The sequence below is a fragment of the Camelus dromedarius genome, chromosome X (genome assembly GCF_036321535.1).
Source record: "Camelus dromedarius isolate mCamDro1 chromosome X, mCamDro1.pat, whole genome shotgun sequence".
Lineage (NCBI taxonomy): Eukaryota > Metazoa > Chordata > Mammalia > Artiodactyla > Camelidae > Camelus > Camelus dromedarius.
Window position 1 is genome coordinate 36,301,076 of NC_087472.1, and position 60,948 is coordinate 36,362,023.

The window sequence follows — 60,948 nt, forward strand, 5'->3', positions numbered from 1 at the left end:
GAGCTTGCAAGGAAATTAAGTGATGGGCTCCCAGTCCTGGGGACAGTCCTGGTTTCTGTTGCTGTTGAAATCCTTGCCACTCAGCCTCAAGAAAATCCCTTCCCTGGGACAGTGTGATCCTGGCCCATTGGGACAGCCTGATTGATGAGCTCAGAGGTGCCACCTAGGGTCATTCTCCTCCATCTGATTGGAATGCAGCCGCCACCTACAGGCAGGCCAGCCACATCCTGGAGCTCTTCTCTTCTTTACATGTTCCTGGAGCTGACTCAGTGCAGGGAGGGTGGGTTGGGGGCTCATCTCTCTCCTCTTTCTAGGCTTCCACTTGCTTGATCTCTGTTGAAGGAGAGACTCCAAGAGCACCCACCAGTTGAGACAGGGCAAATGTATGAGGCAGCAAAACTCACTCCACTGCTTTTCTGTTCTTGCCTCCTTGTTTCTTAGGTCCTCGGGCTCTCCTGAGGTTCACCTCCATTTCTCATTCCCCAAACCTCTTCCACTCCCCTAATCTCCCACCCAGATTTTCCAGATAAGTCACTCAGAGCCTTGTGTTCCAAAATGAAAACTGGCCAGTGAAGAGAAGGAATCCTTGCTGTTGGCTGGCAGAAGATTGATCAGTCCAGTCCAACTGGGACAACAGAAACCACGGAGTATTTAAGGGAGAAGGAATTCAGTGCAGAGAATTGGTTACCAGCTGATGAGAGGGCTTCTGTGCCAAGCAGAGGCCAGTGAGGCAAATCAGACATTTTAGCCACAGCGAGGAGCCCCTACACTAGAACCTAGGGGCTGGGTCACTCGGTGGAAACTGGAGCTGTGGTAAACCTGGTCGTGGCCGGAGGCACGAAAGAGACACAGTCACTGCTGGGGGCATTACACGAGGCAGAAAGGGAGGGAGGGAAATACCCCAGATTCTCTCTTCCTTCTGCTTTCCAATGTCCTACCAGTAACTCCCAGTGGCCAAACCCACCAGAGCCTGGGAAACAACCTTCAAGGGTCCCCTCATCCCTCTCCTCCCCTGCCCCCGTCCCTCTCTTGCTACAATATAGAGCAGAGGACGAAAGAGGAAGAGATCGATTAAGGGCAAATAGGCCTGGGACCTGCATGGGCCTAATGGCTGAATATATACTCCTCCTCCTGCCTGCTGTCCTCAACTTATTTGGATGTATCAGGGTCTATCTGGAAAAAGTGCTTTTACCCCAAACCAACAAGAAAAAAAGAGTTTTACATATGAGGCTGGGGATGGAGCCCAAGCCTGCTTCCTTGACTAGCTACCTGCAGGTCTTATCTAGATTCTACCTAGTTCTCTTTTTCCCTCCTTCCCCCACAGTGCCCCCACCCCCTACTCAGAGTCCAACAAAGATAGGCCACTTTGCTTTCTGGCAACGTGTGACGCATTCACTGGATCCCAGGACTATGTAAACCCAACCTTCTTCCCTGCAGGGTTTTGGCTTGTCAACAAAGCTCTGAATTGCAATGTTGTCAGGCTGGTGAACCTGCTGGCATCATAGTCCAGACAACATACCTACTGATGCCTCAGCTGCTCAACAAGTTCAAATGTGTAGGTGAAGGGAGATGCCTGGGAGGGGAAAAAGAAAAGAACCGAACGACATACTTTGCCATGCTTTATCTCACTTAATCTTCACAGCCCCTCAAGGTGGTTGCCCTTCTGCCTGTTTTTTAAAAATAATTTTTTTAAAAAAATTGGAATAATTTTAGATTTACGAAACAGTTGCAAAGACAACTCAGTTTCCCCTAATGTTAACATCTTACATAACCATCTTAGGTCTGCTTTTACCCATGAGGAAATGGGGGCCCAGAGAGGTGAAGTGATTTGTCCAAGGTCACAGAGCTAGAACACTGCAGAAGAAACAGACATAAATCCAGGTTGCACTTACTGCATTACACCATTGGGTTGAATTATTTGTTTCCATCTCATTAGGTGGGAAGCCACTCTCTGAACTGGAGCCTTTCACTTCACCTTGGAGTTGGCTTGCAAACATTATCAGAAGGCACTTACTTCCACAGAGCCACAGAATGTTTACACTAAAACGTACATCTGAGGCCATTTAATTCACGGAAGACAAATAACTTCATTTCATTTGCCAACTTTAATTGAGCGGTAGAGGCTATTTAGGCCCCAGCATTGAGAATGACTATGTTTGCTCCTCAGGAATGGGCACTGTGATCGATTCCTGGTGACCCTCATGGACGCTGATGAAGAGAGTGGTGGAATCCATGTGACACATTAGTTTCCCCTCAGCAAATCTCATTTTACAAAGTATCTGAGGTCCAGGGAGGAGATAGGGTCTTTGCTTCATTAGTGGTACTGCTAAGAACAGAATCCAGGCTCCTGACTCATGGTCTCGGCTTCTGTCTGCTCTACTATGGACTCACAGTAACAATCACAGCAACTACCACTTAATGAGCGTCTTCTTGCTGCCAAGCACCGTGCCATGTGAGTTCCAACTTCCGTACCTTACCTTTAATCCTCACAACAACCCCGCAAGGTAGGTATTTTTATCCCCAACTTACCTAAACTTGGGGAAGTTCAAAAATGTGCCTAAGGCCCACAGCAAGCCAGTGGTAAAGCTGAAATTTAAACAGAGGATGGTCTGGCTCCAAAACCTAAATCCTGGACTCTCACTTCCTCCAGACACCATGTTGAATTTGTCTTCACAACCTACAGCAGGTGGAGGTGACCCTGGTCCCACTGATTTTGGTGAGGACTAAACTGGTGCAAAATAAAATGATCATTTTTGTTCTGAATAATTTTCAAAAAAAGATTTGCTTGCAGGCCCTTACCTAGATGGAACTGATTTGTTTGGGCTGTTTCATGTTAGATGTGTTAAAAATTGACCTGTTAGAAGAGCTGACGTGAAAGATGACCTGGTTCACTTACAAATAAATAATTAATACAACCTCATTGTGCAGCTAGACTGCATTACTGATTCTCTCACTTGGGAAGCTCAGAAACAACAGGTCAGGCAATAAAATCTATGCTAGCAAAAGACTATACTGTGGGATGACCATGGATGAGTCAGGGAGAATCAGAAGATAATTAACTAAGAGCGAGCTCTATGGAGTGCAAAGATAATTAAAAATTGTTCCTTCTCTAAGCTAAGAGTGTCTGACATTGTCAGCAATGGCAATGAAAAGGAGAAGGGGAAGGGGTGACTAAAGTGGAATTATTAGATATAACATTTAAAAGAAATTGACAAGGACCAAATTTCACCGGGAAGACATTCAATTCAACCAACTACATTTCAGCAATTCACCATTGATTCGGGATGTATTATGCCTGTGGCTGTGGCCTACGTGCTCAGGGGAGCTATGAAGACACAACACTCTTCCCCCTGACAGTTTGCTGAATAGATACCCAAGTTTTGGCAGGATACTAAAGAATCTCTTATCTACAGATACGGGTGCAATTTAGAAAATTGCTTCTGTTAAACAATATTATGTGCGACTGTACACATATCTTATGTGCCAGATGTTCCTGTTAATGTCAGGCTAAACATTCAAACAGCATGGATGCCTGAATAGCAAATGCATTAATTATCTAGGTATATGCAGTTCAGTGGCCAAAACTCTCCTAAATATGAGGAATCCCTTCCTGAGAGGCCCCGACATAGCCTTACTTTTTGTTTATGGCCACGGGGTCCTTTCTAAGTGTTTAATGTCTATGCTACACTGGTTATTATACATTTTTAAAATTGAAGTATAGTTGGTTTACAACTTTGTGTTAATTTCTGGTGTATAGCCTAGTGATTCAGTTATTTATATATATTTTTTTTTCTTTCCTTGTCATATTCTTTTTCATTATAGACAATTACAAGATATTGAATATAGTCCCCTGTGCTATGCAGTACAACCTTGTTGTTTATCTATTTTATATATAGTAGCTTGTATCTGCAAATTCTGAACTCCTAATTTATTCCTCCACCCTCCCCTTTCCCCCTGGTAACCATAAATTTGTTTTCTATGTCTGTGAGTCTGTTTCTGTTTTGTAAATAAGTTCATTTGTGTCATTTTTAAAGATTCCACATATAAGTGATATCATATGATATTTTTCTTTCTCCTTCTGGCTTACTTCACTTAATATGACAATATCTGGGTCCATCCATGTTGCTGCAAAAGGCATTATTTTATTCTTTTTTATGGCTGAGTAGTATTCCATTGTATATATATATACCACAACTATTTTATTCAATCATCTATTGATGGACATTTAGGTTGCTTCCACATCTTGGCTATTGTAAATAGTGTTGCTATGAGCATTGGGGTGCAGGTGTCTTATTGAATTAGGGTTCCTTCTGGATATATGCCCAGGATTAGGATTGCTGGGTCATATGGTAAGTCTATTCCTAGTCTTTTGAGGTATCTCCATACTGTTTTCCACAATGGTTGCACCAAACTGCATTCCCACCAACAGTGTAGAAGGGTTCCCTTTTCTCCACACCCTCTCCAGCATTTATCATTTGTGGACTTTTCAATGATGTCCATTCTGACTGGTGTGAGGTGATACCTCATTGTAGTTTTGATTTGCATTTTTCTGATAATTAGCGATATTGAGCATTTTTTCATGTGCCTATTGGCCATTTGTATTTGAATATCTCTCTGCTCTGAGGTGTCACTCAAGAATACTCTACCTTGTCTGACTCCTCCTCCAGAGATTGTAATCTCTCACCAATTCTCACTATTTCAGCTCCATCTCCACCTGCCATGTGTTGTTACTTAAATATGCTATTCTCTTCACTTGGAATATATTTTCTTTCCTTGTCTGCCTAACAATTGCTACTTGTCCTTTAAGTTCTATCTTAGATGTCTTCTCTGTGGAGCTTTCCCAACGCCCCCGGGTATCCCACTAGCCCTCCTAGATCTGCCTCTAGTACAATGTGTTCTGTCGCACAGCAGGAGTGTGTTGGCTTGTGGCCACTTGAGTGTGAGCTCCTTGAGAACAAGGACTGGTGTTTTCATGTCTGACTCTCCAGGATACAAAGGAGGGATTCAGGGCTTGGGTGGTGAATGAATGAATGAATGTCCTAGCCCTTTATTATCTTCAGAGACTATTACCAGGCCTTTAAAATTTGGTCTCCCTTTTCTGCCAAGAGGTGGTAAATACAGGCCAGATGGACTTGATACTTAATGAATTTCTACTAAGTACCAGGCATTGTGCTGACCATTTTACACCCACCATCTCACCTCTGAAGGAGATGTTTTGATGTCCATCCTTATTTTACAGATGAGGAAGTGGAAATTCAGAGTGGTGACTTGTCCAGAGGCACATTGCTGGGAGGTTGCAAAGCCAAGATATGAACCTAAGCTTTTGGTCTCCAATGCCTTCTCCCTTCCTTTGTGTGTTTGGAGGGTGGGGCCAGTTCTGGGTCAAATGGTGACGTTAAGTCAAGTTTGTCTTTGGTGCCTTTAGACTCCCAGTGTATCTCAGGGACTCAGTGCCACAATATCTCCCAGCCCCTACGGCCCCCACTATGGCTCCTACAGGTAGCCCATCCCATTAGGAGCTCTATCCTTTCCAGCCCCTCTAAGACCTTGACTTCTGGGCTGTGCTAACCTTTTCCAGGCCACATATTTACATTTTCACAGTGTTCTCCCTGAAAACAGTTTAACCCGGGAGCAGGTGGTCCCTGTGGGAGCTGTTGGGGGACTTCTGTGTTGTGGTGAGTGGGGCAGGTTGTCTGGGAGCCCCTTTCAACATCCACCAGTGAAGCTCTTCCTACAACCAAAGGGTGCTTGGCCCCTCCCTCAGATGACTGAGTTCTCTGAAATCAGACCAACTTGTCTGAATCCAGCTCCACCATTATGTGATTGATGCTGCGATTTGACACAAATTCCTTCACCTCAGTGAACCTCTGTTTCCTCCTTGGAAAAGTGGATGTCATACTAGTTCTCATCTCCTAGGGTTGTTGTCAGGATGACATGAGATAACACGGTACAGTGTCCAGTATGAAATAAGCAGTCTGAAAGGTTAATTCTTCCCTGAAATCTGTTTTTGCTGCCTCCCCCACCCATTGCCACCCAGGTTTTTCTTCTTCCGCTGTTTCATCCCTCACCTCACCAACACTTCTCTTTTTGCAAAACCTCTCCTTCCTCTCCCTCAACCTTTGGCACGACTCCACATCAGACTGTCCAGGTCAATCCTATTTCCACATCTTCTCTCCTGCCATCTGATGGCACAATCAGATTTGAATTCAGAAAACAGAGTCCAACCGTCTGAGGAGGGTTGGCACAGTTCATCTTACTTGAGAATGGTGAGGGCTGACTTGATGGCCCCACATTGTAATCTGATGGGGGTTGAGAGGGCTTCCCCTGTCCCCAGATAGCTCCTTTGTGCCTATGAGTTATGCCACCCACCCTACCATCAGCGCATGATTCCTTTGAGTCCAACTGCCAGGGGTGGTCTGGCAGGGGTACCGGGGCCAGGCAGGGTGATTATCTATACCTGAGTGCAGATTCCTTTATCAGAGACTTTCCCATTAGGGGGTGGAGGGGGAAGGCTTTTAGGGAGCTGACTCCCCAGGGAAGACAAAGACCAGGCCAGCAGGGGTGGGGTGTGGGGGTGTGAGAAATCGGCAGACTGAAGGTTATGTCCCCGGCTCACTTTGGCCTAGGGTGGGCCCCGGGTGTGGCAACAGATGTGTGCTTTGGAATCACCAAGGTTGGGGAGCTAGGCTCAGAGGGAGTGGCTGTAGGCTGAGCTCATCCTGAAATGATGTGGGCTTGGATTCCTAGAGGGCAGAGAGGTGGACCAGGGAGGAGGCCATGCTTTTGTGGGGATCTAAAGACAGAAAGAGGGCTTTGGTTTCTTTCCTCTTTAGGTGTCGGTGATGGTTGCAGGTAGGTGGGTGGTAGCAGAAAATGGCCCCTGAAGCAGGGCGGGGTCTCCTTTTTCTGATTTGGAACAGGAGACCGAGCTCCAGGACTGCCTCCTTTCCTTGAGGAAGCAAACAGCTTCTGAGGGTGTGGTAGGGTTCACTGAGTGTTCTCCCTCAAGGGAGGCTAGTCCCTAAGTGAAGCTGCCTGGCTGGTGGAAGGGAACTGGGTGTTCCCCAATCCAGAGAAGCAGGTGATCAGGTGCCCCTCCCTGTAGGCTTTTCAGTCTGTCTCTTGCCGAGCTCTGCCATCCATTGCAGTCACTGTGGGAGAGGAGGCAAAGCAGCCAGTGTCTCCCTGCCCCTGCTCTTCACTGAACACAGCTTTAAACAGAGGTCAGAGATGTCCACCCCCTGCCCCTCCCGGTGATTCTACCACACCCTGCAGACCCCACATGAGGATGCTGATTCTGAAATTTTGTGGCCATGCCCATAGGGACCATGGGCCAAGTATCTGAAATCACCATAACCATAACAAAAACACTTACTGACCATTTGGTGAATTCTTTGAGCTGCATTACCAGAGGCCACTTTATATACAGGGCCTGAAAGGGCCTTGACCCGAGGAGTAATGAGGAGGTTCCCCCTGCTTCACATGCACTCATGCACGTGCATGCGCGCACGCGTACACACACGCACACGCACACGCACAGCCATCTTCCTCAAAACGTGTCCATGGTACCAAGGCTGAAGAGAACGTTACAGACACATGTTCTGCCCGCAGCCAAAAGTCCTCTGTCTTTCCCAAGTCCTATTGCTGGACCAGACTCCCGGTACCCAGATCCATAGTCCCATATCTATCCTTCCCAAGACCCTAAAGCTCTGCAAACTGAGGGCCTTTTGTAAGTTTATGGTAAACTCATTTGGCAGCAAAACTTGAACTGGCATGAGGCTATTTATAGTCTTCCTTTATCATGCCCTGTGTGAATATTCATGTGTTTTTGCTCCAGAAATATCAATGTACTTCATTACTGGGTGCTGCCTCAGACCCTGCTAGAGGTGGTATCGAATATGATGCTACATGCACCCTCTGGCCTTTTAAAATTCCAAAGCATTCCAAATTCCTTCTATTATAGGATGCATCCCACTGTCTTGTAATGATCTATTTGCTCTCTCTCCCTCATGAACCTGTGAACTTCTCCAGTGCTCATCACACAGTTCAACATGTGTCCGGGGCTCTACTAATGGTTTAGGACTGAAGAATGAATGGCCTTTAGTGTCTGAGGAGATGCATTGTTGGGAAGTTCTTTCTTAGATCTAACTTAAAGTATCTCATGCTGCGGTTCATGTATTCGGTGCCGTCAATAGTGAGGAAGAAAGAACAGCTGGTCAGCCTTCATTCTTTTTTTTTTCCCCCCTCTTGGGGCTAAATCGTCCTTATAATCCTAATACCTTTCACCTTTTCCCCTAGATCCTCTTTTCCAATCCCTTAATCGTCTTCATGGCTATCTTCTGAAGCCTTTACAGGTTCTTTCATTCTGAAATTGTGGCTGAGTGCTTAGATCTGGTTGCAAAGAGCTTGGCCATTATACGTAATAGGTCTCCCCGTTTCTATGGTGAACTTTCCCAATCAGTTTCATTTCGCTGGGCGAAGAAGCTTTGCCTTTTAAAATACACTTACAGGGCAAACTCGAGGGGCCACAAATGACTCTCCCAAGCATGCTGCTTGGTAAAAGGCAGAGGAAACAGCATGATCTGACCATAAGAAACTGTAATTACAGAAAGCCGAAAAGCAACAGGTAATACGTGTAATAGGAACCAGCATGCAAAAAGCACTGTTGATAATTACAGTGACCTCAACCTGCCATTTTTACCTCGGGAGAACTAGCCTTGTTGGTACGCACCTCGTGTGCCTTTTCACTAACAAGGTTGCTAAAGGCCATTTCTGACCACTTATTTCCCATTAAATGCAGGGAGTGAGCCTGATTTGGGCTGGGTTATTGCAAAACCACTGGCTTAAGTTAAACTCCTTGCTCATTAAGCCTGCTAGACTTCCTGTAACTCACGATTTTTCCTTGGCGTAAGTAAAAACATTTGACTCAGAGGCAAAATGTATTGTATTAATAACCGGGAAAAACAAAATACTATAGACTGTAGCATTTTCAGGAGCTGATTCTGTCATCCGCAGAGTGTTGGAACTGCCATTATGATTTCTCATAATAACCCAAAGTGTTTCCTTTTTGGGGTGGAAACTAGACATCCTGTGATAGGAGATTCAGAGATAAATTTTTGCCAGTCAAATTGCTGGGGGAAAAAATCTATTCAGGTGTGCCTGTTGCTTCTCCCAGGCATGAGTCAGAGCCTTTTGTGGGGTTTTGTGCATATGCATTTTTTAAGAGGCGCTGATGGATTTTTACATACAGGTCATTCTTTTTTAAAAGGTCACATTACAATGTTTCTATCCTTTCTCGTGTTGTTATACCGCAGGGAAGGAGATGTAGGATGCCAAACTGCAAAGGGAGGTTGTAAAAAGAGGAATATTGAAATTGGATGACCAAGAGCTCCCAGAGAGGGCCCTTAATGGCAGAGGGGAGCCCCTTCTGGGCGAGTAGGAGGCAGCATAAAAGCCAGATTAACGTGGGGAGGGGGTAAAGCGAGGGGTGGGGGAGGAGCTGTTGTGGGAATGCTTTCTTTACCTCCCCATCTTCCCAGGCCTGGCTGGTGTGCACCTGAGAATGCTAGTGCGCCAAGGAGGGGAGGACAACCTGCCCTCACTGCTAATGGGAGAGGCTGGAATTTTCTTCCAGAGTTTCTACATGTCTTTGGCCAATGCTCATGACGGCCATTTTCTCTTTTAATGATTATAGTTAAGTTACCTTTTTAGGGAACATTGAGATAGGCTCTATGCCAAATGCTTTACGTACGATATGTCTTGTAATTGTCACAATCCTTCAAAGAAGGTACTATTATGCCCTTCAATTTCTACAGGGAGAAACTGGCTCAGAGAGGTTAGGCAACCTGGGTGAGGTCACACAGCTGGGAAAGCAGGAGAGCCAGAAAAACCCAGATCTGCCCGCCACCAGATCTGGTTCTGAACCATTCTGTGTAAGTTCTTGGAATGTCAAACAGCCCCCCCTTGATGAGCCGAACTGTATTTTTTCCTTTCACCAAATAGAACATCGGGTTGCTTGATTTTGTGAGGCTGTAATTACAGCAACTAAAAGGATGTTAGCCTCCTCTGAAAGACCTAGCTGAAGGGCTTTCTGTTGCTTTGTCTAGGGATTCGTTTTCCCTACCCCACCTCCCCTCTCCAGCTGGATAGCAACCTTCAAGAGAAGATTCTAGACTGATTTTTATATTCTTCTGCTTTCTCTAGCCTGCACAGTGCCACACACATAGTAGGTGCTCAATAAATATTGACCCATTAATGGATATCTGGATGTTCCCTTCAATGGTTTCTGGGTCATTAAAACCCTTAGTTAATGCTAAGCAAACAGGTTAGAACCTTCAAGGGTTTGTTGCCTTAATCTAGCTGCTTATACTGAGATGACTTTTTAATATCATCTCTGCACAGGAGCTGAATGCTGTCTTTGGCACCTGGATGATTGATTGTGTTTTTCCCTTTTCCTCCAAAAGCTCTGGCACCAGGCAGACATGGCTTGAGGTGATTAACCATGCAGCCAACTTTGCCAGACACCTTTTCAGACAATTCTTGAATTTTCTAAGAACGTGGGTGCCGTAGTTAAGTATAGTTCCTAATTAATCTGGCTCCCCAATTCTGGTCTGCTCAATGACTACTTCTCAGATTGCCTTTGTGGGATGAGATAGGATAGAAAAAAAAAATGTAAAAAGCATTCTTTTTGCCTGGGAGAAGAGAGCCTTTCAGATTTTCCCAGCCTGGTATCTCTCAGCAGATGCAACTTCAGCCCAGATGCAGACCCATCCTGGTCAGCCTCAAAAAAACACTTTTAACTTGGTCTGGAAGATAAAGTGGAAACATGCAGAATGGGACAAGTAACATTAGCAGAAGCCAGTTTTCAGTGCACACCATGTGATTCCCAGAATAGCAACAATAACTATCATTTTCTGGTGGATTACTGTGTGCTAGGCACTCTGCTAAGCATCTTATAGGCATTCATTTCATCCTAAGAAGGACAGTATGGAGGTAGGTACTATTATTATTACCATTTTCTGAATGAACAAACTGTAGCTCAGAGAGTCTAAGTGAAACTTCTAAAGTCACTCAGCAGTATGAGGTAGACCTTGGGTTCAAGGTCCGTTTGATTTCAGAGCACAGACTCTTGGCTACGGTGCTCTGCAGGGAACTAGGCTGGGTTCTCAAATGTTCGGGGGGCTGTCTGTGCGATGCTGACAAGAAAGCGCTTTAAAAGACTGGTAGAGGAAAGCTCAGAGGGTGGCCAACTCTCCTCTTCCTATTTGCAGAAGAGGATTCTTTTGTCTTTCAATATCCGATGGGAATCTAGGTGTGGGCAAAGGGCTACCGGGATCCGGTGAGACCCAAATTCTAACCTGGCTGTAGTCGGACCTGATCTGCCGATTATCAAAAGCCCGGGCGGGGATGGAGAAGGGGCTGAGGGCTGAGCTGCAGAGTGGAAGGGCCGCCATCTGCCGGTAGCGGCACCCTTGGCATGGAGTAGGAGACTCCGCTGCGGGAGCTGAGCTCAGTGGGGGCACTCAAAGGGAGGGGCAGCAACAGGTTGCGATGCCGTCAAGCAGTTCACTTCGTTGGAAGCTGCAGTCCGACTCAGCCTAGCTGAACCGATGAAGAGGGAGTGAGGCTTACGAGTCCTATCAGACACTGGGAACAAGGATGGGACTCCACTCCTTGGGGGCAGGGGTGAAGGGGATGGGAGTTTGGGGAGAACCAGACAAAGCCCAGTTCTATGGAAACTGAAAGGCTAGACCCGTGACTCGAAACTGAGCGAATACTGCCCCCTAGGGGACTTTGGGGGAAATCTGTGAGCTCATTTAGTGGACAGGAAATGGAGATACTAGATGTCCCCCTCTGCCTGGGACAGTCTTGCAAAATGGAGAATAGTCCAGCATCCTGCATGATTTTTGAGTGTTCTGTTGGACTTCCACGAAGGTGAAAACCCTATTTATAATGATCAGAACATTGACTATAAATATTTTACCTATATGCATAAAAGGTTTTGCTTCCCTACCTCCACACACAGTTTTAATGAAACTGTTGTGTAGAGAGAGGGAAGATTGAACTTTTTTTCTTTTCCCAGAGGTTTATCCAGAGTCGGTCATTGTTTAAAAAAAAAATCAGGCCAACAATTGCGATGTTGCTTTTGGAACTAGAGTCGGTCATCAATGCAACGTCCCTTAGCACTTTGTGTTTGTAGCTGTTGCATTTGTGGGGGTTCTAGCTGAAAGCACAGGCCTCTGCCTACTTCCTTCAGTCTTTCAATGCCATCCTGTGTGAGTATTTACATATTTAAATACATTTTAGTTGAGTATGGATTACTTTCATTTCCTCTTTGCCTGACGGGACATCTCTTGATCTTATGTATGTATGTGGGTTATTACATCTATGTCTTTAATTTCAGGATAATAAAGGGGTGCACCAAAAAACATTTATTATAAAAAGAGGTGTTGATTCTGATAGGGTTGAAAATGACTGTGCTAGCCTGTTGGCTTCCTGTGGGCCAGGACCGTGTCTGTTTTGCTTCCATTTGGCCTAATTAACCCAGTGCCAGGTCAGAGTAGGTGCTGAGTAAATAGTGGGGGGGTGGAGAATGAATAATGAATGTGGACTCAAGCACAGAGCCAAGGAGTCAGGGATCTAGGGCAGCAGAGTTGGGGGAGAAAACTGGTCGGACATGGGGGCTCTTGATCACCTAAAGAGGGCAGGATGCCAGCTCTGAGAAGAGGTCATAGTTCAGAGCCTTCTCCCAAAGCTAGAGTGTCCAGATGTCACGGTCCAGTGCTTCTTACAGGCCTGTTGTCTCATGAGTCATGCTCGGGCCCAGGGACTGAGGTCAGATGATCCCAGTGGTGGAGAGAGATGTGTTCAGACCCTCACTTGCTGGTACCAATCTTAGGAGCCACAAGATCTCACCAGCTTAAAAAAAGGCTGGTCCCAGCATGGCTGTACCTCTTTGCATGGTGTTACCTGGGCTGTGGCAGAGTTGACCCAGGAAACATGAGCCTTGGATGTGGTCCCTACAATATGTCAATGCTCTCTATGTCCACAGTGGGGTCTCAGGCTGCCTGGACCATCAGGTAGATCTAGCCCCCATTTTTCTGTTGTTGGTACTGTTTTTCTCTCTTCTGGCCCCCCTTTCCCAATGATAATGTGCGTACCTCTTCTTCCTGGGTCCTGTCCTCAAAGGTGACTACTCAGTGTCTGACAAGTGAATAGCAGAAGCCTTCAGGGCTCCTGATGAGAGAGTGGGCCCCCACTTTGCCTGGGGATGGGGGGTGAAGGGGAACACACCTCTTAGAGATAAAATACAGAAATGCTGAGGGAGGTATCCAAGCACCTAATGTAATGGGTTGTGGGGAATAGCTCAGTGGTAGAGAGCATGCTAAGCATGTGTGAGGTCCTAGATTCAATCCCCAGTATCGCCATTAAAAAAGAAAAATTTTCCCAAACCTCTGCCTGAAGTCAGAGGTGGAAGCGACCTTGAGGTCATCTGGCTCACTGGATCCCAAACCTGTCTGCAAGTGGAATCACCGGGTGTTTTGTTGAAATATGGATTCAGTGGCCCCTAACATTCAGGCAATCTGATTCAGGAAGTCTGAATGGGGGCTTGGAATCTGCATACTAGTAAGTACTACTGGTGATTTTGATGAGGAGCTTGGCTAGGGAATCCACTCAGGCTGACCCGCTCATTTTACTGGAAGCCACCTGAGTCCCAGAGAACGGAAGTGACTTGCCCCAGGTCACACAGCAAGTCATGGCAGGGTTGGAGCTGGAACTCAGGTCTTTTCCCCCGGTGTTGGTGGTGGGAGGACCTGACACTGTGCCTGGTTGGAGAGATCCTTGGCATGGGAAGAACAGCCTTAAATCTCACTGCAGAGGCTGGCTGCCCACTCTGCCCGTAGGTAGGGGACAGAGGGGATGTTATGAAGTGGTTTTACCTTATTACCAGCAGTAAATTTACTGCAGGGTTTAGGAGAAAAGCAACAAAATACCCACCAAGATTAGTAGGACGATAAGAACCTGCCAATATGTTCAGCTGTGTCCACCCATGGAAAGCCAAGCGAAATAATAGTGGCAATTATCCACCTATTTTGTTCGAACACTTTGACCGAAAATCTCCTGGTACTGAGGGAAAACATGAGTTAAAAAAAAAAAAAGGCCACCTCAAGTGGCCTGAATGACTTCAACCCCCACTTCACTTTTCTTTTTCTCTGGAGACACCTTTCTGCCCACCTGTCTCCTGGAGGTGTGACAGTGTCCACGTGCCCAGGGAAATATGGACGGAGAGGGGAAGGCTTGTACAGGAGACACCACGTGAAATGGACTACGAGGTCAGGCTGTCTTGGGGATAGTGTAAACCCTTGTCCTTTTAAGATAAGCTTTTGAATTCTAGGCCTGTTCTAGCTAGGACCTCAGAAGAAGCCCCAGAAGTCTCCAAATGGCCAGAGTGATGGCTTTGGCCTAATTCGAGGCAGGCCCCTTGGAAGACTCCTGGGAAGGCAGCTGCTCCATCAGCCACTGAATGAAAACAAGCCAGATTTCTTTATTTAGAATAGACACTTCCTATTTTGATTCTGAAATGGCAAATCTGTCTGCCCTCTGCCCCCCAGCCCTCTGCAGCCAAAGCTACCTCAATGGGAGATAGCCCAGCCCAGGTCAGCAGGTGTTTGCCTATTCATAAGCAGCAGGGCTGCCACGGGGGCTGCAGTCCTATCTCTGCGCGAGAGGTCAGGGGGCTTATTGGAAAGGGAAAGGGCCGCGGCCGTGGCCGTAGCCGTGGCCTCAGACCGTGAATTTCGGCGTGGGTCGAGAGGATGGTTCAAGTGTGCTCGTGGGTGGAGCTGCGGCGAGCTCAGTTACGTCTTGCCTGCCATAGGAGTCAGCCCCTCCTTCAATTTCTGTTCAGTTCTGCCACCACTAATTTGCTATGTGACCCCAAGCAAGGCTCTTCCTTTCTGTGGGCCTCACCTCACCATCTTTGGGGAAAAGGACACACCATTTAATTCGGGGTAGCATTTATTGTGACAACTGGCCTGCCACTGGGAAAAAATAAAACCAAATCTCCACCTCCCTCCTTATTCCCAGATAGATCTCAGTTTAGTCAAAGATTTAAATTTTTAAAAAGAGAAACCTTTGAAAGATTGGAAGAAAGCATCAGAGAATTTTTTTTAAATATTGAGATTGGCAGTCTTTGCAAAGCAAGAAAAAACCCTAGGAGCTATAAAGAAAAAAGAATGACAGATTGGACCATGAAAAAACTGAACACCTTGGCTATGGCAAAAGACATCTCATGCAACGTTGAAAGATTAAGGACAAACCAGGATAAAGTCAAAGTCAGACAGAGGCTTATTATTCATAATATTTCAAGAGCTCCATTATGGGAAGTGCACTATTTTCTTTCCAGCACTCACCATGATCTGCAATTACATTATTCAGTGATTTGCTTATTATCTGCTTCTTCCACCTACATGTCCGCTTCATGAAAGCTGAGGCTTTGCTTATTCCCCACTGTATCCCTAGTCTGAGGGCAGTATCTGGCACACAGTAGGTGCTCGATAAATACATATTGAAAGAATGAATGAGGGAGCTTCTATAGATCAGTGAGAACATGATGAACCGTCCACTGGAAAATGGTCAAAGAATAATGAACAGGCAATTCACAGAGAGGACACAAAAGGTTTATGCCCTATAAAAGCGTTCACAATCTTGGTAATAATTCAGTAAGAATAATGCAAATTAAAACAGTGTTGAGATGGTTGATATGTCATTTTTCATGCCTCAGATTGGCAGAAATTTAAAAGGTTGCTAACACCCAGTGTAGATGAGGATATGGTGAAACAGGCACATGTGTTTCAGTGCGCATCTGTATTAGCACAACTTCTGAAGAGCAACTTGAAATATTATTTGACCCAGCAAGTATTCTTTTAGTTTATCCTTTTGAAATCCTCCATGTATAAGGATCTTCATTTCAACATTATTTGTAAATAGCAAAAAAAATGGAAATAACCTGAATGATGTCAGTGGAGGACAGGTGTTATAATTTATAAATAATTTATAGCATGTTTGAATAATGGCAGACTAAGCTTCATGAGGCTAATGACGAAGAATTTGGACTCTGTGGTCAGACTACCTGGGTTTGACTTCCTCCTCTAGTCCTTGTGAGCTGTGTGACCTTGCCCAAGTTGCTAAACCTCTCTGTGCCTCCATTTTCTCATCTGTAAAATAATGCCTCCTTCATAAAGTTGTGAAGAGTAATGAGATAATCCCTATGGCATATGAAATACTTAAACAGTACCTGGTACAGACCATTCAATAATCGCCACCCATTACTATCCCTACTACTACCGTAATGATGGCAGTGACAATGTAGCCACAAATAAGGGCAAGCTAGATCTATATATACTGATACACATAGCTAGATCATTACGTATTGATACTTTTTATTCTGATTGATGTCTCCAATACAGTATTGTGATAGAAGCAAGTTGCAGAAAATTTAGTACAAGAGGATCTGATTTTCGTAAAGGATATTATATATTATTCATAGGAAAAAATCTGGAAGGATAGACAGATTGTCAGCAGTGGTTACCTCTGGGGAAAGGGATAGGGGAGGTGGATTTTCACTTCAGTAATGGTTAGAATTGTTTGAAACAAGCACGTGTTAGTTTTATAATAAACAAAAGATGTAAAGGGAAAAAAAAGCTTCATTTGGAAGTCTGAGGACAGTTAATCCCACCGAGCCTCACATCCCCCAGTTCTTGGCTACAGCCCAAACGTGAGCCTCCCTGCCCATCATCTGTCCTCTCCCATACCGTCCCCATTCTGCTCTGTGCTCCCGTTCCCCACCACCCCTGGCTCACCCACCTCCCTACTACTGCCCCCTCCCGCTCTTCTCTGGACCCTCTGGAAACCCCACCCCATGGGAAATAATTCCCCCTACACTCTAAATAAGCATCGCAGAACACCGTTCTCTACCTCCGCGCCTGGAAGCGCTGAAACCTGTCTCCGCGGAGGAGCCCACGGCTTTGCCTGCAGCGCCCTCTGGTGGACACTTCTCAGACTCCACACCATAGACACCCTAGGGCTGGGAGGTGGGGTCTGTGCTCTAGCTTCCCCTGTTTGCGTCCAGATCGTTACTCCTCCGCCTTCGGCCAAGAACTCCTCCTTCTGATGCCATCTGGCTACAGCACCCTCTTCTCTCCTCTCCTCTCCTCATCGACTCTTCTTTTTAGCCACCCCTCCTGGTCAAACCACCCCCCTCACCCATTCAACGAAGAGTTCGACATCTGGCTCACTGTCTTCTTCTCCACCCCAAGTCCTGACATCATCCTGGGTGAGTTGACATCCATGATCCATGTGCAGGACACACTCCCATTCTAGCCGTACCATCCTTCATCATCGGTCGGAACTGCTTCATCTCAGAACCCACCATTATCCATATCCTGCCCACTGACCTCAAAGCTCATCCTTTTGCCTCAAGAGGATCTCCAAGCTCTTGAGCCCCCTTCATTCTCCCACCCAGTCAGCCCTTCCCACCTTCCTTCCTTCCCCCCATCCTTGAAAATGATGATGATGATAAAAATAATAACGAATATGTATGTGCCAGGCACATACTAAGCATCTTACAACATCATTTCAATAACTCCATGTAATTCTCACAATAACTTTACGAGACAGGTATTGTCTTTTTTTTTTTTTTTAATGAGGTGACTGGGGCTCAGAGAGGTTGAGTGACTTACCCAAAGTCCCACAGCTAGTACAGGACAGAGATGAGATTTGAAGCCAGGTCTGTTTGCTTAACTCCTGGAGTGTAGACTTCAGGATCTTGCCTATATCCTCAGCTCCCTTGCCCCTTGTCTTTCTGACACATCCACTAGGCAAAAACCCAAGCCTGGATAAATTTAACTGACAGCCTCCTCCTCGTTGCTTACACCCAGATGGAGGAACACTGCTGGAGAAAATCCGATCACTTTGTTGATTAGTCCCACTCAAAAGTCATAGTTTCCAACCTCAGCTGGGCCCTCGACTCGGCTAAACAATCCTTCTGAGTAACTGTCCTGACAACAGCACTTTCAAACTTTCTCCACTGCCCTCTGGAGTCAGACTGTCTGAGTTAGAATCCTGCCTCGGCCACTTCCCTGCTCCATACCGTGCCAGCCTTTAAGGAAGGGTGAGGTGGAAGGCAAGGGAATGAGGGGAAGGGGTCGGAACATGTCTTGAGTGTCTTCTGGGTACCAGCCACTGTGCCAGGTGCTTTGCATGCAGTATCTCATCTAGTTCTTCCAGAAGCTCCAGAAGGGAGATGCTATGGTTATTCTTGCTTTACAGAGGAGACTAAGGCACAGAGAAGTTAAGTCACCCACTAAGGTGACACAGCGTGTAAGTGGAGAAGCCATCTCAATCGTTTAGACCCTCCTTATCTTAATCGATGACTGTGACAGCCTGCTAAATGGTCCCCCTATTACCTCTCTCATATCCTTCCCATCTGCCCTCCATTCTGTTGCTGGGGCAATTTTCTTCGAATGTGTATCTGACTGTGCCACTACCCTGCTTAAATTAAATCTTTCCGAAGCTCCCCCACAGTCTTCAGAATGAAACCGAAACCTTTAATTTTCATGATTTGCCCCCCTCCTTCTGTTCTTGCTGCGTCCACTGCCGTCTGCCTAGGATCCAACCATTCTGGACTATTTTTGGCTACCTGATGACACCTTGTTTTCTCCTAACGTCATGCCTTTGTGTATGTTCTGCCTGGTCTACCCGATCTCCTGCTCCCCGCCGCCAGCCCATCTCCAGTGCTTCTCTTCTGTGCGTTCACAGCATTTATGCATTGATCATAGGCGCGCTCTAATTTCTCGCTGACTTGTCTGTTTCTCTTGCTAAACTGGGAGCTACTTGAGGGCGGGGACTGTGATTTTGTCATCTCTATCTCCGCACTCCCCGAGGCATAGCATCAGAACCCGGTTCAATCCATGTTTGTCGAATGGCTGACTGACTGAATGAATGGAGTCAATGAGGGAAGAAAAAGCCCTCACTTGGAAAGTTTAGTGACATGAGCTTTATGGTATCTGGTTCTTGGCTGAAGCTGCTGCAGTTTTTCCCTATGACTACAGTGCTGTAAAAATATGTCTGCACGTGGATAAAGACTGGAAGAGAACTTTCCACACAAAATTAAGAGTTTTGTTAGAGTGGTGAGTTGATGGATGCTTTTTTTTCCTGTTTTCAAAATGTTCTCTAGCGCTGCTTTCCGAGTGTTTTGGCAATGTAGCAGACACTGTAGAAATAGAATCTGGGGCTCTCGTGCAGGAGTCGACAACCAATGTGTATTGATGTCCAGTGTACCCTGTTGGGTTCTGGGTGCTGTGGGGAGGGTGGTGGGTAGAGAGGAGTCATTCTGATTCAGGTTCACATGGCCAGGAGTCTCGCCAATTTGGTTGGATTTGCTGGAATAAAATGAGAACTTTCAAGAATTTTCCAAACTCCTGGGTTGAGGTATTTTTTCTCCCAAAGCTGGGCAGCAAACAAAGATGGCTTTTGTTTGCAGTAAAATACTCATTCCTTCTTCTTCTTCTTCTTCTTCTTTTTTTTTTTTTTTTGTCCTGCAAAGTGACTTCTGCAACTTTGGGGGATAGATTTAACTGAGTGGGGAAATGAATGGCCCATGTTCGCGTGGCTTAGAAATGACCCCAACTATTTCCCTTTTCTGGCTCTCGAATAAAATGTTTAGGAATTTCATTGGCAAAACGATGAAATTGTTCCTTTACTGTGGCAGGATTTCCAAAACTACATATCGTGTGTTAACCCAGAAGAGGCAAATAAAATAAAATAAAATAAAATTAGGAAGCAGCGCTTTCCAAGATTCAGATGATGAGTATGCTGCCTCTGTTGGGGGCTTACTCATTCCGCGGTGTCCAGCACTGTGCTCAGGACTTTGGAGCTATCTCATTTAAAACTCGGAATGGCCTTGAAATTGGGATGGTTAGTATCCCCACGTTAGAGATGGTGGAACTGAGGTTCAAAGAGATTCCACTCTGAAATCATGAGGCTGGGCTTGGAAGCTGTGTTCAACTAGTTCTGCAGGCAAGTGCTAACCACTTGGCTATCCTGCCTCTAGGCTAGTCTTGCTACAGAGGGACAGAAGTACGGGCTTATTTTTATTTAACAAATAGCTTGATGGTGTTTACCGTGCACCCCTGCATGTGGTAAGTGCCTTACAAACATTCACTCACTAGATTCTCATAGACCACTATGTGAGGAGGTACTATTATTGGCACCTTGTGACAGATGACAAAACAGAGGTGCCGAGAAGTTAAGTCACTTGGCTGGGGTCAGGTGGGCTAGTATGTGACAGACCCAGAGTACAGTCCAGGCAGCCCTGTTTTGGTGTCTGACTCATCCTCTTGACCCTGTGCTGGACAGCATACTATTCCCTGGGTCCTGTCTACATAGCTCAGGCTCCGAAACACTGAAGACACTGGCCTCTTTTTGTAGTTTTAAAACTGATTTGTATTTTTGGAGCATTTCCCCCCAGTCAAGCTGTGTGTTCTCTTTCCAGGGGTTTTGAGGGCATAGGGGATAAATACGTACCTCTGTCCCTCTGTAGCAAAGAGTAAGCACCCGACAGAGGCAGTGTACTCATCATCTGAATCTTGGAAATTGCTTCCCAATTTTTTTTTTTTTTTTGCCTCTTCTGGGTTAACACGCGATATGTAGTTTTGGAAATCCTGCCGCAGTAGCCAAGGGGTGAGAGTTTTTCTGTGGCGCCAGCTGAATGCTCTGCTTTGAAGCCCAGTCTCATGATTTTGGAGCTGAACCTCTCTGAAGCTCAGTTTCCCCCTCTCTGCCAAAGGAGAAGGGAGCTTTCTCCTGACACTTTCACTTCCTTCCATTTTTCAGTGTTTGGAGCAAGAGGTGGGTTCCCTCAACAGCTAGGCCCTGGATGGGTGAGGGGCTTTTGACATGTCCCTTCAGGCATCAAACCCACCTCTGATCATTCAGCAGAAACTTCAGGAGAGCACCCCTTCCAAGGCAGTTTGCTCAGTCACCAAGAGCAGAGCAGACAGCGTGCACTTCCCTACCCACCTCGGCCCACCTCGCCCTCCCCACTTCTGATCCCTCCTGCCACCCTGCTTCTGTCCCCAGAGCCCCGCGAGACAATGGTGGCGGCTCAGCTCCGAGGGAGGGGGAGTGAAGGGGCAGCAGGCCCAACCCACCAGCTTGAAAGCTTCATTTGACAGGGGACGAGGCACATCTGGTTTGGGTTTTCCATTCAATTCAACAATGATTTATTGTGGGCCTGCCAGCTGCAGAGGTTCTGGGCGAGGCTAGGCAGGGAGAGATGCAGAGATAAGTCAAATATTGTCTGTGCCCTTAAAGGAGTTTCATAGCTTGTAGCGAAGTATAGACCTGAATGTGCGATTTTTATGGGATGGGTCCCGTGCTGAGCAGTTTACCTGGTGTCTGTTGTCTTTGAAACTTTCCAACAGGTTCTGTGATGCGGCAGGGAAACTTATTACTTCCTTTCGCATGTAAGGAAACTGGGTCTCAGGCAGGAAGTGACCAGCCCAAGGTCACACAGTTTGGAAGTGATGGAGGCAGACCTGGAACCTAGATGTGTCTGGTTCCCAAGCCAATGCACAATTAACCATTACTGCACCCTGCTTCCCAGAGATGAGGAGGATGGTGATTAACCACAACCCTCACTAACTCCCTAGACCAAGCCTCCTGCTGAGTGGGCTGCAGATATTATTTTATTGGCAGCTTCTAACATCCCCTTGAGGCAAGTTGTTGTATCCCGTTTTCCAGAAGAGAAAACTGAGGTTGCTTAAGGAAGCAAGGGAGTTATTCCAGCCCACCATCTGCTAGCCAAAAGAGGTAGACTCAGGGTACCATGAGGGTTCAGGGACAAGGCAATGAATTGTGCCTGGGAAGGTTTCGTGGCAGAGATGGCACTTGGATTTGACCTTGAAGGGTGAGTTGGGGGTTTGATAGGTAGAGTTGGGACAGAGCACCTTCTAGTCAGAAGGGATATTACGAACAGAGAGATGGATTGTGGGGCATTTTGATCGCGAAGGCAGTAGGTTCACCCAGTTTGTGGGCACGGTACCCTGGGTGTAGGGGAGCAATGGGAAGGAAACTGGATCCCCCTGAGGGTGTTCACATTGTGTCAAGTTGAAGTTCTTGTTTTTCAACTAAGAGCAAGTCCTCCATCCAAAAGGCTTTTCAAATGATACGATCATGTAACCCATGAGCCAAGGCACAGGGGACTCCCGCTGTGTACATACTCCTGTGCTGAGAGCTGGGAGAAAACAAGATCCACACACCAGAAAAAGCCACAGCCAGCCCAGACAACTTGTGATCAAGGCCAAATGAGCTTTCCCAACTGTCAGATTTCCAGGAACAGGAGGGTGGGGGGAGGTGGGGGGTGCAAGTGGAGGCTTCTCCAGGAGAGTGGGTCTGGGCTTTGAGGGGGTACTTTAACAGGCATGAATGGAGAGGAAGGCTGGCAAGCTGAAGACCAGGTAGAACCACTAGTGTTGCTGGCACGAAGGGCTCCGCAGAGGCCTCCCTTCCCCAAACGGCTGCTGCCCCAATCCGTGTCTTGACCTCCGGGAGTTTACTGGGGAAGATGAGACTGTCCGGGGTCAGAGACAGCCCGTGGGAGCTGGGAAACAGGGCTGGGTACCCGATAGTCCTGATCCTCCAATTTTCTACACTTAGCCTCAATTCCTGGCAGCTCCCCCAGCTGCTGAATTGTATGTGTATGTGTGAGCGGTATTTTAAATTAAGCAGTGAGTGCTTTCAGCTCATCATAAACATGCTAAAAAGCTTCAGCCGCGGCCTGAGCCCACCCCCGCCCCTTACACTCAGGCGGCAGCTGGGGCCACTCGACCCTACACTCTAATGCGCGTTGCCTATGACTCACCAACGAAATAGACTATATGTTTCAGTCTTCCTGGGTAGCTGCTTCCTAGTTGTGGTGGGAAATCTCAGTCCGAATTTGGAAGGCAGAGGGCCTCAGCCCCGCCCTGCTGACTGACAATTCTACAACATATGGAGTGCCTACTGTGTGCAAGGCATTGTGGGTAAGTCCATTCATCTCTCTGGGCTTTCCATGTCCTCATTCAAGATGCAGATTATCATCCTGCCTGCTTTACCTCCCTCCCAGGGCTGCATGTCTCAGCCACATAGTGCTTTTGATTTCTGGCTCATTCCCAGGGTCTTTTTCCTGCCCCAGGGCCTTTGTGCATGCTGTTTCTTCTTCTACCTCAACTGCTTTTGCTCTTGCTTTTGACACGGGAGGCTTCCCCTTAACCTTTCAGACTCCACTTAAATGTCACCTCCTGAGATATGCCTTCTCTGACCACCTCCAGTTAGTTCCCTCCTGCCCCTCCCTAATATTCCTTTAATCAGCAATACTTCCTTAATTGCACTTACCTCTCCAGGTAATTATGTTTGTTTCTATGTGTCTGTTTCTAGTCTGTCTTTCCCACTGGAATGTAAACTCCAGGAGGACAGGGACCTTATTTTTATTGCTCCAAACTGTGTTTCCCTCATCTAGACGGGTGCTTGGCACATAGTAGGCTGACATAAACAAAACCATCTGGGAAATATTTTCTCCCTGAGGTTTGTGCCAGACATATGGTTGCTGAGGGGAAAATCATGACAGAACTGTGTCATTCCAAATAAGAAAAAAAAAATCAGGCTAAAGGGAGGAGTTTGTTGAAAGCAGTTTTGTTTTAGAAACCAGTCCTTGGAGTCTCATCACCAGACAGAGTCTTACGAAAGTCAAACAAAAGGAATAGAAAACATAAAAAGCTAACTTTTTACTAGATGCTTACTGTGTGCCAGGAACTGTTCTAAGTGTGCTACCCAGATTATCTCATTGAAGCCTCATAATAACCCGATGATGTCAATTCTATTATTAGCCCCATTTTACAGATGAGGGAATCGAGGCTCTGAGGTGGTAAGCAAACTGCCCAAGGTCACACAGCTAGCAAGAGGCAGAGCCAAAAGTTGAACCCAGGGTAGTCTGAGGCCATGAATCGAATCATCTATACCCCCTGCAGCCCTGGTCGTCCGTCCTTCCCACTAGACTGGGAGCTTCTCAAGTGCAAGGACTCTTATCTCCTTTATTTTTGCTTCCCCTGTGCCTAGAATAGAGCTTGTTCCAGAACAGGTACCAATCAATATTTGTTGAGTAAATGAATGAGTAAGGCAGTGAGTGAACCCATGTTCCTTTCTATTCTCAGGCTTCAGGCTTATGGGCTCATGTTTATTTCCCTGGTTTATATTAAAATGTAGCACTGGAGCCAAGGTGTGTTCTGATGCAAGAGGTCCCTCTCCCCACAGGATATAAGGGGGACTGGCTTTGACTGGGAAAACCGAGGCAGCGTCTCTAGAGCAAGGCACTTGATTGTAAGAGTTTCATTTTGTCGTCAATCTAAAAAGTAGCTGGACCTGTTTAGGACTTAAACAAACTTTCAGTGTTCCAATCCCATCTCAAATCCTTTGCAGAACGAGGCAGGGTGTGGGGGAGGAGGAGCAGGGGGAAGTTATAAATAAACAAATACCCACAAACCGGCTGGTTTTTTAAACAGAATTTGCTTCAATCAGCACTGCGCCACATTTTCCCAACTGGCCTCCGTCATGAGAACAAGTGGGAACTTTCATACTGAATGGCTTTATTTTTTTTTTTTTCCGACCAGATGAATGGTAGGAGTTTTGGCTTTGGAAGCAAGTTTCAGATCCTCGGCACACACTTTGCTGCCCTACTGTGCCCCGTCCATCACACACAGTGCCCTGCACAGCATAGCCACTCATCACATCTGCTGCTTCAGCCCTCCAAAATAATTGGGTCATTGTTTTATTACACCAGTGAGAGAGCTGCGAGCCTGTTAGGATTATGTCATTGACATTTGCGTGAAAAGGCAATCATGATATGCTGGTCATTTAACACAGCTGGGAATGCAACTGTGTTGTCCGTTTGAGGTTCTCATCTGACCATCTGACTTCGTGTCACAGCCCAACCAGTGTCAACGGATCGCTCTGATGTCTGTCACCTTTAAAAGGTGTTCTAGCCCTTTCCAAAGACCAGGCAGGATCTAACTCTTTTCATGCACTTGGACTTTTCTGCTTGTAGACACAGTGGGCAGAAGGTGAGAGATGCCTGCTCTTCAGGCGTGAGGGAGTTGTACACTCTAGTGGCAGGAAGCTGTAATACAGTGTCATTTGTTCACTAACTGCTGAGCAGAGCCAAGGACAGTTTTGGCTCGAGAACAGACGAGGGCTAATGTTGTCTGTGGGGGGAGACTATTTAGACAATTTATGAATCAGAGTTCTGTTGCGATTTCTATTGTGTTACTTTCACTAGGACCCGTGCTTTGATTGCAGTTGTCAGATGCTTCAGCACAGGTCTCTGCTAATGAAGTTAGCCTATTTGCACTTATCAACAGGTATTAATGATGGCAGAACATCTCAGTTGCCAACAAGGAAATGATGAGCACTGATTATAGAAGTAGAAACAGACCTCAAATTCACGTGCCAGTTTTTTCTAGTGCAACTCACTGATCCACTTCTCCCACTAACGTGCTAGCTAGAGTTTCATGGCATGTGGCCATTAATGTCCTCTTCGAAGGAATCTATTGCAGACACCTGTCCATCCCTCTTCTGGTCCCAGTCCTTGCCAAGCCAGCCCTTACCAGCCACCTCGAGGTGTGACAGGCACAGCTGGCCCAGTAAGGGAGTCAGCTCAAGAGAGGCGGTGGCTTAGATGCAAATCTCCTAATCCCCAGTGCCATGACTATAAAGAACTCAGGTTCCTGAATTTCTCTTGGCAACCGATTCCAAGTCCTGTGCCTTCTGGCTGCTTTGGTATTTCTGCTGTTCCTGATGCCTGCTTTTGATCTGTCTTTTCCTTATGGCTGCAGTTTCCCTTTCTGTAAAATGGGGCTCTTGCTGGGATCAAATCAGAGAACTTTACCCAGACCTGGCACAGTGCCTGGTGGAGAGCGAGTAAGTGCTCAGCCAATGGTAGCTGCCATCTCCTTTTCCCAGTCCAGGCTTCTTCTTGTTCTGGTCTCTGAACCTCCACTGTTGGCCCTGGACCAGGGCCTGTTCCCTCTCCTGGCTGGCAAGCCAGGTCATCTACCTCTCAGACAATCTGAGCTCTCTTCTCTGGCAGCTTTCTGCTGTCCTTACCTGTCGCCATGTGGCACTCACTGTAACCACAGGTGGACCTCTGCCAGCTGCTGACATTAACCTGTTGAATTCTGGCAGGGTAGAATAAGTTTCCAGACAGGAATTTGCATGTCTGGGCCAGATACAAGACCAGGAGGCCAAGCCATATTTACATGCCCTCCCGGAGGGTGAGCCAATCACCCACATTCTGGTTACAACCAGATGTTTCACACCCATGACTGCAATGCCACCCATCAAACAGTTGCTTACAAGAAGTGTAACCTGTGTATGACTTCTCAAATTTCTTAAAAGCAGCTACCACACCCGGGTACGTTTCCCTTGAAAAGGAGCACCTTGTTGAGGGTCTTGTAGGAACTTTCATTTGGAAGCCCTGGGTGTGCTTCTATGCTCTTTCCAAGGGGGTCTCTGACTGTTTAAATTTGCAGGGAGTTAAAATATTGGAGAAGATAAGAGATCTTCCCCAAACTCACCTGATTTTTGAAAAGGCTCTTCGGTTGCCTTGGCGAACAGCCAATCCAAACACTAAAAAAGAGTCAGAGAATGCAGGAATCCTGAATGCAATGCTCGGTACATGTCCAAACAGGACCGGGGAGGGGGGCAATAGAAAGTGGAGAAAAGGCAGCTTTTGCATCCTAAGCTGGGAGCCAATCCCACCCCATCTTGTCCAGTCTCCCGTCTACTCCTAAAAAGGAGAGAGGACATGTGGTGACATCACTGACAGCAAACTTCCCTCCCAGGACTGAGAGTGAAGGGTCTGTCCAATGTGGTCACTACCCTGATCAGTTCTCAACTGCTTTGACTCGTTTTTTTTTTTTTTCTTCTGTTTTGGCCTTGTTGGTTATTTGTGCATTTGTTTCTTCCCATGTGGGAGGGGTTGATATGACCAGCTATTCAGTATGTGTCGCATTTGTCCTTTTCAACACTTCATCACATTCTGAGAGACCTTCTGAGCTCCAGCAACTGTGTGGTTGTGCTGTGAAACGGCGGCTTCTTTCTCCGCATTCACTGGGAATGGTTTATTCTGATAATGTGAATTTCCCAGTGTTTCCAACATTAGGTATTACATCCTAAGAGATAGGTGGCCTCTTACTGGGAATTCGATCTTCCTCCTTCAGACCTCAAGCAGATGCTAAAGGGCATCCAGAGGCATCCTGAGTTTCTTTCAGGCCATTTTTTTTTTTTTGAAAATACGTATTCACTAATTCGTCAGATAGCTTTTTTTTTTTGAGGCGTTATTCTGTGAGGTACTGTGCTATCGCATGCTTTACAAACCACGTCTTATTTCATCCTCACCACAAAGCTGTGAGGTGGGTACAGTCATGATCTTAATTTTACAAACGGGGAGACTGGGCTGGGGGAATGTAATGCAAGATCACACAGTCGATCTGTGGGGAGCTGAGGTTCAAATCCAGGTTTATCTGCTTCAACGACACTATTCCTCCTCCACATAGCATATTCTGGGCCCCTCACAGCCCTTAAGAACAAAATTAATCCTCGGGGAAAATTGCCTACTCCACTTTTTGCTAATCATTGCAATTACTACTGCTATTACTCCTGCGGCCGCCGCTGCCATGGTTACTAGTCCTATTATCATTTTCCTAACACTGGTGTGTGCTTTCTTCCCAGCGGCCAGTTACAGGTTTCCTACCCAGGCCCAGATGAGTCCAGTGCACCCATTCTACTTTTTCATACTGCCTGGAATGCCACTCAGTAGAAGTAAGACACACAGAACTGGGGCAGGTTACCGGCTGTTAGCTCAACTTCCAACATACACCCCAAATGTTATTGAGCACATACTAGATGAACGATCTATAGTTGCTGTCCTCCCTCGAGTTGCTCATAAAACCTTCCAGATAGACAGATACGGGAAGCATACATTTAAATATAGTACATTTACCTGATGTAAAGAACAAGCATGACTTGTAATTAGCATATCAGTATAAGAAGGCTCTGCCACTAACTAGCTACCTGGGTGATGTCCCCTTAACCTCTCTGGGCTTCTGTTTCCACATCCGGGACCCCACCGTAATAGTCAGAGCCATTTATTAGGTACTTTACTGTGGACCAAGCTCCGGACTAGGTGGTTTCCATTTAGTCTTGACCACCATTATTCTCACATTGCCTTTTCTGGAACTGAGGCTCAGAGACAGCAGGTCATGTGCCCTAGGTCACACAGCTCTTCAGTGGCCAATTGTTTCCATCTCCAGAATCTTCTAAGCCACTGCATGGTCTCCCTTAACTCATGGGTGAACTCCAAGTCAAGTGTTCTCTACTATGTTGCCTTAAATTTAAAATCAAGGATGGTCTTGTTCCACGAAGCCAAGAGGATAAACATTTGAAAGAGCAATTAGTAGGTAGAATGTTGCCAGGAAGAGTTATATAAAAGTGCAGAAAGACACCCAAGGGAGTTAATGATGTTGGGGGCGCTGGGGGCAGCAGTCGCATGGGGTGCTTAATTGGATCCCAGTTAGCCCTTACCTTCCTCCTTCACCATCCTGCTCTGCAATTTCTCAGGCTGCTCTAAAGAGCACAACCCAGCTAGAGACAGCCCGAGCCGCCACAGGAGGGCACCAGGCCAGGATTGGCAGGCCGAGGGCAGTTGGGCTCTGGACTGGAAACCATAAATAACCACTTTAATGAAAACCAGCTTTGGTCAAGAGCCTGGTCATTTCTTAAGAGATTCTGTGCCTCTTATATGGACCTAGTTACTTGAGAAAGGCCGAGCTTCGCATGTATGACAATGATGATAATCCTGACAGCTTCCGTTTAGTGAGCACTTATTATGGGCCAGGCCCCGTGCTAAACACTTGCAGACACTAATCTGACATGGAGGCATCATGCTCAGAGAGGCTAAGTAATCTGCCCAAGTTCATACAGCTTGTTGGAGCTGGAATTTGAAGCCTGAAGCATCTGGTTCCTGGGCCAGAGCTCTTAATTCCTGTATTTAATGAATGTCTGTTAAAGGGATAAACAGATGAATGAATGGACAAACGTATTAATTCATTTCACTTTCCTTTAACAAACATTTATTGAGTGCTCCATATGTATCCGCCCCTATGCCAGGCATTGAGGATTCAAATGTTAAACATTTAAACACAGGCACCCCCTACTCCCCGAACATGGCCCCTGCCCACGAGCTCACAAAAGCACTCTCTAATGTGGCACGATTTCTTCTGGGGAAAAGTAATTTGACTTTCTTGAACAGCAGTTTTTAATGATGCTATTAAATTTAACCCAAAGTGGGGGTTGTGCACAGGTGAGCAAAGAGTTTCAAATGAGAACGTGTCTTTGATTAATCATCAATTCAGCCAGAGAATGGTTACTACCAGAAATGGAGCTGCAACTCCCATCACATGAGCTGACTCTCCTTCCATCTATCACGTCTGTACCCTCTCGAACCCTCCCACCATAACAAAATGATCTGTCCTCTAATGGACAATTATCCCATTCATCATCTTCCTGGTCCTGCTGATTGCTGGCAGTCTACTTGCCCACGGAGGAGACTTACAAGTAGTCACGACTGATGATGCACTGGAAAATTGCTCATTTTTACACATTTCAAATCCACACAGACTGAATGCCTTTGCAGGCTGCCCTTTAAGCTACATTTGTTTTCCAGGCTATATAAGAGCAAGTTATGAATTCTTTACCTGTATGTGAAACGTGGCCTCTCAGAATATTTCAAAAAGCCCCTAGGCAGCAGCCCTATAAATATTAAAATAATAAATGAATGGAACACACCTGGGGTAACAGCAGAGGCGCAGGCGCTGTTCCTGGGGCTCGGGTGGCTGGTCAGTCCCGTTAGGGTGATCACCGTCTTCCTTTCCCTTTCCAGGTATTTTGACGAGAATCCCAAGTTGATTAGGGTCGAGGTGAGGACTCATGGCGCTGAAAGCAGGGGTTGAGTGGACAGTGAGAAATGCCTGTTGAATTCCCAGGGACTATTGCTAGGAGATTAGAGAGCATAAAACCCCTCCTCACCAACCTCCCACCCCAAGTCTGGTAACACCTTCAACTTTTGATCATTGTAACCAACATGCCAAGTACAATCAGAATCAACAGTTGCCTAAGGCAAAAATCCAAGGGTTATCTTTCCCACATCCTTATTTCTCACCTCTTCATTCAGCCAGTCACTCAGCCCTGCCAAGTCTACTTCCTAAGCATTTCTCCAATTTGACCCATTTTCTCCATTCCTCCTGCCAGTGCTTTAGCTCAGGACTCCCTTGCAGTCTTCCCTTGCCTTGATTCTTTCAATAGCTTCCTGTTTCCTCGCCTTTTTTTTTTCCCCTCTGTGATCGTTCTCCCCAAAGCGGTCCTAGTGACCTTTCCAAGAGGCCTATCAGACCATTTCACTCCGCCTCCTCCACTTAAGCCTAACTGGCTTTACAATACCTGAGACCAGAGGCTCTCAAAGTGTGGTCGTGGGGCTAGCAGCCACAGCATTTCTGAAAACTTGTTAGAGTAGGTACTTCGTAAGAGACCTATGGAATCAGAAGCTTGGGGTGCCCCTCCTCGCTGGCAATTTGTGTCTGACAAGCCCTCCAGGTGATTCTGATGAGCGCTCAAATTTGAGACCTCCCACCTCTAAGCCCTGGTTCTCAATCCAGCTTGCATATTAGAATAAACCAGGGGAACTTTTAAACATTCCAACGGGCCTCCCCCACAGGCTAATTAAATCTGAGTCCCTGGGGGTGGGATCTAGTCATCTGTGTTTTCTTAAAGCTCCCCAGGTGATTTCAGTATGCACTCAAGGCTGAGAGCTACTGCTCTGCAGCATGCAGTCCCAATTCCTTAGCTTGGTGTTTAAGGCCCATCTCTTTTGTCACATAGCCCTATGTTCCTCCTATGCTCATTCTAGAATTGAATCATAGGGAATCATTTACAATTCTCTGAGGCCACAGACAGTCTCTCACCTCTGGGCATTTGCACACATCTCTTCCCCTCCTCGGCCCGCCCCTCCCTCCTTCTCTTCACCTAGCTAACACCTTATCTGCACCACAGGGCTCAGAAGACACTTCTACAAAAAAAGCCTTCCGTGACCTCCCCAGTCTGGGTTGGAAGCCTGTTGCCTGTACTCCCATAGCACTTTCCACATCAGCTTGTTATTCTCTGCCTAGTTGTCTGCCTCCCCTACCAGCCTGAGAACAGGGATTATCAGCCTAAAGTACAGTGCCTGGCACGCGGAAGATGTTCCATCATACCACACATTCTGTTCCCTCTTCCTGGGGTGCCCTTCTGTGCCTTGTCCACGGTGTGAATTTCTACTCCACCCTCAACATACAGCTCAGATAACACACCTTCTCAAAAATCTCTGAATACCCTGTCTGGGTTTAGGGGACCTGCCTTGGAGCTCCCGCAACATCCTAAACTTAATCCGATCCCGGCCATTAGCACAGGGGGTGGTCATGGTCTGTTTACTTAATCTGCCTCTGTCACCGTGAGCAGCTTGAGGTCAGGGGTGGAGTCACATGTATCCCTGAAAACCATCCCTTAGCACTATTCCTAGCACACATCAGGTGCTCAGTAAACATCTGGAGAATGGATAACTGCATAAAGTGAAGACCCCTCTCCTTCTCCATGTCCATGTCTTCTGCCACTCTTCCTGTCCAGACCCCCACTGCTTTATTGTAATTGTCTCCTGACTAATCCCTATCTCTCCTTTCTCCAATCCATCTGTACCCCCAGCCCCATGCGGCTTCCTAAAACCACAGTCACCATATCCCTCTTGGACTCACACACTTTCAGTGATTCCTCATTGTCTGCAGAGCAAATGTCAAAGTGGCATTCAAGGACTTTCCCAAAAGTGCCCCTGTCTTTCCAGCCACACCTCCACCCATTCCCCTCTACAGGACTGGCTGTATCATTTGTGGATGAGCCCTGGGGCAAAATGAAAATGTGGAGCCCTGTGTGGAAAAATTTTAAAGACTTCCAAGATGGCGACAGCAGTACATTCAACCAAGCATGGGACCCTTGTGAGTGCAGGGTCCTGTGCTACGGCATGCAGCATACGGCACAGGCCTGCATGTCTCCAGCGTGCCGGCCAAATGAACTCACTGTTCCCTGAACTGCTCAGTGGGATTATTTTCTCCATGATGTTGGTCAGGCTATTCCCAGTCCCCTCTGCCCCTCTCACCACTCCCAAGCTCCTCCTCCCCCCAGATCCACTGCTTCCCTGTCCTTCAGGGAACTTCTACCATTCCAGACCACGGTGGTTTCTAGCATGCAGCCTAAGAGTGATGGTTATTTTTCTGTGTGTAGTTGTGTCTCTGTACTGACTTTTAAGTTACTTGAGGGCAGGAACTCTGTGGTGTTCATCTTTGTAGTTTCTACAGATCGAACACAGTGCTTTGTACCCATCTCCCTCCTTGACTGACTCAGGGAAAATATGCCCCAGCCCCAGTAACCGAGTCTGCCAAAAAAATTAGGCACTGAGAACCTGACTTGAGTCCTTGTGATTAGCTGTGGAACATTGAAGGAGTCCCTGCCTTGTCTGAGCCCTAGCTTTGCCATCTATTGAAAGATGATACGTTTGCAAATCATTTTCTGCTAGTATTTTGTTCTTTGCTAATGTTTTCAAAATCTTTTATTTTTAAATACACCTGAAATTAAAAAAGATACCTTTTCTATCACGTAATTGTAATATCTGAATCTTGGAGCATCGGATTCGCTTTTTGTTGTTTCTGGCTTTGTTGTGTGCTTCATAATTTTGGATTATGAGTTCATGTTCAGCCAGACTATCCGTGGGAATCTGAAATTAGATGGAGGGTTGGTTCCTCCAGGGAGAATTTGTGTTTGCTTCTTCTAGATGCTTCTGGGCATTGTTAACCCAGGACTTTGAGTGAATTGTTTATTCCCAAAGGCAGGAGCTGTGCCTTATTTGTCTGTATCATCTGGCTTAGCTCAGGGACTTAGAGAGGCTCAATGTGTATTTGTTGATTGAATGGATAAATGAATAAGGCATCTCTGAGCTTCTTTTGGAAGCCCAATAAGAACTGTACCTCTGGTGGTAACAAAGGAAAGTAGGTACATCAGGAAAATAATAATTACTAACATTTATTGAGCACTTACTACATTCCAGGTATCATCCTTAGTGTGTATTAACTCATTTGATTTTCACTGTAACTCTGTGAAGTAGGTACTATTATTGTCATCATTTTTTTAAATTGAAGTATAGTCAGTTACAATGTGTGAATTTCTGGTGTACAGCACAATGTCCCAGTCATGTGTATACATACATATATTCATTTTCATATTATTTTCCATTAAAAGTTATTATAAGATATATATTTCTCTGTGCTATACAGAAGAAATTTGTTTTTTAATCTATTTTTCTAGATAGTGGCTAACATTTGTAAATCTCAAACTCCCATATTTATCCCTTCCCACACCCTTTCCCCCAGTAACCATAAGATTATTTACCATGTCTGTGAGCCTGTTTTTGTTTCATAGATGAGTTCATTAGTGTCCTCTTTTTTTCTTTTTCTGGATTTCACATATGAGTGATATCATATGGTATTTTTCTTTCTTTTTCTGGATTAATTCACTTAGAATGATGATCTCTAAGTCCATTCATGTTGCTGCAAATGGCATTATTTTATTCTTTTTTATGGCTGAGTAGTATTCCATTGTATAAATATACTATTGTCCTCATTTCACAGAGGAGGCACATGGCTCAGACAGGCTGAGTAGCTTGGTCAAGGTCACATAGCTAGTGAATGGCAGATCTCAGATATGAACCCAGAGATACATCCTACCCTAGAGATACATCTAACCACCATCCTATATTGGAGGAGAGAGCAATAGTTGTGACAGTAGCAATAGAGTGGAAAACTTCAGTACTGCCAGAGGAACTGTAAGAGGCATACAGGCTACACCAGGCATGGGAGGAGACTTGGCATGGTCTTGTCTTGTCAGTTAATCCTTGTATGTAGTTTCCCCATACCACCGCCCCCTAACTAGAATAGGAGCAGTTTGAAGATAGGAACCAGGCTTTACAGCTCTTTGAAATGTTTAATATATATTCACTAAATGAACAAATGAATTTAAAATTGATTTGAAATTAAACAAATGAGTGCTTTAAATAAATTTCTTCACATGTTGGTTGTCAGACTGAAACTGGTGAGAAAGCTTTCACTTTGCTTTAAAACCTGAAAATGCCTAGATGTGACCATAGACGATTGGGTATAGTCACACCTTGCATTTGTCCCAGTGTATGGTTTCCAGGACACCCTGGGAATAGGAAGGAAGAAACTTAGATTTTGCCTTCCTAGGCCCCGAGGCTGTTAGGAACCAAAGGCCACTGTGTTTGTAACCCGTTCCTTTGGCTGCTGTCCAAATCTAGGAGGGCCTGGAGGGAAGGGGGCGGCTTTATTTGCTCTTATCCTTGCCAAGGCCAGGAAAGAATTTGAGTGTGGACTCTCAGTAAACATTCTGGGTCTTCCCTCCAGCACTGGTCTGATGGAATGAAATTCCCAGTCTCCACCAATCTTGGTTCAATATTTATCTGGGGGGTTTGCAGTGAAACTGGGGACAGGGCTCTAGAATGAAGAGGAATGGAGTTGGGGAGTGAGGGGAGGGCTCTGTGTGTGTGTGTGTGTGTGTGTGTGTGTGTGTGTGTGTGTGTGTGAGTGTGTGTGTATGTGTTTACTGGATGAAGAATGGCTGGGGAGGGGGCGGTACCAGGATTACAAGGCAGTGAGAATGGGGTTGGGACAGAGAGTATTGGAGAAGAAATAACTCCTTAGCACATATTCGTTCCTTTCCAAGGACTTCTCTTTGCTGAAACAACTTGCCTGGTCCCAATCTTAGAAGCCCAGATTGGGCAGATAGCCACCCAGGTTCCCAATTTGACTTATGGGTTGGGGGTGATGATTAAGAGGGTGAAGAGATGCCCTGGGAACAGGAGTTGCTCCATGACTGTGCTAATATTTTCATTGCCTCTATCCTGCTAGGGGCCATACAGCAAGTCCTTCCCTCTGCCACTGCCTGAACAGACCAGGACTCACTGCTAGAAAACCCCTGGGGACGTCATTGCTGAAGAATTTCATATGGGGCCGGGTGGATTTGAGGAGCACGAGGAGCATTCGGGCAGCTGGCGAGGTCTAGGCTGGAAAGAGATATGGGAGTTAGGAGCATATAGGTGAGAGCTGAGCCTGCCCAAAGGGAGCATGTAGACAGGAAAGTTGAGGAAAGGGCTTGCAGAGTTATTATGGCCTGTGAGGTGGGAACAGGGCTTAGGAGTCATATAGGTTTGAGGAGCTTTCGTGTACTCATTTATCCAACCCATCCATTCAACATTTATTGAGCTTTGTGCCAGATACAGAGTTGGAAGAGGAAGTTGGGAGTTTAAGAGGGAGAAGGGTTAAGAGGGGATCCCTGGGTGGATTCGGATGAAGGAGAAGGGAGGGGCTGAGGGCCTGGGCTCTCTTTTGCCAGGAGAGCACATCTGTTAACACAGAGCTGCATCTGTATCCCAGCCAGATCTCCCCTCTTCATCCCTTCCTCTCTGCTCACCCCCACAAGATGGGGAGCCACACGGTGGCTTCCTCCACCCCTGTACCCCCTCCATGTTCTTTCTAAGCACTTAACTGTGGCGCCAGCAACACCCCTTCTGAGCGCTCATGCAATCCCCAGGGGCGGGTTGGGTGGTTAGGTGGTTGAGGGGGAGTTGATAGTTGAGAGAAAAAGAGAAGGAGCTGTCTGTCTGTAATTAGCTCCAGCTGCTGCTGCCTGGCAGCACCGGGGCCGTGGGGAGTGTGAATGCATGCGTATCAACCTGTGCGCGTGGCTCCTCATTGCTATCATTCTATTTTTCACCGTATTGTGCACTGGCTTCGGCCTCCCTGCTCCGCAACCTCTCTGGTCCCTGCGGATCCCGAAGGACAGAGTGTTCCACAGGCAGCACCAGCTTGAATCACTAATGCTGCTAAGCAGAAGGACAACAAATATAGGCCCCCATATGTCCTGGATACACAAGCCCCCACTCCCTCCCTCCACCCCCACTTCCTGAATGTTTCCTACTGAGCGAAGCCCCAGCACTTGAAATTAGCATCACCTCAGTTCTGCACAGCCTTTTGGCAAAGAGCTTTCACAGCTGTCATGTCGCGCCTCCTCAGACAGTCCTGAGGGGCAGCATTTTACAGGTGAGAACCCTGAGACCCAGGCAAGCAGGGAGATTGCACAAGGTCACCTGGTTGGTTGGTGGCAGAGCTGCGTCCAGGATGCTGTTCCTACGACTCCTGACCGGGTGCTCCATCTCCAGCAGGGCGCTACCTAAAGGGCTGCTGCTGGGTGGCTCTGGCTGCTGATCTCTGTGCTCCTGAGAACCTGTGAGCTGTGGTTCCAAGACCTGCCTCGGCAATTGCTGAAAACTAGGACCTCCGAAGCTGAGCCCAGACTAAGCTTATTTAGGGCCTGCCGTATGCCTACCATCGTGCCGGTGCGTATAGGGGCCTCCAACAGGGGTCCACCATAGCCCCTGCCCTCAAAGAAATGACAGTCAGAATGGGGAGACTACGTTAGACATCAAGTCCAAAGGCAATCCCAAGGGCCTCCCTCTCTTCCACTTACTAGGGACCTCGATGCAGAGACGCCTTCTGCATTCACCTCTTTCCTGCCCCAGCCCTAGGGGGTGATGAGGATCTAGGGCTAAGGATGAAGGATGGGAAAATGGGGGAAGAAAGGAAAAACTAGAGTTCCTGCTTAGTGTCAGGCACAGTGTGGAGTATATATGTTATACGTATATCATCTAAATGATGTTTATAATATATATTTATATACACACAAACACACACATACATAATCACTTTCCATGAGTTAACTTATTTAGCTGACTGTCATCCATATAGAGTTCAGGACAGTGTCTTGCACATAGAAAGCACTGAAGGGATGCTAACCTTCATTCTTATCATAAACATCTTCTTTATCATTATCTGCATGAATATTTTATGTGTTGTCTCATTTAATCCTTCCAACTCTGGGAGGTAGAAACTATTCTTTTCATCTCCGACTTACAAGTGAAGAAACCAATAGTTTATTGTAGCCAAGGCTGGGTGATACTGAGAATGCAAAGGAGAACCCACTACGGTCCCAGATAGCCTTTGGGGACCTCTCCATCTAGCAGGAGGGACTGAGATGTACATAAATGAGATGCATGGTCCAATGGGTGCTCTAGTCAAGGAGCGTCGTGGGGGCCCTGATGGTGAATGACCTGGTATCTGGGGAAGTTTGGCAGGTTTCTCAGATGAAGGACATTTCAGCTGGATTTTGAGGGTGGAGGCTTTTGCCAGGGGGAAGGGGAGCATTGGGGGGAGGAGAAGGACATTCCGGCAAATGGAACAGAATATCTATGAAAGTGCCTGTTCTGGAGGGGAGGGGGCGATCGTTGGTGGGGTGCGCGATTGGCGGCAGCAGAAGTGGGGGGAAATGTGGTTGGGAGCAACTTATTCAAGGCTTTGTTGGCCAGGCTGAAAGTTTCACCCTTTGTCCTGTGAGCGATAGGGAGCCACTGAAGGTTGTATGAAGGCAGAGGAGTGACAGACCAGGAAGGCAATTCTTAGAGAGGCTTGGAGTGAGTAGACCGATTGGGAGGCCACCTCAAGGGTCCCTGGAAGAAGTGGCCAGTGCTCTGGACCAGGACTGAGGCAGTGAGAGCAGAGAGCAGAGGACCATTCTGGGGACGTGTCCACAGGTAGTAACCACAGGGTTGGGTGTCATGGAGGGTCAAGGAGAGAGAAAAGGTGACAATGACCCTGGGCTTCCAGCTCGGGTCCGTGGTGATGCTATTAACTGAGGCGGGGAGCACAAGACTGTTAGTTGCCGGGGCGTGAGTGGCGACAGGTGGCAGATTCAGCTTGGACTCCTTGGGTTTGGGATGCCAGTGGGATGTGCGAGTGGACATGTCCAGCCGGGAGTGGGGTGAGAGGTGGGCTGAGAGCCACCAGGGTCCAAGTGGCATGAGTTGACCCCATGGGACCGGATGGAGTGTCTCTTCTCCCATTTGCTCCTTCAGGGCAAGGGCTGCAGACAGAGCCTGGTGAGTCCCGGCACAAAAGGGGCGAGGTGGTGGGGGACACCGGCTTGGGTTGAGAAGGCATCCTTCTTCGAGCCTCTCCCAGAAACCTTGTCCCTTCCCCTCAGGACCAGTGTCCCCTTCCCACGGCTGTGCCCCTGCCAGCGGAGGGAGGTGCTCTGTGGGCAGGCCTCATGTTCCACAGGGGCCACAAGCCACGGAAAGGACAGTCTCTTCAGCTTTTGAGTTCTTTAGAGGGGGGAGTGTCTTCTAGTAAAATCCAATAAATTAACAACGGGGGATTTGGGACAGAAAGGACAGATACCTAGGCTATACGATGACTGCTGGGGCATCCAGTGCCAACAGCTGAGTCTTCAGTGCTACGAAGCCAGAAGCACATTCAAGACGGCATTTTTAAAGATCCAGCCTGTGCGAGCCACCGCGGGTCTCCTAGGAGTCCTAAAACTTTAATTAGACCCAGCAGGTCCCATAACCAAATCCCATAATCCCATAAATCCATAGCAACAAGTTAGCCATGAGTTTTAGTTACACTCTGAATGAAAGAGGCCCCAAACGGCCATCTTCTTTCTGAGTCTCTGACCAACTCCTGCCCTAGAACTACTATCCAGGATGGCCTGGATCTCCTCTGAAACCCTGAGGATGGCTACTGATTTCTGTGTTAAATCCCTGGGACCACGCCGATAATACTTCTGAACACTTTACACATGTAAACTCATTTATTCCTTGTGAATACTATAGACCCTGTTTACATATATAATATTAATAGTAATAATCATAACAGATCACATTTGCTGAGTGGTTCATGTAGGCCAGGCATGGTTCTAAACACATTAGACGAAATCACTCATAATTCCACATGAACAACATCTGAGGTAGGCGTTACTACTCTCTCCTTTTTACAGGTGAAGAAACAGATCACAGGGAGATTAAGTCGCTCAAGGTCACACAGCTTATAAGAGGCCTGAGCTGTGAGTCCAAGCTTGCCAGTGTGGCTTCAGCATGCTCTGAACCACCCAGGTCTTCTATAGCCCCCAGTAGCTCACAGTGCCTCCATATAAGGACTCGCTGTCCATTTATCACCTCAGGCTGGTAGCATCACTGATGTAGCTCAGATATTTAAAACTGCTCTAGGTCTTCGTGAAGCAGCCTAGGAGCTGCTGCCTGGGCTAGAGGTCAGGACTCAGAAGTCATTTACATGTGCTCCCAGAGAGTCAGGATGTAGGCTGGGGCTGGTTATAGGAATCAGAGCCCCGGGATCTTCCTCCCCACCCTCCCGGCCCCCATTCCACAGGATGGAGTGCACCATCTTATTAAACCTGCAAATTCCAGAGATGGACCCCAAACCCAGAGCCTCTGTATCTCTATGGAGATGGTAGCTGGAATATTGCACTTTAGCAAACTCCCTTGCTGAAAAAGTTCTAGAACTGCTCTTGCTTAAGTCTTTGAGAGGATAGAAGCCTGTCTTCAGGTTCTGGAGGTCCCCAAAGCATGCCTAGCGGTGCTTCCTCCCCCTCCCCTTTGCTGAGCAAAGAGTTGGGGAGGGCTAGAATGCAGAGAGCACGCTGAGGGCATGCCTGCACAGAAGGCAGAGCTTTTTCTGCCACCACACCCCTTGAAAGAGAGTGAATTCTGTATCCTCTGGAGAGGGTGGGGAAGGGGAAGAGAGGAAGTGAAGGAAAGCCTCTTGAAGCCGCAGCACCCTGGGGCCCAGACAAGGGAGTGTCCTGGGGTAAGCAGGGTGAGGGGGAGTTTAGGGGAAGAGGAGCGGAGGGCCAGCAGCCACAGGGTCAGGGAGCCACAGCGGGAGTGGACGTGGCTAGGTATTGATGCCACAGCTGCCAGAAGCAGAGATGCAAAATTTGAGGTGGAACGCCCTTCCTTTTGTTGCATGCTTAAGGAGTTGCACCCTTCTGGACCCCGCCCTCCCAGAAATGATTCCATCTCACCACTAGGGGATGGGTGGCAAAGCTCAGTCTGTGGTTGGGGAAAGCCGAACAAAAGATTTCATAAATCCTTAGTGCTGAATCCGTCTATTTAGTTAGCTGGGGTATGGAGTGGATGTAAAATTAGTGAGAGGAAAGGCTTGAGAACACTTTCATCTTGTGAGACTGGGAGGCAAAGGAGAAGAGGGCTATGTTAAGGAAATGGTGAGCCCCAGAAACCCTGGTGGTGTTAGATCACCACTGAGCAGGACCATTTGCTGCTCTAACCCATTCTCAGAGGATGGCACATACAGCAGAGAGCTGGGAATCTTAATCAGGGCTGATTTGTGTTAAGTACTTACTTTGTCCCAGGCACTATGCTGGGCTTTACATGCATCATCACATGTCACAACACTCTCTGATAGGTCCTCCTGTTATTGTGCCCATTTTACAGATGAGGCTGAGATAGGTTATATGACTTGCCCAAGGCCATGCAGCTAGTGAGTGGCAGAGCCAGGATTTCAACCCAGGTAGTCTTACTCCAAAACCCTGTTTCCTAGGCCCTAGGAAGGACATAGGGATATGGTGGTTCTGCATGGGCAACCCCTCTTTGCACCTTACGGCTTTTGATGATCAAGGTGAGTCACTGTGTCTATCATGAATCCCCTTGGGTAGGAGTTCAAGGCTGGTCCCAGAGAAGGAAAGGGCAGGGCAGAGTCTCAAAGTCTAAGCCCCTCTGTGATCCTTTCCTTTAACCTGCCCTCCTGGGTTGGAGAAATGCCAGGGTTGAGAGATGACAGATTCTTTGATCTGTTTGATTCTTCATACTGAGGTCTGAACATTTGTGAGAGCCCCTAGTTCAGTGGCTCAGGTAGCCAAGCTCAAGGGAGCCTTTGCAGGGAACTTTCCTATCTCCTGTCCCCCCTCTAGGAGGTACCATTCTTCCTCCTCCTGGTACCCCAGTTTCATTAACCGAGTCTTTGTCCTATTACCCAAATCCTGAGTCTCTGCCTCAGTAAGCTGTCTTGTTCTCCATTTTAGCAAGAAGAGAACTTTCCCTTTCTGCCAACAGACCTTCTTGGTACTTTTGGCCTTGACCCAGGTTCTGCTTCCAGACTCCTGCTCTGAGGCTACTCTTTGTCCCTGTTGTGATCTCATTCCTCCACTCTCTTTCCCCCTGTATCAGAATTTGCTGTCAGAATTTACATGGGATGCATCCAGATGAGGCTTAACAGGTTGACTATCCCAAGAGTTTGGTGTTTTCACTGATGCCAAAGCCCTGGGTCAAAGGAACTATGTACTTAAGAATTTTCAAGACCTTGGGAGTGGATAGGGAGAGATTTGGAAGGGCAAGGGAATGTTCTTAATAATTCTGGAATGCCATTGGGTAGACATAAAATTCCGGCTACCACCAAGGCATAACCTGGTTTATTTTGGTTATAATCAGAAGCCATCACATAGGGCAATCTCTCTTCTCCCACACACCACTCAAGGCTTTGACTGAAAAGTCTTCCCGACAATGAACTTCTATGATCCAAGCATCATTTTCTCAGAGCTCTTCAGAAAGAGAAAGGCTGGGAAGCTCCACGAGTTACCAAAGACCCCACAAACAAGGCAGTAGCCAAAGCAAAACCAAATTCCTCCCAAGACTAGTTTCTTTCTCTAGCCTGGGAATGAATCCCGACTCCACCAGAGATAAGGTGAATTTCCTCTTTTCATTTCACCAGCACCGATATTAACATGGTTCTCCTCCAATCCTCCCCAAACCCGGCACTCTTAGCAGAATACAAATCAGAAGCTGCTTATTTCGCCACGCTGAGAAATTTAAGGTAGCCAGCCTTGGTCTAACAAACATCTTCTGCTTTTCTATTTGCTAAAGACAATGTTCCTGCTATGGTGCTGTGTGGAAATAAAAGGCCAAGAACTGCTGGCCTCATTCTGTTCTTATTCATGGCCTGGGAAGTTGGTACAAAAGCCCCAAAGGACAGCTTTCTATCAGACATTCCTCACCCTCGCCTCCAAACAAATCTGGCACCCTAAGAATGATTTGGTCTTGGTGGTGGGGGAGGAGAACAGGTAATAGGGCCTGGCTCTGTCATCCAGGCTCTTTTGAGGGAACTTCAGCAGTCCCCCAAAGAAGGGCTGAATGTCCCCTTTGGAGCAGTCATTTGAGCTGCTTCAGGGACTGAGGCTGGTCAGAGACCATGCCAGTCTCTCAGGAAAGTGGTAAATAAAAACATCAGAAATGTTCCTTTCCTGGGAAGCCTGTAGCTATTTTGGCCTCTCTTTCCATTCAAACAGGGAGGCATTGAAAGGGACCATCTCAACGCAGAGCACCGAGCCTCCCCTTTGTGGCAGTGTCTCTGACTGTGTTGAGAATCAGCCTGAGCCACACTGCTCTTTTTACCACGGAGGAGTTTCTAAATTCTTATTTAGAATCCCCCCCCCACTCCGCTTACAAGTGTATCTTTCACCGGTTCAGCAAATTGCTACATAAAAGATGGAGAAGCCAGCAGAGGCTGTGCCCACGATAGTAGCTGGGGTTGCATTTAAGAAATTCAGATGCTAAGGGTGTGCTTCTCCCATTAAGTCCAACATGAGACATCAGGTGTGCACAGCACTGATGAACACAAGACCTCGAAGGTCAGGTGGAGTTGCTGGGATGCTGGGGGCTTGGGAAAAAACAAAGAGGCATTTTCATTTTCCAAACCAAGAAGCAGTTCGGAGGCAGGGGGCGGGTGGTGGTTATCAGGAATTCTTCCAACGCCATGGGCCAGCCCACACCTGAGTCAGATATAGATGACCTTCCCCAGGCCCTGCCTTCCTCTCCCCCTCCCCCGCCCCCCCAAAAGAGCACGAGTGGTAACGAGCCCCGAGCCAAGCCCTGAGCCAAGACCCGATACTTACAGGTGCAGAGGATTTTAGGACAGGAAAATGGAGATGGCAGGCTCCTGAATGCCTGCTGAGTCAGTTGGATCAGGTTAGGAAGTGATGATTGTAAGAATAAGATGTTTGCAAAATCTGGTCACCCCACTCCCTGCGTTTTTTCAGTCCGCATCCAAACTCAGACCACCTCCCCCCACCCTCCAGGACATCTGTCCTTCCTGGCTGCCTGGTGCCTCCATGCCCCTTACCGTGAGGGTGCTGGCAGCCACACTGCCTCTTGGAGCCTGTGGCCCGGCAAGGTAGTCAGGCTCCTGGGATTAGGCTGGCAAGAACGACTGTCCTCCAAACGATCAGCCCAGAGAGAGAGAGAGAGACCGAGAAAACCTGAAAACGGGTCCAGGACGGAGAGCTCCTGGTCCTTAGCATGTTTCTGGCGTATTCCGAAAGTGGCATCCACAGCAGAGAAAGTGTCCCAAAATAGCTCAGGCTGCCAATGCTTCGCTGAAACCTGAGAAAGAATTGCTGAATTCAAAGATCTGGGTCGCTGTGGGTGTGTGATCAAAGTGCGGATTTGTTGGGAGGAGGAACTCAAGCCATGAGCTTAGGAGAGACATGAGGTCACCTGGGGCATGGCCTGCCTTCTCTTTTCCAACTTGCTTAGGTTGGTGGTGGTGTCAGAAAGCTCCCCTGTGCTGAGACAGAGGGCTGGCAAGAGGTCCTAGGAATGCTGTGTTCCTTCCCAGGTCTCTTGATGCACTACCAATATGAAATAGCAATGCTCTATTTTCTGCATTTCAAACAAGGGAACGGATACTGTGCAAAGGTTTCTTTAAGATATTGCTCCATAACTGATGCAATCCCCTTTCCAGTAGATTTTTCATTTCTTTTGGCCTTTGGCATAAGTAAATGTCAATGTCTTAAAAATCAACAGAGAAGAGCAAACAGTAGGGTCTCTGTGATTTTTCTTGGGATTTGAGAAATCTCCCCTCCCGGGCTTCTGATTGGATGGTGTCTGTACATTGCTGCCCATGGTACTGGGAAGGGTGAGGTCCACCCAGACACGCTGTCTCATTTTTGTATTTGCTGAGATCTTGGGACATTCACTTGCACCAGGTATGTTAAAAATTTTAGGATCGTCTGCCTAGCATGGGGCTCAGTATGTAGAAAGTTCAGCATATGTCTTCCTTGGATCAGCCTTGGGGTTTAAGAAGAAAAAGCACAGAATTTGGTTTCTAGTTCCATCTCTGCTGTCTTTTGCTGTGTGATTTGGGGTGAGTCAATAATCCCTACCCCAATCCTAACCCAGCAGTATGTATAATGAAGATGAATGCCACTAGGGGAAGGGCTTGCCACCCTCAGTGAATGGTAACAGTCTTTAGTTCTTCGGGGGACCCTGACTGGTGGCCACTAGAGTCCTGTATTAACATGCCTGCAGGGAACCCGACACATACCACAGTGCTAGGCGCAAGGGGCTTTGTGCCTAAGGGTCCAAATTATTTCTGACTCCAAGCTGTAGGACTTTTGGCTGGTTGCTCAGTGCCCAGGAGCTCAGTTTTCCCATCTGTCAGGTGGGTATACACATTATTAATAATGTGGACTACAATCCCTTATCTGAAACCATTGGAGCTAGATATGTTTTGGAGTTCAGGAGTTTTGGATTTTAGAAAAGCAATAGGGTCCATATAACATGTATTATATAACATCCTTTATGGCTTCTGAGCCAAATAGCCTGTAATCAAACACACTAATATTTCTAAATGGGATAAACAAATAGCCTCATGCCAATTCAGGCCCAATTTGGCCACCAACTGAGCCTGCCACAAAATGTCAGTTTTCAGAATCTTTTGGATGCCAAAAAGGCAGGTAAGGAATTGTGGACAATGAAAAAAGCTAATGCTTCTTTAGTGCGTGCCATGCACCAGGTATTGTTTGAAGTAGTTTCTGTGCATTAATTGATTTAGTTGGGCCAATTACACTCTGAAGTAGGCATTGTCACCCCCATTTTATGGATGAGGAAACTGAGGCTCAGAGAGGTTAAATCACTCATTCAGAGTCCCAAAGCCAGTGAGGGGCAGAGCTGGGATTCTAACTCAGACAGTTCGTCTTCAGAATCTGTGCTCTTAACCACCTTCTCTACCGACTCCGTGAGGTTAAAATGAGGCTTCATACACCCACAGGGGCTAAGCAAGTCATCTTGAAAAAGTAAATGTAGTCAGTGGTATTGAAAACAAACTGGTGAGCCAGTGACCCATCTTCAAAGAACGGCTTATTCAGCTCCAGCTGCCTGTTGTCGTCTCAGAATCAGGATCTACGCCCTTTTGTTTTTTCTCAGAGAAGCCAGAAACCCAGCTTAATAGGTGAAATCTAACTTTCAAGTGTTGGCAACTAATTAAAAAATGGTTAAAAAAATTGTAGGGGTCAAATAAAATCTGTCTGCAGTCTGAATCTGGTCTGTGCCTGCCAGTTTGCAAGCTGTGCGAGGAGGAAATAGATGCGAAAAGTGCTTTGAAAATTTAAGAACGTGTTATAGACACAGACAGTCTCCTTTTTAGGGTTAAGTTTTTTTTTTCCCCTTGACTGTGTCTAGTATTTTGAAAACTGATGTTCCTGGCCTGATGGAGATGAAAAGTCGGAATTAAATAGAGACTTCAGTGAACTTGAATGCTTCATTCCTTTGGCAGGCTGGATAAATGAGAAGCCTAGGTGTACGGGACAGGCTAAGCCTCAGGATTCCTGCCACACCCACGGGCCCCTTCTAAGGAGTTTCCATCCGCAGACCCTTTCCTAGCTGAGGGAAGCAGCAGTTTCTTATGAATAGGTGGCTATGTTTGGTGCCACGTGACCCTGCTTCCCCCTGGCAGTAGCCAATTAAGCCAGGAGAGGGCATCTGATCCCAGAGCAGTCACTCTATAGGCTGGCAAGTTGCCTGGGAGGGAACCTGGGATGAGAACTTTGCCTAAAAAGCACAGTGGTGACTAAATTTGGACCAATGAGAATCTCTGGCTTGGGAAGTCTGAATACCAGACCTAGAAAAAGCGAGCAGTTAGCAACAGGGGCTGAAGCTGAACGCTGAGAAGGCAGGCGGCAGGGCCCACGAATGAACAAGACCAGGGGAGATTACTGAGCTTCAGCTAGGTGTCAGACACTTCACACATGTTTTTTTGTTTAAAACATTTAAAGAGCTTGTGGGGTAGGCACTTTTATTATCCCTATTTTACAGACAGGGAAACTGAGGCAAAGTCACTCAAAGTGCAGGGGCTGGAGCCCAGGCTGGTTGGATGTTAAAATCAGGGTGTATAAACCACTAACCCAGCAGTTCTTCAACGCTAGAGGGTTTCAGAATCACTTGGATCTAAATGCGGTCTGACTCTTTGAACGTGGGGTCCTGCCTCCCCAAGTCTGCATCTGCATTTTAACAGTCCTCCTGGGGGGCGGCTGATGCCCGAGGGGTTCCCAACTACACTTAAGGGAAATGCAGTTTGAGGTGGGGGAGGGTATAGTTCAGTAGTAGAGTGTGTGCCTATCACGCACAAGGTCTTGGGTTCAATCTCCAGTACTTCCATTTAAATAAGTAGATAGATAGATAGATAGATAGATACATACATACATAGATAGATAGATACATAGATAGATAGATACATAGATAGATACATTGATAGGAAGAAATGCAGTTTAAGAGAGTACAGCAGGCACTGGAAACTGCACTGCCTTCACCTTCAGAAACAAGGTCAATGTCCACAGACACAGTCCAAGTCCAATTGCAACTCTTTTGGAAATGGGGCCACTTTTGCAAATAAGAGGACATCAGTTTGTCCCCTTTTCTGATCCAGGAAGTATCCACTGACACCAGTCACCTGCGTGAAGATGACAGGGCTGAGATGGATGCCCCACAGTTTGTATAGGAGGACCTAGCTGCTCTTCAGAGTGCAGAGCTCACATGTTCACTAAGCACTTTCCATGAGGAACACAAATTGCAGGAACTTAGTGCATTGGCAACAAAAAACAGGAGAGAAAAATGACAAAATGCAGAGAGATAGATTGTAAACCATGGGATTTAAAAATGTAAACCTACTTCCTAGGCTGAACCTAGAGGTTCTTCTCAGCCCTAGAATAATCTGCTCAATTTCTTTGGCTACAATGTGGCACAGTTTGGGGGCCATAAATATGAAATATGCCCATTATAACCTATCTTTAGGGAGTGAGGAAGTCCTTAATGTTGGAGAGAGAAACAGAGCAGGTTGGGGAAGTTCACTGAATATTTATTTAATAGATGTTCATATTCTTTCACATCCCTCCCCTGGCCCCCTGGCCACTACCTTAGCTCAGTTCTTTGTCCCTCTTATTTACACCATTGATAAAAGAGTGGAACAGGGCAGGATGAAGGCTAGCAGCCGCCTTCTAGATTGTTGTAGAACCCCAGTCTGGCAATGGTATTGAGCCAGTTGTGAATGCCTTCTTTAGGAACTCTCCCTGAGGAGACAAGTAATAGTCTGAAGGTTGCTTGGAGAGTCTCAAGTCAGAAACTGCTTTGTGGTCCAAATGCTTAATGGCATCAGGCACGTATTCCTACAAGATGGCTGTGTGGTCCAGGGGATGGCATAGATCAAATGCGCCTCAGCAGGGCTTGACTTTGCACTTGGCGAGTTTTCTTTCTCTCACGCTCCTTCCTGTGGACACTCGCTTTATCTGAGTTAATGTCCTCACTTAGGCTAAGGTCAAACTCTGTTCTTCCCTCTCCTGGCCAGAAAGACTTCCCGTCTTATAGGTATCTGATCTTATCTGTTTTAATGCTTTAACTCGGAGCAATTCTCTAAAGAAGGTCCTTGGATATGTGCCTATCCTCCAGGAAAATTGCAGCAGTCCCTGGGTGCAGTAAGAAAGCCTGAAGACTACATAGCCAGTATTTTGTAAAGTGAAATCTATTTCATTTAAAGGGCTGTCCTTTATTTTGAGATTGTTTCCTTCTCTTTTGGTGTTTAAAGAAAACCCTCTTTATGAAATGATAATTTGGGGGTGTTTTGTCTTGTTTCTTAACACCCTTACTTGGAAAAAAAATCTGGCAACCAACTGTCAGTCCCCTAGGTTTTTGGTTTGCGATAGCTGCCAGTCTGGAAACCTGGTTCAATTTGTACAGTTCTGCTAGAACCTCTAGCTACCTCCTATCATCACTTGCGTCCTAAGTGCTTATAAATTACCTGCTTCATAATATGCAGCAGAATCTCTCTGAGGATTGACATCAAGCTTACAGCTCTGGAGTTTACAGTATACTGGTCTGTAGTTTCCTTATTTAAGGAAATTGGGACGCTGCCCATTTGCAGTCCTTTGGTATCCCTCCTGTTCTCTCCGATTCCACAGATCCTTCAGGGCAGCACCTAATGCAAGGCAGTTCCGTTTGCTCCTCTTAGAATGTTCTTTTCCCTATAGAGTTGGACATGCATATACATGTTGTTTGGGGAATTTGCAGCACATCCAATGAAAGTGTAATTCCCAACTAACAGTCAAATCCTTCTCTTTGGAGCTACCCAGAACACACCTACCCTCTCTTCCATATGACAGCCCTTCAGAGCCTGGAAGACAGTTGTGTGACTCTCTCACGAGTTAAGAGCACCAGCTGAGTCAGACAGACCCGAGTGACAATCCCAGCTTCACTCCTTCTCAGCTGTGGGAGCCAAGGTAAGTTACCTGATTTTATTCTCTCTCTACTTCATTTCTTTGGCTGATTTATAAAGTGAGAGTGAAAAAACCCACTTCATTGGTTTATTGTGCAATGAATAACATGATGTATGTGAAGAGCTTAACACAATGCCTGGCAGGAGGAGCACTCAGTAAATGCTATGCCCCTTGCCCTCTATTTATAAACAGTCAGGTGGGCATTTGAAGCATCAGGGCTGTTGAGGGGGGTGGGGGGTGGGTAAAGGGGTGAGGAGGGTTTCTCCCTCTCTGATGCATCAGGGAAGGCACAGGACCCTCAAGTAGACCAGGTGTTTCTTTATCCTGAGGTTGTCTCTTTTCTGTTATCTGAGCGCTGGTTTGCTAGGGCTGGAGGAAAGGATATTGTGCAGAATCTAGGGAAAGGTTTATTTTCAAGAGCTGGAAAGCTGTTTGTTGACATATTGAACCATCTCTTGTTTATTCTTATTTCCCCGAGCAGCTGGTCATGCAATCCCCCAAACTCAATTACCTTCTGTGAGGCTGCAGGAGCCTGACACCTCCTAGCCGTATTGATCAGTGCAGACTGGGCAAGACGTGAGAAATCCGAGAGATGCTAAGCAGCAGTTTCCGGGCTTTTCCTTCCTTAGAAGGCCTCCCCTCTTTATGATTGCAGATACACTGGCACAAATAAAATGGAACTCTGTGACCCAAATGACTCTCCCAGTAGCCTCCTTAGAAGCTGGCTGATGACCACTAGTCACAATGGACCAGAACTTGGACTCTGAGAGTGACCAGTGCAGAGTGGTTTTCTGACTGTAGGTCTTTGCACACACTGGGTTTTGCAAGCAATTGCATGATGTGAACTCTGAATGCCATTGTAGCTAGAAAAAGTTTGGAAGGAGACACACCCAACTGTGAACAGACAGAGGAATGGGACTTTAGGGGATAGGGGGTTGGGTAGGCACAGGACTAGCTTATCTCTGTGTAGGATTTCAAGTGTTTAATCTTGCGAATATATTCCTAGATTACTTGTGTCATTATTAGACATAAATAATAGTAGAAAAACAAGAAGTTTTGTTTTTAAAATAATAATTAAAAAAGAAAAGTGAGCTATTGGAAACGGTTTTCAGAGGTCATTACTAACCAAGGATCTGAGTGGTGTGAGGATTAAGCTTGTTGGGGAGAAAAGTTGCTTGGGTGGGGAGATGTTGGGGATCTTTAGAGAGAGGAAGGGAGACTGCCAGAGACAGAAGCCTAGTGGAACATACCTTTTAAAAAGAAGAAAAAATTTTCTTTCTTCTAATATAAGCAATATGGGTCCATTACAGACAAAGGAGAAAACACAGCTAAGGAAAGTAAAAGTAAAAATCTTGAATCTCATCCCTTGGGTATGCTCCTTGTTAATGTCTTGGTATACATCCTTCCAAACTATACTGTTTTCTTTGCAAAAATATCCATGTTTGTTTTATACAAATCAGATAATCATTTTCACTGGTCACTGCAGATGCAATGTGATTTGTTTAATCATTAAATGAATGGTGTTCTAATATTGGCATTTTGGTTATTTCCAAGTTTTTATGATCATAAACAAACATGTTCTCTAGCTGTGTTACCTTGGGAAAGCTAGCTAATCTCTCTGTGCTTCTGGTGCCTCATCTGGAAATGAGAGTGATAATAGTTCCTACCCCACAGGGCTGTTGTCAGTAACAAATGAGATCACGTATAGAAAGTGCTGAGCACAGTGCCCGGCACAGTGAATGTTAGCTTTTATTATTAGGTATAATCATCACCATCATCATCGTCATTGTTGTTAGGTTTCCTGTGCGTATTTTTTGGTGTAAGGGAAGGGGAGAGTGACTAGAATTTTTCTTTTTGAGGAGTATACTCCGGTGAGTTCTGGAGTCAAACAGACCTGTGTGCTTTTGGTCATGTCAATTCACCTCGCTGAGGCTCAGTTTTCTTATCTGTAAACTGAGGATTAAAAAAAAAAACCTAGCTCACAGGGTAGCTCCTAGGATCAAAGGAGAGAATGCTGGTGAAGCCCTCAGTACAGTTCTCGGCATATGGGAAGAGTTCAAAGTCGGTTGATACTATTATTATTAGTAGTAGTAGTATTAGTACTAGTATCACTGGGGTGATTCAGCCATTAGTGGGGGTGGGAAGAGGAAGAGGAAGGCGGCAGTGAACAGAGCACTTGGAGTGTTTCTAACCACTTGTCTGTTTGCAAAGAGAGGAAGTGATTCTGGAATCAGACTGCCCTGGGCTCAGATCTGGGCTTTGCCATGTACTAGCTCCGTGATCTTGGTCACAACTTCTCTAAGCCCCTCTCTCATTTGTAAAATGGAAATGGCGTCAGTGCCTACCTGCAGGTGTTGCCAAGAGGCCTGACAGTATAAGGCAAGTGGAGTGCTTAGGCCAAGTGCCGAGGTATGGCTGGTTGCTAATTATTGTTGGGGGTTGGAGCATGGCGAGGTTTATAACGACCTGAATGCCTCCCCACCCCGGCTCTGCATCCCTTTACCTGGGCTACTTGAACTTCACCTAAAGGTTTTGCCCTCTCCAGGGCTCAGGGACCAATTCTACCCCTAGTCTAGGGGTTTAAGGGCTCCTGATTCAGAAGGCTAGAGGGCTCTGATAAACCTTCCTGCCAGTTCTATTTTGACCTTGTGCCCCAGTTCTAGAAAGCAGGCCAAAGCCCTGCTTCTATGAGCAAGCCCTCACCTGGTATGCTCAAGATTGGCAGGCTTTTCTCGCCAGCTGTCTGAACTCCCTGCAGTCTTGCTGTCACTTTCTAGCCCCATGGTGTGGTCACTAGCTGCCAGGTTTCCCTCCGTGTCCATGACACTGGAGCACAATGGCTTTTTAATTATCATCATTGCTGGGCTCTCTTAAGTTCCCACGACCCCTCCTGGCCAACTCTGGTTTGCCTGCACCTGAACCTTTTTGAACTCTTCACAGCTCCACTCAGCCTCCAGCCCGAGTTCCCTTCCCTCTCACCCCTGCCTACTCTTGCACAGAACACCGGTTGCAGTGCCTGGCTCCCAGGACGCCAGTGTCTGCTCAGTCGCAGAGGGAGTGTCTCATTTGCTGAGCCAGGACCCTTTCTGTCTCATCTCTTTGCTTGTGTGAATCTCTTCTTTCCTTCGGGACGGCCAGAAGCGGGCACAGTGGGCTGGTGCAGCTACTGGGGTGAGGGGAAGAAGGGTGGAGTTGCATAGGCCGAGTGCTACAGTGGAGCTTCTGGAGGACTGTCAAGTGAAAGGCGGCCAGAGGCAAATGTCAGAGCCTATATAGAGGCAGGAATCTGGGACCAGAGAGACAGAGCAAGCACTAGCAAGTCAGGAGCAGTGGGGCGGGTGGGCGGGCAGGCTGGCTGGCTGGCTGGCGGGCAGGAGGGGGGCGTGGCAGGGGATAGCTAAGGGAGATTGCAGAGAACAGCTGCTGGTATTGGGTCTTACTTTAATGAACTGGCTGGGCATGGGGCATAAGTAAATTGGCCAGACCAAAAGAGCTAGGGGCGCAAAGGACACACTCTCCCTCTTCTCCCTAAATGGCAAGGTAAGATCTTTCCGGGCTTTGCCTGGTGGGAAACTGGTACATTCAGGGATTTTTCTGAAGATGGGGGTGGGGAGGGTGGTCAACTATGACTGCTCTTTTGACTCATCTTTCCCACTGCACCAATGATTAGAGTAGCCAAGGTGCCAGCAGGAGGCCAGTATTTCTTTTACTACACCCCATCTCCACCCATGTCCAGGCTGAAGATGGGGGTTCTCGGTCATGTGACTGAGTAAGAGGGACAGAGGGCAGACAGAGTGGAGCGTTACAGGACAGTGGAGAAGAGTAGGGGCTCTGGAGCGGGACGGACCTGGGAATCTGTGTGACTGCAGGCAAATTATGAAGCTTCTATGCGCCTTAGTTTTCTCCTTTGGAAGATGAGGATAGAGTATTACCAAAATCGCTTGGTGCTGCTGTGGGGGCCAAATGAGACGATGCATGTAAAGTGGACAGCAGAGCGCTTGCCGGGCACTGCCTGCTCAAGAAATGTTGGCCATTGGCATTTCTGTCACTAGGATTCTCATTATCATTATGGAGGTACACTGCACAAGATTGATGACTTGGGTCCCATTGTCCCAAATGAGCCAGTGCTCCATGTGGGGCATGCGCAGGCCCTGGGGATGTGATAACATTGTGTAATGTGTGTGTTGGTTTCCAAGCTCTGTGCCAAGAAGCCCCTTCAGGGGCTGCTGCAGGGAGTGGGCCAGAGGAGTGAGGCTCTGGGACTGCCCACCCACAGGCCATCAGAGAAACTTGAAGTTTGTACTTGCTGTAGACTAGTCTTCAAGGGAGCCAGTGATCTTGGATGTCGGAGAGATAAATGAATGCAGCCTTAGAGATGCCAAAGGCTGGGCAACTCCGAGGAAAGGGTGACAGTCAAAGACATACTGTGTCTACTTTAAGATGCAGTGACCTTATTATAGCCCCAACCCTGGCTAATCTAGAAAGCTGGTAAAATGGGGATAATACTGCTATCTATTGTAAGATTCAAATGGGTAATGCTTGCAAATCCCTGTACATGATAGAGTTTAAAGTTAGGTAGAGTTGCCTAAAGTATAGTGCCTGAGACACACGAGGTGAGCGGTGAGTGGTAGTAACAGTGGTGATTTGGGGTGTTAATAAAAATTATATTAAGCAGGAATTTCAGTTCATGGAATGATGCTCTCAGTCATTGATCAGTTAAATGCCTTCCTTTTCCTGAGGAAAACATTCAAGGCCATCAGAGTAGTAAAATGGGGACTAAACCACTGGCAGGACTCTGAACCGTACAAATTAAATATTATCCCGGGGCAAAGGGCCTTCTCATCCAGGCCTGCCAGTATCTGGGCTGGCTTGCTAGGGCTGGAATGGGAGAGAGCCTAGCTTAGGAACCGGTACTTCTCAGAGTTTTCCAGAAGGTGGTGCTGCTGCTTCATTTGAACCAGGACAGCCCAGGCTCTTGGCTGCAGAAGTTGCCCTCATTTACAGCTTTCGTAAACTGAGAGGCGGTGCTGGGTGACTGAGCCGTTTGATTTGAAAAGGATAGGGGTGGAAAGGATATTTGCTCCACCTTCAGATTTGTTTATTGTTGCGCAGTTTCTTTCACCTGATAGGCCCATCTCCGATGCCCCATAGCTGGCAACACGTAAAAACGGTCTCCATCGTAAATCATTTGTCTGTTTCCCCATCTTCTTGATGCTAGATTTTGACTGCTAATCTTGTTTCCTGTTTACAGATTTTCTTGCCACTTGGGCTTCAGCAGGACCCCTGGTATAATTACTTAAGAGGCTCCCTCTACACTGTCCTGTGGCCACAGCAGATATGTCAATTCCCTCACATTCACTGCGATTCAACAACATGCTGAGGGAGGAAAATGTCGACCCCCAAAACAGGAGGATGACCTTCTCTGGACCAATGACAGAGACCACAGCAGAGGTCCAAATTCTGCCTTCTCATGTACAGCCTATGGTTTCAACTTCAGCGTCAGATCCTGGAGGGATGTCCACACAGCTGACAACATCCCCAGCCTTTGACACCATGGCCACACCTCTAATGGGAGAGGCAAACTCTGGAGCAATGTCCTCACCGCTAATGCCAGTCTCAGACCCTGGGGCACTGTCCCCGTTACTAACCTCAGCTTCAGATTCAGAGGCACTGTCGCCGTTGCTGATGCCAACCTCAGACTCTGGGGTGCTGTCTCCATTGCTAATGCCAGCCTCAGATTCTGGAACACTGTCCCCGTTGCTATCCACTTCAGACTATGGATTAATGTCCCCAGGGCTGATGACAATTCCTGACTTTGCAACAATGTCCACAGCACTAATGGCAACACCAGATTCTGCAGAGATATCACCCCTGGCAATGACAGCTCCGTCCTCTGAAGCTATGTCCACACCGTTCATGCTAGCCCCAGATCCTGGAGAGATCTCCCCACTCCTAATGCCAGATGTAAACCCTGGAGAGATGTCCACACAGCCAATGCCAGGCTCTGAAGGAATGTCACCATTGCAAATTACAGATGAAGACACTGAAGCAATGTCCAAAGTGCTAATGACTGCCCTGGCCTCTGGAGAGATATCGTCACTGCTCATGTCAGGCACTGACTCTGAAGCAATCTCCTCACTGATAATGTCAGCCCTAACTTCTGGAGCAACGTCAACCCAGCCAGCGAGCAACCAAGACTCTGGGGAATTGTCAACCCAGTTCATGTCAGGGCCAGAGTCTGGAGTAGTGTCTTCACCACTAATGTCAGCTCCAGGCTCTGTAGCAATGTCCTCACCGCTCCTGTCAGTCCCCGATGCTGGAGAAATGTCTACATTGTCAAAGTCAGCCCCTGACACTGAAGCAATGTCCCCACTGCTAATGATGGCCCTCAGCTCGGGAGGGATGCCCACCCAGCTGGTACCAGCCCAAGTCTCTGGAGTGGTATCATCACGGTTAACACAAAATCTAGACTCTCAAACCGTGTCTACTCTGCCAATGAGAGCAACAGCCTCTGGGGGGATGTCCACACCGGCAGTGAGAGCCTCAGACCCTGGAGCAAGGTCAAGACCACGAATAAGAGCCTCAGCCTCTGGAAATGTGTCAACATTACTCAAGACAGTCCCAGACTCTGGAGCACTGTCTACCCCGGTGATGACGGTCACAACCTCTGGAGCAATGTCCACAGATCCAATGTCAACTGCAGCCTCTAGGGCGATGTCCATGCAGTTAACAATGGCCAAAACTTCTGGAGCCACATCCACATCCACGGGCTTTATGAAAGCCCCAGCCAAGGGGGGAATGTCCACACCGCGAATGAGAGCCCCGGCCTCTGGAACTAAGTCCACGCCACTAAGGAGAGCTCCGGCTCCTAGAGCAATGTCCACCCCGCCAAGTACAGCCCCAGTCTCTGAAACAATGTCTATGCTACAAATGACACCCCCAGCCTCTGGGTCAGTGTCCACACTTCAAATGAGAGCGCCTGTCTCTGGAGCAATGTCCTTGTCACAAAGAAGAGCGACAGCCTCAGGAGTGACAGCTGTACCACAAATGAGAGCCTCAGCCTCTGGAGCCACATCCACACTGTTTATGAGAGACACTACCTTGGGAGTGATGTCCGTGCCCCAGATGAGAGCTACGGCCTCGGGAGCACTGTCCAAGCCACTAACACCATCCAAAGCCCCAGAAGCAATGTTCATGCAGCAAATAACCACAGCTTCTGGAGACATCTCCACCGTGCCAATGAGAGACACAGCCTCTGGGGCCATGTCCATGCCGCAGATGTCAGACACCGCCTCTGCAGGGATGTCCACACCACTAATGAGAGGCCCAGCCTCTGGAGACACATCCACACCACAAATGACAGCCGCAGCCTCTGGAACTATGTCCGTGCCTCTAATGAGAGCCCCGGGCCCTGGAGTGATGCCCACAGTACTAATGAGATCCACAGCCTCTGAAAAGATGCCCAGTCAGCCAATGAGCACCCGAGACTCTGGGGGCATGTCCATGTCGCTCAGGAGATCCGTGACCCCTGGAGGGATCTCCCCACTGCAGATGCGAGCCCCAGCCTCTGAAATGATGTCCACACCAAAAATGAGAGCCCCAGCCTTTGGGGCTGTGTCCGCATCATTGATGAGAACCTCAGATCCTGGAGAGATGTCTGCGCTGCTCACAAGAGCTTCATCCTCTGGAGAGATGTCCCCAGCACTGACGAGACCCCTGGCTTCTGGAGACATAGCCACCTCTCTGAGAGCCCCAGCTTGTGGACCAATGTCTACTCCGCAAAGGATGGCCACAGCCTCTGGAATGATGTCTATGCCACAGATGAGGGCCTCAGTCTCTGGAGCAACAGCCACATCGCTAATGAAATCCATGGCCTCCGGAGTGATGTCTGTGCCTCAAATGACAGCCACGGCCTCTGGAGGGGTGTCCATACCACCAATGAGAGCCCCAGCCCCTGGGACAACATCTATACCACAAATGATGTGCACAGCTTCTGGAGAGATGTGCACTCCATCGATGCAAGCTCCTGCCTCTGGAGTGATGTCCCCGCCATTATTAAGTGCTCCAGTCTCTGGAATTATGTCCACACCACTAAGGAAACCTTCAGCCTCTGAAGCTGTGTCCACGGAGTTAATGAGAGCTCCAGCTTCTGGAAGGATGTCCACTGCACAAGCGACAGCCATGGCCTCTGGAGGGAGGTCCAAGCCATTTGTGAGAGGCACAGCCTCTGGAACAATGCCCACGCCACTGATGTCAGCCGCGGCTTCTGGAGAGATGTCTGTGCCGCTAATGAAAAGCATGGCCTCCGGAGCAACGTCCACACTGCAAACAAGAGTTGTGAGTTCTGGATCCATGTCCTTGCCACAAATGACATACACAGTCTCTGGAGGAATGCCTGCACCACCAATGAGAGCCTCAGCTTCCGAAGCAAGGTCCACTCCGCTTATGAGAGCCTCAGCTTCTGGAATGATGTCCATGCCACTTCTGAGAGCCACAGCCTCTGGAGGAATGTCCATGCCACAGATGACGGCCCCAGTCCCGGGAGCCACGTCCACACCAGAAATGGCAGCTGCAGCCTCTGGAATGATGTCCACTGCAGAAATCAAAGGCACAGACTCTGGGGAAACACCTGCCCCTCACATCAAGGTTACAACCTCTGGATCAAAGTCCACACCACACATGACTGCCACCACCCCTGAAGCAATGAAGCAACCACCAAAGGAAGTCCCATCTTTTGGCATGCTGACCCCAGCACTCTGTTACCTATTAGAAGAACAGGAAGCAGCCCGGGGCTCATGCTCTGGGGAGGAAGAGATGGAGATTGATGAGGAGAAACAAATGAAGGGATTTTTGAATGATTCAGAGAAAATGGCCTTCCTGGTGTCTCTTCATCTGGGGGCAGCAGAAAGGTGGTCCATCTTGCAGATGGAGGTAGGCAACCCCCTCTCGGATGAAAATAAATCTTTCCTGAGTCGATCCCAGGGCTTATATAACTCCCTATCTGAGATAGACATTCTCAGTGCAGTTCTTTGCCATCCCAAGCAGGGCCAGAAGTCAGTCAGGCAGTATGCCACTGACTTCCTGCTGCTGGCTCGACATTTGTCTTGGTCTGATGCCATTCTACGGACCAGGTTTCTGGAAGGACTCTCGGAAGCTGTTGCCACCAAAATGGGCCGGATCTTCCTGAAGGTGGCTGGCAGCCTAAAGGAGCTGATAGACAGGTCTCTCTATACTGAGTGCCAGCTGGCTGGAGAGAAGGATTCCCCGGGCAGCTCAAGCCAGGTTCTGCCATCAGCCTGTAAGCGGAATAACGAGGAGGCAATGGGGAATGAACTGAACTCTCATCAGCAGACTGAGGAGGTAATGATGGGGAAATCCACTTAAGGTTTTTGAGTTAAAAAATGAGGAAGTAATGATGGCACACACAGCATGCTCCTTTGAATAGGCTAAGGAAGAGGCGAGGGGGGGGGCATTGAGCTTCTAGATTCTACCCCTCACCTGGAGTTTCATCAGCAGGCCTGGCTCTGCAGTTATTTTGGGTGTATTAATCACTTTGAGGAGCCATGCCCTACCTGAGTTACTGAGGGCCTGGGATGGTTAAAAGTCTCAGTCTTCTGATTCTGAGGGAACTGGCTGGGCTCAGTCCCAACTCTCCACTTACTCCAATTCTAAAAGAGGGGTCATGTCTTGGGGGCTGTGTCCCACCTACAGTCACATGAGTTGTAGACCCAGGTCACTAGGGAACTGGGCTAGTCTAGTCCTCAGTCACACTTTATACAAATAAGGTACATTAGCCAAGTTCTGTGATCTAAGTTACTGAAATTATCCAGGCAGAACCCTGGAGTGATAGTGAGCATGGCTCTTACCTCTGCTGTTTTTTTTTTTTTTTTTTTTTCTCACTCCCAGCACCAGCATGTCCCTAAACGCTGCTACTACCTGAAAGAGCATGGAGACCCTCAAGAGGGTCTGCACAACCACCTTCGACAGAGCACAGGTCATCAGAAGGCCTCCACTAGCAAGTAATGCTTTCTGGATTCTTCTCCTGTGATATCCAACTCTGCTGCTAACTTCAGGACTGGTTCCTGGACCCATTCCATTCAATTACATCATTAAACCTTGTGGCCTTCCCCCTTCAGCAACCCCACTCCAGGCATATACCACCCTATCTCCCACGTGGCTGCCTTGACCTTATCTTTCACCCCACATGCCTTTGACCTGCCCCAACAATCAGAGCGTGGACTTTAAGAGTGTTTGGTGTATGAGATTCTGAACTCCCATTACTACTGAGGCCAGTCCTAGGTCCTGGTCCAGGGAAAAGTCTAGGCAGGAGAAACCGTGTCCTACCTCAAAAACACCTTAGAGTGTCTTGCCATGAGTCATCAGGCAAACTTGAGGAAGCCCTGGTCCCATTTCACCTGGCAGGGGAGCCTGTAAGGAGAATGATGTCCACTCCTATATACCATCCTTTTCATCTAGTAGACTTGTCCCTATATGCCCCAACTCACAGCACCTAAAGTGAGTCTCCAGGGCCCTTGCCTTGTTTATAATCTCCATCCTGAACCATTCGTTTTGATCCATAGTAATAATCATAGTAATGGCTAACATTTATTGATTATGTCTTGTATGACACGTACTGGGTAAACTCTTGACAACTATCATCTCACTACATTCTTACCATAACCCAACTTGTTCTTGTGTTGTCAACTTCTGATGTCTTGATCTGTTGTCTGTGGCCCTTATCTTGTTCCTCAGTGTCAAATCTCTAGCTCTGACCTCTGGGTGACCTCCTCAGTTGTTAGTTCCCCTCACTCCCCTTGGCTATTGTGCTTGCACTCTTGATATTGTGGCCAGCACTCTTGATAAAGGTCTTGGTCTTTAAACAGGCATAGATAGTGAGAACATAATGTGAGCCGTGTTTTGCCTTCAGGAGGTGGGATTATGGGTGTTTCTATTTTCTTCTTTCTACTTCTCTGTACTTTCCAGATTCTCTACAGTAAGCATGTATTACATTTGTAATTGTAAAAGTAAATAAAGTTCACTTACAGAAAAAAAAAAGAATTAACTGTGGCTAACAGAATTTGATTTATTGAGTCCTTCATTCAATCAGTATTTATTATCTAACATGTGCCAGCCACTATTTTGGGGGACAGACAGATAAGAACTTTTATCAAATGAAAACTTTATTCCAAGGGAAGTGGGAAACAGACTATAAGCCAGAAAACACATAAGTAAGATAGATTGAAATCATGGTGAAGGCTATAAAGACAAGAAATAAGGATAATGGGGAATTTGATACTAACAGAGCCAATTTATTCAATAATAGTCCACGTAATTTGGTTACTCAAAGATCTTTGAAAAACAGTAGCAGTGACATGATTAGAAACATATTTTAGAAAGCTAACTTGGCAACAGTTTGGAGGCAGGATGGGGGAAGGGATCATAGAGCAGTTATCAGCCCCCTACTGCAATAGTACTGGTGACTGATTCACCAGTGCCTCAATTTATGGCTGGGGCAGTGAGGATGGAAAGAGAGGGACAGGTGCCAATCCCTCTCTGAGGACTCAAGTCCTCTGTTCTATTATCCTAAACATTGGATCTGATTCCAGGTGAGACAGGATGGAAGAGGGCCGGACACAGCCATTCAAGGAATGACAGCAATTAACACCAAAATGTGGAAGATTCAACTCCCAGTTGGCCTTGAGGATTAAGACGGTGGGAAGTTTGACTTCTAGTAGACCTTGAGCTTCATTATATGCTCATTGTAACATATTAGTGTGATCAATAATATGCCCGCAGGTGCCATGACAGTCCCAAGGCTAACCGCAAAAGGCCAAAGAGTAGGCCAAATTCCTGGGGATCCCAGCCCCTTCCCCAGAGGAGTTAGAGTGGTCCCACCTGTAGGCATGTGAAGCTACCGAGCCCATAAAAACTGGCAACACAGCGCCTCGTGGCCGCCTCTGTCTCTCCCCCTCCTCTTTGGAGATGGCCTGCACTCTGTCTATGGAGTGTGTACCTACTTTTACTCTAATCTGAGCACCCAATCCCCACACTTCATGGCCTTCTCTTACCTTTTGAAACAGCCTACACTCTATGCATTCTGTATCTCTTTAAATAAATCTGCCTTTATTCAATTGTGGCTCACACTTGAATTCTTTCCTGCACGAAGCCAAGGACCCACACTTGGTGAGGCATGTCCCAGGGGCTCAACCGAGGCCTGGGACATGGCCCTCCTCATGCCCC

General features: G+C 47.2%; 1 protein-coding gene across 1 annotated transcript; it reads left to right on the top strand.

Annotated features, from left to right (window-relative positions):
- Positions 1 to 48,641: 48,641 nt before the first annotated feature.
- Positions 48,642 to 58,927, top strand: RTL9 (retrotransposon Gag like 9). The gene is made up of 3 exons (XM_031445434.2): positions 48,642 to 48,711; positions 53,960 to 58,068; positions 58,615 to 58,927. Exons 2-3 carry the CDS (start codon positions 54,046 to 54,048, stop codon positions 58,729 to 58,731), a joined length of 4,140 nt encoding a protein of 1,379 aa, XP_031301294.2. The 5' UTR covers positions 48,642 to 48,711; positions 53,960 to 54,045; the 3' UTR covers positions 58,732 to 58,927.
- Positions 58,928 to 60,948: the final 2,021 nt, after the last annotated feature.

Excerpts from the sequence above, each read along its gene's own strand:
- RTL9 (XM_031445434.2), top strand. The coding sequence starts at position 54,046 with ATGTCAATTCCCTCACATTCACTGCGATTCAACAACATGCTGAGGGAG. Across the intron at positions 58,069-58,614 it reads CTCATCAGCAGACTGAGGAG|CACCAGCATGTCCCTAAACG; the intron begins GTAATGATGGGG and ends TCTCACTCCCAG.